The sequence below is a fragment of the Mus caroli genome, unplaced genomic scaffold, assembly GCF_978045245.1.
Source record: "Mus caroli unplaced genomic scaffold, Mus_caroli_1 scaffold_13, whole genome shotgun sequence".
Taxonomy (NCBI): domain Eukaryota; kingdom Metazoa; phylum Chordata; class Mammalia; order Rodentia; family Muridae; genus Mus; species Mus caroli.
Genome location: NW_028227268.1, coordinates 16,961,088 through 17,031,840, shown reverse-complemented (window position 1 = coordinate 17,031,840; position 70,753 = coordinate 16,961,088). Strand labels below are relative to the sequence as shown.

At 46.0% G+C, this 70,753-nt stretch overlaps 2 protein-coding genes and 1 pseudogene across 7 annotated transcripts in view; 2 read left to right on the top strand and 1 right to left on the bottom strand.

Annotated features, from left to right (window-relative positions):
- Positions 1-16,024, top strand: part of Efcab3 (EF-hand calcium binding domain 3) — a 418,970-nt gene extending 402,946 nt beyond the window's left edge. For all 5 annotated transcript variants that reach the window (XM_085829216.1, XM_021177459.1, XM_021177460.1 and 2 more), the window contains 6 exons: positions 1,009-1,080; positions 5,642-5,762; positions 8,078-8,259; positions 8,562-8,746; positions 11,099-11,221; positions 15,561-16,024. In XM_085829216.1, the coding sequence (XP_085685342.1) occupies positions 1,009-1,080; positions 5,642-5,762; positions 8,078-8,259; positions 8,562-8,746; positions 11,099-11,221; positions 15,561-15,887 (1,010 nt within the window). In that variant the 3' untranslated portion in view covers positions 15,888-16,024. The remainder of the gene's footprint in view (positions 1-1,008; positions 1,081-5,641; positions 5,763-8,077; positions 8,260-8,561; positions 8,747-11,098; positions 11,222-15,560) is intronic.
- Positions 16,025-24,983: 8,959 nt separating this feature from the next.
- Mettl2a (methyltransferase 2A, tRNA N3-cytidine) lies at positions 24,984-39,975 on the top strand. 2 transcript variants are annotated; one of them, XR_015044940.1, is made up of 10 exons: positions 24,984-25,102; positions 25,272-25,363; positions 27,331-27,665; positions 29,010-29,059; positions 30,152-30,212; positions 30,854-30,993; positions 33,943-34,049; positions 36,604-36,669; positions 38,291-39,703; positions 39,749-39,975. XR_015044940.1 is itself a non-coding variant. In XM_021177153.3 (9 exons), exons 1-9 carry the CDS (start codon positions 24,993-24,995, stop codon positions 38,497-38,499), a joined length of 1,170 nt encoding a protein of 389 aa, XP_021032812.1. In that variant the 5' UTR covers positions 24,984-24,992; the 3' UTR covers positions 38,500-39,975. The 2 variants fall into 2 exon arrangements, 1 of the variants encoding a protein (XP_021032812.1); XM_021177153.3 differs by having other exon boundaries at positions 38,291-39,975.
- A 24,038-nt stretch (positions 39,976-64,013) lies between these two features.
- Positions 64,014-70,753, bottom strand: part of LOC110304569 (splicing factor Cactin pseudogene) — an 11,475-nt pseudogene continuing 4,735 nt past the window's right edge.

Sequence of the window (70,753 nt, the reverse complement as noted above, 5' to 3'; positions counted from 1 at the left end):
AAGTTATCACTTGTTTAATTAAAATTATCACATGTTTCCATGAACTCTACCCAATTTTTTTTACTCTTTCATAGCACATATACACATACCTCAAGCATTACTAAATGTGTTTTTGGGGAGGGAGGGAGAGTTGGTTCCTCTGTGTAGCTCTGGCTGCCCTGGGGCTTTGCATTGTAGGTCAGGCTGGCCTCAAACTAAGAGATCTGCCTCTGCCTCTGCCTCTGCCTCTGCCTCTGCCTCTGCCTCTGCCTCTGCCTCTGCCTCTGCCTCTGCCTCTGCCTCTGCCTCTGCCTCTGCCTCTGCCTCTGCCTCTGCCTCTGCCTCTGCCTCTGCCTCTGCCTCTGCCTCTGCCTCTGCCTCTGCCTCTGCCTCTGCCTCTGCCTCTGCCTCTGCCTCTGCCTCTGCCTCTGCCTCTGCCTCTGCCTCTCCCTCTCCCTCTCCCTCTCCCTCTCCCTCTCCCTCTCCCTCTCCCTCTCCCTCTCCTCCCTCTCCCTCTCCCTCTCCCTCTCCTCCCTCTCCTCCCTCTCCCTCTCCCTTATACCTTAACATTGCTTCTGTTGGCTATAGGAGAATACTTTGATTCTAGTAAGAACAAGTCATGAAGACTGAAATAAAGAAGAGGATTATAAGTTTAAGACCAGCATGGCTACATCAGGAGGCACTACAAAAATAATCTCTTTAAGGAGAACAGAAAGGAAACCAAGGTTTACCTAAGCATCTTTCCATCCCCCAAGTATGCTGATTTTAAGTGTTAGGTTGCTCAGGGTACTTCAGCTTTTATACTTAGTATATGTTAAATAATTAAAATGCATCCTAGCTCAGCATGGTAGCAGACATGTGGAATCTCAATAAACCAGAGGCAGAAGGATGACAAGTTTGCAGCACGTCTAAGCTATACATAACAAGCTTTTGCCCTCCCCTCTCCCTCCTCTATATCTAAGTTATATACTTAATATAACATATAAAGTTTAGAGACATTCTTGTTCTGAGTTTGTATTCCTGTTGCAGGGGACGGTAAGATCAACTTCTCAGATTTTATAAATGTGTTGACAGATAAGAAACTCTTCCTCAAGGCTGTGGGTGAGTAAATGTCACTTAGAACATAGATGATGTCACTTAGAACATAAATGATGTCACTTAGAAAGGTTGGACAGCCCTTCCCACTGCACAGAAAACACTATTTCTTAGCCCTGCAGTCAGACAAATCAAGAATGTAGAGCCCAGAATGTGCTTTTTTTTCTTGCACAGGTCAGACAAACCGAGAGTATCAGAATTGCAGGTTAAATAAGTCAAGCAGCCCCTGCCCTCCAGCAGGGACACTGCTCTGTCTCCAATGAGAACAAAAAAAGCAACAGATGCAGAAAACTTTAGCTTTCCTTTAGTCTTTAATATTTTTAAATTTATTTTTTGGGTACCTTGCCTTACATGTCTGTGTCAGATCTCCTAGAACTAGAATTGCAAATGGTTGTTAGTATACATGGGTGCTGGGAATCGAACCCAGGTCCTCTGGAACAGTAATCATGCTCTTCACCACTGAGCCATCTCTACAGCCCTTTGTCTTCCTTTCATAGTGTTTTTAGTTCTTAGCCAAGCACATGTGGTACTTCCAAAAGCATTCCTTTTACAAAGGAACGAAAGAATGAACGAACGAAAGAAAGAGAGAAGGAGAGAAAGAGAAAGAAAAGGGAGGAAGAAAGAAAGAAAGAAAGAAGGAAAAAAAAAGAAAGAAAGAAGGAAGGAAGAGAGAAGGAAGGAAGGAAGGAAGGAAGGAAGGAAGGAAGGAAGGAAGAATAAATTTTTCTAGTGCATAGAGAATGTACTATTTCATGCACTGCTGAAGCCATGAAGAGGCTGGGAGGTTAGAGAACACATTCTCACCTTCGTGGCTCAATGCTGTGCGTTCTGAATCTGTCATCAATCTCTTATGCTGTTTCTGAACTTAACAGGCTGCCTTGCAAAAATCTAACCACTATTCATATCATACTCTCTAGGATTCTAGATCCCAAACCCCATGTGTAGTTTTGAAAACATACCCACTCTTAAACTGCAGAACTTCCCTATGACAAAAAAAAAAAAATTAAGAAAATAAAAAAAAATTAAAAAGAAATGGTGCTAGCAAACACTGTAATTGAGGGGAGCCTCCCAGCCTGGAGCAGGTGAAAGAAAACACAGAGTAGGACTTTGGGGTGGCGGTGGTCTCTGGCAGTTCTAGCTCTCTAACTATACTGAATGCTGATGATAACTTCTAAAAAGTCCTAAAACCTTTCCCACGAAATCTGAGGGATAAAAACTGCTAGCTTAGGCTATTAACACCTGTAAGCCTAACAGCAAGGTGGAAGAGGGATTAAGAAATGTAGCCTTTGTTCTATCTCTGCAGGAATTGTGAGGCTCTAACTTTCAGACTGCTAGTTGAAGTCTCAGGAAGAAAAAGGGACCCTTTGAAAAGTGAATTTAGTGTTTATTTCTAAGTCATAAAAAGTTTCCTATGAAAGCTCTCTAAGATAAAGGGGGAAAGTGGAATGACCCTAAGCAGGACAAGGAGTGCTAAAAGAAGGGGAATAAGGATAATAATGCTAAGAAAAATGAGGACAGGAGAATGAGTGAGAGAGAGACAGACTGTTGGGAACTAAAAAGGGGGGCCCTGGGGACAAGGGGGAAGGGGAAAGACCCACAACTCACCAAAGTTTTACCTATTTTCTGGTCTGGTCTCAGGTGTGGGAGAGCTGCTATACACTTTCCACTCATCCCTGGGTAGGCATTCAAGCCTCTGACCCACTCTTCAGGGGGTGGCCAAGGGGCAGCCCTACCTGGGGAGCTCTGGGGCTACTTTGCTAAAGCCACCAGGGTTATGGGAGAGAGGGATGAGGGAAGAGGTTCCCAACACTGACAAGAGTGAGTGCAGCAGATCTTGACTGGAGCACAGGAAGGCCTTCTAATGGGAGATTAGAAACAGCTCATTAGGAGAAAGCCTGTCCCATCATCCAAGCACAGTGGGCCTTGATGAGCAGAGACATTCTATGGTTTTAGAGCTTTATTGTAGAAAGGCAGGGGGAGAAAGAGAAAGTAGAAAAGAGAGGGGGGAAGGCTAGAGAGAAAGAGAGTAGGAGGAGAGAGGAGAAAAGGAAAAGACAAAGAGAAAGGAAAGAGGAGAGAGGGGTGAGAGAAGTGAGAGGTAAGAGAACAAAGGAGTGAGAGGTAAGAGAGTAAGAGAGCTAAGAGAGCGAGGTGGGACTGAACAGTCCTTTTTATGGTCTTCACTGTTGCTAGGTAACTGGGGAGGAGTTTAGCCTGAAGGTCAGAAGCTTGGGCCATTGCCTACATGACTTCTACCCATGCTTCTCTTGTGTGTGTGTGGGGGGGGGGGGGCAGTAACTTAGGCAGGAGCCAAAGTTCCAGGAGCATGAGGGAATGCCTACCATGTCATTTAGGTGAATTATCACCACCGGGGTTCAGACTTCAGCTCAATTGGACACCAGCCTGTAGTGCATAGCCCAATGCCCCACAACAGACCTCTTCTCTTTGTCCTCAACACACATCTTTCAAAATACATGATCACATGATAAGAAGTTCATTACAAGTTTACACATAAATTAAAATCAAAAATCGAATATGTTTACAACAGAGAATGTTTACATGCATATCTATTAGGATTAATTATCTGGTTAATCATATCATCACCTTTCATAGCTCCATAGGCTCATGGAGAGTTAAAAACCATAACTAAGTTATTAGTGAAGTTTTATATAGATAAACTCAGTCAACATTTTACCTTCTATCCTAGCACCTATAATAAATAGTAGTTTGCTTTTTATGACCCTTGGTTAATGGTTTTACAACCTTTTGGAATGTGCTCTGAGTAGTAGAAGCAATTAACTGGTAACAGAGACTGGCAGGGTCAGAGGTCTCATTGTGGTTTAAATATTAGAAAGGACCTAATAGCAGTCCCACTATAAAAGAGCTTAGTAACCAGAGGATCCAGCAATACCTCTTCTGGGCATATATCCAGAAGATGTCCCAACCGGTAAGAAGGACACATGCTCCACTATGTTCATAGCAGCCCTATTTATAATAGCCAGAAGCTGGAAAGAACCCAGATGTCCCTCAACAGAGGAATGGATACAGAAATTATGGTACATTTACACAATGGAGTACTACTCAGCTATTAAAAAGAATGAATTTATGAAATTCCTAGCCAAATGGATGGACCTGGAGGGCATCATCTTGAGTGAAGTAACACAATCACAAAGGAACTCACACAATATGTATTCACTGATAAGTGGATATTAGCCCAAAACTTAGGATACCCAAGATATAAGATACAATTTGCTAAACGCATGAAACTCAAGAAGAATGAAGACCAAAGTGTGGACACTGTGCCCCTTCTTAGAATTGAGAACAAAACACCCATGGAAGGAGTTACAGAGACAAAGTTTGGAGCTGTGATGAAAGGATGGACCATCTAGAGACTGCCGTATCCAGGGATCCATCCCATAATCAGCTTCTAAACGCTGACACCATTGCATACACTAGCAAGATTTTGCTGAAAGGACCCAAATATAGCTGTCTCTTGTGAGACGATGCCGGGGCCTAGCAAACACAGGAGTGGATGCTCACAGTCAGCTATTGGATGTATCACAGGGCTCCCAATGGAGAAGCTAGAGAAAGTACCCAAGGAGCTAAAGGGATCTGCAACCCTATAGTTGGAACAACATGATGAACTAACCAGTACCCCGGAGCTCTTGTCTCTAGCTGCATATGTATCGAAAGATGGCCTAGTCGGCCATCACTGGAAAGAGAGGCCCATTGGACTTGCAAACTTTATATGCCCCAATATAGGGGAATGCCAGGGCCAAAAGAATGGGAATGGGTGGGTAGGGAAGTGGGGGGCGCTATGGGGGACTTTTGGGATAGCATTGGAAATGTAATTGAGGAAAATATGTAATAAAAAATATTAAAAATAAAAAAAGAGCTTAGTAAATACTGATATTATTTTAGGAATTCTTATAGGATCATCATAAAGAATTGAGAAGTCATCTATTTGTCTATATAGCATCACTACAAGACAGTATGTCTTTGTAGTTCTGCAGCGATCTATTCAAAAGGGTAGGCTAATACCTAGTGATTGTTATATATTTAATAACAGTAAAAGCATATTAGTAGCAAAAATATTTCCTAAAATGATCTTTTTCGTGAGCCTTGCCTATTAGAGCAAGTCTGTAGTAGCTTTTATTTTAAATCCAAGGCAGACTAATTTCAGGAAGATCAGCTGCTAGTTATTAGCTTGTTGTATGATAGCTCCTGACAATTAATGAGAGTTTCTCTGCAAAGTAGACATATTTATTAAGTCCCCTTCATAGAACAAGACAATTATCTTTAACACACTGTACATGCAGTTATAAAAAGTACTGCTGTATTTAGTCACTGAACTATGATTATTTTGTCTACTTCATAATCAAAATGACCTTTCTACCAAATAGAACAGATTTTTAATGTTTTGACATATTTCTAGTCCCTGGTTTAATATATAAGATTATATAATTATAAATTTTATAATTTTGTAATGATGTTATAAATTCTCAGTAAATTTTTAATAATTGCTCAGAAGATATTTTGAAATCTCTCTCTTCTGTTTCCTTTATAGTTCCAGAAAAGAAAATATGCTTAGATTTAGCTAACAACCCAGGAATCTTGTTGTTTGAAATCCTATCAAAATTTGTAGAAACCTCGGCCCTGCACAGAAAGGATATAATAGAGCTAGTAAGGTAAGTGCAATGGAGCAGGTGAGAGAACATTCCCAGAGGCACGCACTTACTGTGGCCACATCATCCCCATCCTAGGCACAGAGCTCAACCCAAAACAGAAGGCTGCATGCCAGGACACTCTCACCCGGTTCTGAAACCATAAAACCAAAGTCACACTCTCCTGAGGCTCCATTGTGAGCATAGGACATCCAGAAACACTTTAGCCATCCTGATCCCAAGACAGAGCTGCTGGTGCACAGGCTAGCCCTTCCTTTACATCTCGGCTTTCCTCACCTACAAAGTGGGAGTAGTAAGGAGACTTGCCTAAAGGGGCAATTGTGGGAATGAAGCAGAAGAACACAGATAATGAGTGTTATTCTCATACTGCGGAGACAAATAAAATAGAGCACATGCATATTATCTAATATAGTCCTCGACAGACTGCATGCTGAAACCTGCATTTTACAAACAGATTATCTGGAAAGTAAATCAGACACTTGCCCAAGAGTTGAGTGGTGCTGTTAGCACAGCGGTCCACACTCTCATCCTCCTACACTGCCTCTCACTCCTGCTAAGTGCACAGGACACCTTAGCTAATGGTGCCGGGGTTGTTGAAATCGGATTGTGGGTATTTATATGCTTATCTTATGAGGCTGTTCTTTACCTGCTGAGAAATTTCCAAACCCTGGGAAATAAAGGCCCAAGATACAGGAAACTGTTAAGATCCTTACTAGATTGAGTGGGGGAAAATAATCTTCTCCAAGGTATACGGGGGTCAAACCATCAAAATACAACATACCAGACCCGGTGGTGAATGCTTTTAGCCCAGAGTCAGAAGACAAAGGCAGGTGGATCTCTGAGAGTTCAAGAACAGCCTGGTCTACATAGCAAGTTCCAGGATAGCCAGAGCTACACAGTGAGATCCTATCTTAAAAATAAATGGATGGATGGATAGATAGATAGATAGATAGATAGATAGATAGATAGATAGATAGATATAAATGTACAAAAAACTTTTAAAAATCAAGTTTTCAAAAATCAAGTTATATATGAAGAAATCCCTATTACAGTAGCAGCAGCTTTCTCTCCAGAAATTTTACAAGCCAAGAGAGAAGGGAATGATTTGTTGAAAGAGAATACTCGCCAACCAGAAATTCTATCCCGAGAAAAGCTGCCGTTCAGAAGCTAAAGAGAATGAAAGGCTTTCTGAGAGAACCACTGAAGGAATGCATGCCACCAAGCCTGACAACTGTCTTCAATTCCTAGGACCCACATGATAGAAGGAGTTAACTCTTGCAAATTGTCCTGTGATCTACATACACAGTGTACTAGTGCAAATGTGCATACATTCATGCATACACACACATTAAATTAAAATAAATTAATAAATGTAAATTGGTTTAATAAGAGGAAACAGCAGCCGGGGCTGGGGCTGGGGCTGGGCCTGAGCATCTAGAGTGCTTGACTGGCCGGCATTCACAAGGCCCTGAGTTCAGTCCCTACACTGGAAAAACTGGTCATAAGCTTTCCAAAACAAACATTAAAAAGAGGCCATAAGTCTGGCTGTGTAGCTGAGTGGGAGAATGCTTCCCTAACATGCACAAAGGCCAGCATTTGATCCCAGAGCAACAAAACCTTGGAAGGACACAAATGAACATAACTTTCTAGGAAGGCATAGTAGCTCATGCTGTGATGCCAACACTCTGGAGTTTGATGCAGAAGGGACACTATGAGTTCAAGGACAGCCTAAGCTACAAAGTGATACCCTGTCTCAAAAAGGAAAAAAAAAAAATGCATTTTCAAACCCAACATAAAGTACTACAGTCTAGGGTATTTTCTTCAGTGGCATAGCCACTAGGAAAATCCCACACGCTTGGAAATAATCCCACACCAGAACCCAGGTTAGCAACCCTAACAATACACATTGAGTTCTCAAGCCTGAAACAAAGAGGGGGAGAAGGTTAGGATGAGGGGGAGGGGTGAGGAGAGAGAATACAAAAGAAGATGGAGAAGAAGGGAAAGAGGGAGGGAATGAAAACACAGAAGAGGGAAGGCATGATAGAAGAGGGATAAAGAGGGAGGGGAAAGGGTCTCTGGAGAGCCAGAGAGAATAGGAGAGGGTAATGGAGTGAGTATAATAAAAACACATCTAATGCATGAAGTTGTCAGAATGAAAACTATTATTATTATATATGATCAACATATGCTAATAAAACTTTTTAAATGGATTTAGGATAAACTTAATCAACATCTATGAACTTGCAGTTTAATTTTCTTCTTTGTGTCCTAAGAGTTCTCTATATCCATTTCTGAATCCCTTGTATTCTCTTTTTAAGCTATTTCCGAAAAAAGTTTCAGGAGAGCCACTCAGAAATACTGTGGAATTCGTATGGGAGAAGGGGCCTAAAGACAGAGATATGCTCTCCCCCTCGCTCGAGCACTGCTGCCTTTGCCAACTCTGCTAGGATCTCCATAATGAAAGAAAGGGATTTGTATAAGTTTCTTGAAGCCCTCAAACGTAAGAGCCAAATTCCCTCTCCACTGTTAGACTGACGTCAGAAGTAAACACCAGAGGTCAAGAGCAGGGCTAAGTAACTGCTCTCTTTCACATACATACATCTTGAAGCTGAGCCCACTGACTGAGCCCTCAGACATGGGTGAAACCTGTGGGTGGCTGTGGACTGGGAGCATTAGCCTGGAGTAGAGGAGCCAGGGGGCAAGGAGAACAGATGAGAGAACGTTAGGCTCTGCATGCGCGTCACTCTTTGTAATTTTAACATTATTTATAATGTCATTTTTGTTTTTATCTTTTTTTTTTAGGGTGTAATATCCGTACAGATAGCCCATACTCAAAAATACCTGTGTTTCCGTTGTTTCCTGATGTGGATGGGACGGTGATGGGAAAACCATTTAAAGACACACAAAAAATAGAAATGCTAAGGAGAAAGGAGCCTCTGACTTTCTTTGAGGACTATTTTTTCAATAAAAGAGATTGGAAAGCACAGGTGAGATTTCCCCTGTTGTAATAGCTAATTTAAATACTTCCACTTGGAAAAACCCAACTCAATGAGACTAAAAGCACGTTTTCATCACAAACATTGGGTGGTGTCTTGGGGGGATTGTAGTTGTTGCTTTGAGGGGTTTGCTCGGGTTTGGATAGGGAGTTTTAGAGACAAGGTCTCACATAGCCCAGGCTGGCCTCAAACTTGCTCTGTAGCCAACAAGGACTTTGACCTTAGGTATAACGATTTCAACAAAATAGTTTGATTTACAAAATAACAAACCTACGTTTGGGATTGGGGCGAGGACTCTAAGAACAACAGGTAACCAAACATGGGGGTTCACTCCTGCAATTCTAACACTGAGGACATTGAAGCAGAAAGAGGGCAAAGAGTTCAAAGTGAGTCTGGGCTACTTGGTGGGTTTCAGGTCTGTTTGAGCTACAGAGTGACATCCTGTCTTTAAAAGGCAAAAACAAAAACAGAGAACAAAATGCTAAAAGTTTTCAGATCCACTTGTGTTGCTCTCCCTTCAACCCACCAGGCAGAAGACGCAGTTTTCACTCTGTCAGCCAGCACCAGGCTGGCCAGCACCATGGGGTGGAAGGCCCACGTCAGTGGAGAATGTGCTGACGGAGGGACCCATCTATCTCCCACTAGAGCCTTACCTGTGATCTCAGCTTTATCTTCTCTCCCTGCATCACACTCTGTTGCCTCTAATCTACTTTCCTGTACACACTTTACTACCAGGAATTATAAAGTCTCAGTATGTCCAGGTATGCTCATGCTTCCAGATATTCTGAGAAGTTCTGTCCTTGCCCCCAAGTTTGTTGTAAGCCTCCCAGTGTGAGCACCAGGACTGAAATTTACCTGGAATCAGAGTCTGGTGTCCAGAGATGGCACTTCATGCCTGTAATTGCAGCAGTAAGAGGGCAAGGCAGGAGAACTGCCATGAGTTCAAGGCCAACCTAAGCTAGGTTCCAGACCAACCAGGCTATACAGTAAGACGCCGTCTCAAAAAAAACAAACAAGTCCAAAGACAACTTTCCAGGTAGTGGCAGAGCATGCCTCTAATCCCAGTACTTGGGAGATAATGGAAGTCTGATTTCTGTAAATTTGAGGCCAGCCTGGTCTACAGAGCAAGTTCAGGACAGCCAGGGCTAAACAGAGAAGCCCTGTCTCAAAAAAAAATGAAGCAAAAAAAAAAAAAAAGGGAAGAACTAACATCATTCCTCTGGCCTATACATGAGTGCCATGCAGACACACAGACACACAGGCATGCACACAATATCAATCAATAAAAACATCCCACAGCAAACTCTATAACGAACACAGGGGAGACTTTTGGCAATGTAAATCAGACGAAAATGATGGTTTAAAGGATGGGGAAATCACAAAATGAGGAGAAGAATGAAGAGAAGCCATACTAGACAAGCTTTAGAGAGACCAGACCAGCCACTGGCAGTCTGAAGTCCGGCTTCCCAGCAGCCACCTGAAGTGTTTACAGTGAACGAATGCCAAGTAGATTAGGAAGTAAGGATGTCCAAAAAGATCGAGCAGTATACATCCCCAACTTCCTTTATCATTGCTCAACAGCCCAGCAACAGGAAACGCAAATGCTGTTTCCTGTGGGAAGTCTGGAAGTATCTGGAACGGGCACCTTCCTCTAGATTTTTGCAGCAGCTTGGGGTTGAGATGGAGCTGGCTCCTCTCTGCCCTCCTTCTGCCCTCCACACATGAACCATGCCATGTGTCTGTTTTATAAGCAGACTTCATTATTGTTATTATTTCAGTGGGTTTACTAAATGCCTGTTTGCACATACGCCATGCTAGCTGCTCCAGCACAACTGACAAGTCATCTACAAATCCTCTCACCAACAAATTCTGGTTTTGTGTTTGAGAAACAGTGTCACACTGTGGCCTGGGGCTGGCCTGGAACTCACATCCCTTTTCTTGCTGCAGAGTCCCACGAGCTGGTATTACAAGCATGCACCATTATGCTCAACTTCCTTCTGCTACCACTCCACTAGCATTCCTTTTTTTTTTTTTTTTTTGGTTTTTTTGTTTTGTTTGGTTTTTTGGTTTTTCGAGACAGGGTTTGTCTGTGAAGCCCTGGCTGTCCTGGAACTCACTTTGTAGACCATGCTGGCCTCAGAAATCCGCCTGCCTCTGCCTCCTGAGTGCTGGGATCAAAGGCGTGGGCCACCACGCCCGGCTTAGTATTCCTTTTTTATAACTAATGTCTAAAGTGACAATACAAAGTAATGGGTTTCACTATGACATTTTACACACGTGCATAATTATGCCTTTGTTACATAATTCAAACTAAAATATACTAATTTTCTTATGTGCATAAAGGCCATGAATGTGAAACCTCTCAAGTCTGCCTCAGGCTATTCGGATGACATCTTAGCCATTGACCACCTATTCAAGAAAAAGCAACATTGGACTGTGACTGACGCAGCTGCTATCAAACAGCATGTGAGTGATCGCCACCGTCAAACACCTTGCCCAGGCTGCACTGTCAAAAGTATTCTCTACGGAGAAGACTCTGCCTCCAAAAACAAGCAAAACTATCCACTCTATAGTGAGACAAGATGAGCTGTAGCCTGCCCAGAACTCATGGGAACGAGCATTACCTGAGAGATTCAAGGAGGAGGGGGAAAGACCCAGAGCTGCAGGGACCGAAGGTGCCCTGTGTAAAAACATAAGAAAGCAGCAGCAGCCGGGCGTGGTGGCGCACGCCTTTAATCCCAGCACTCGGGAGGCAGAGGCAGGCGGATTTCTGAGTTCGAGGCCAGCCTGGTCTACAAAGTGAGTGCCAGGACAGCCAGGGCTACACAGAGAAACCCTGTCTCGAAAAACCAAAAAAAAAAAAAAAAGAAAGCAGCAGCCTTAGAGCATGATGATTAGCGTCATCACATGCTGAAGGGAGGTGGCATGGAGTGCGTGCATTCTTAATAACACAGAGTTATTAGGTAGTTATGGTTCCAAAAGTAGCCAGGGAGCGCAGAGTCGGTGCATTGTGGAGCCTCTCCAAGATCTGTGTGTACAAGAGTGTGAGCACGTGTGTGCCGGAGGTCAGCCTCAGCTGTGATATTCCTAAGAATCCTGCTTTACTTGGGCAGCAATCATCGGGCTTCCGATGCTTCTGCCCCCCAGCTTTCTACCCACCCTGTCGGTCTCCTCATAGCATGAGCGCGCACACTCACTCGTAACTGGGTAACCATGAATGAGATCAGGAGACATCACCGAGAGAAATGCGCAGCTCCTACTCTGTGAACGCTGAGTCGTAGAGGGGGCGTGGACAGAGTTGTGGAAGGGGCGTGGACAGAGTCCTGGAGGGGGCGTGGACAGAGTCCTGGAGGGGGCGTGGACAGAGTCCTGGAAGAGGCGTGGACAGAGTCCTGGAGGGGGCGTGGACAGAGTCCTGGAGGGGGCGTGGACAGAGTCCTGGAAGAGGCGTGGACAGAGTCCTGGAGGGGGCGTGGACAGAGTCCTGGAGGGGGCCCAGACAGAGTCCTGGAGGGGGCCCAGACGGAGTCCTGGAGGGGGCGTGGACAGAGTCCTGGAAGGGGAGTGAACTGTAGCAATGCTCTGGGGTGTGCGGGAGGAAAAAACGCAAAGCATCATTGGGCAGTGACTCGCCTCGTTAGCACATTAAGCATCCAAGTCAGTGGAGGCTGCCAGTGGCCAGAGACCTCCAGGACCAGCACCAGTCTCCATAGAAGTCAGCCATAGAAGAGCAGCAGGGATCTCTGTGTCAGGTGAAGCGAGCTAGGGCGAACCCATGGGTGATTTCGACCTTTGTTTAGCAGTGGCCACCTCCATGTGGATAACTGATTTACCCCAGCCTGGACCTCTTCCCTGTACACTGGCCACTCACCACCTGATAAACATTTCCCCCTAGATGCTCACTCTCATGACATACAGAGCTCAGCCCACCCCGTGCTCACTGTCATCTCCCTCAATCTGGCTCTACCCTGAGGATGCTGTATCCATCTCAGTGGGTATCACTGTTTACTCAGTCACCAAAGCTAATCCAACTCACTCCGGGATGCTTCCCAGGTCTGTGCCCTACACTCTCTCCCCGCTTCTCTGCCTGAGTTGAGCCCTTCTACAAGACTTACCAGGTCACCAGCCTCTAGTCTGGTGGCCCTCGATTCTGCAACTTTTCCCCTCCAGCCATTTGCCTACCGCTCAATGTGGAGATGTAAACAAACCATTGTCCTGCTTAAAGATAAAGGCTTGAGACTTCCAGTTCTCAGTCGCTGGCAGTGTTTTCTACTCTACAGGGCTGAAGGATGTATCTCTCGCCACCCAGAACCCAGCTCCCAGGGCATGCTTTTTGTGATGTTCTCCTCCACCTCACCAAATCTGCTAACTCAGTTACTCCAATGTCACTTCTCTTTCCCTCACTTTAACCCCCACATTCCGGCAACATCAAGAGGCTCCCACCATGTCCAGAATTTTTATTTTCTTTAAGTACTTGCTTTTCTGGCCTCTTCTTCCTGGGACTCCTTCCCACCACCCCTTGCGAACCTCAGCTTTAAAATCCTTAAGGATTTGTTCAGCTCAGCATCTCCTCCCAAGTAACTCTCCCTGCCTTAGGCTGTGGCAGGTACCTATATATCCTAACTTAGCCCCATACTGCTTCCTATCTTAGTCCATATGCTTTAGTAGGTTTATGAGTGTTTTATCTCAGCACACAGGAAGCAGAAGCAGGAAGATCTCCACAAGTTCTAAACCAGCCAGAGTTAGAGTGAGACCTTGTCTAAAAATTAACATACATTTATTTATTTTTATTTATTTTGTTTGAGGTCTCGCTTTGTAGCTCTGGCTGTCCTGGAATTCACTATGTAAACTAGACTGACCTTGAACTCAGAGACTCACCTGCCTCTGCCTCCTAAGTTCCAAGATTAAAAGTGTGTGCCACCATACCCAGCTTTCTTTTTTTTTTTTTTTACCATTTTGAATATTTTTTTATTATTTTTTATATACATTTCAAATGCCATCCCGAAAGTTCCCTATACCCTCCCCATTCCCTCCCCCACCCCCGCCCTGCTCCCCTACCCACCCACTCCTGCTTCTTGGCCCTGGCATTCCCCTATATTGGGACATATAAAGTTTGCTAGACCAAGGGGCCTCTCTTCCCAATGATGGCAGACTAGGCCATCCTCTGCTACATATGCAGCTAGAGACACGAGCTCTGGAGGTACTGATTAGTTCGTATTGTAGTTCCACCTATAGGGTTGCAGACCCCTTCAGCTCCTTGGGTACTTTCTCTAGCTTCTCCATTGGGGGCCCTGTGTTCCATCTTATAGATGACTTGTGAGCATCCACTTCTGTATTTGCCAAGGCACTGGCATAGCCTCATATTAGACAGCTATAACAGGGTCCCTTCAGCAAAATCTTTCTGACATATGCAATAGTGTCTGGGTTTGGTGGCTGATCATGGGATGGATCCCGAGGTGGGATAGTCTCTGGATAGTCCATCCTTTTGTCTTAGCTCCAAACTTTGTCTCTGTAACTCCTTTCATGGGTATTTTGTTCCCTATTCTAAGGAGGAACGAAGTATCCACCCATTGGTCTTCCCTCTTCTTGATTTTCTTGTGTTTTGCAAATTGTATCTTGGGTGTTCTATGTTTCTGGGCTAATATCCACTTATCAGTGAGTGCATATCTAATGACTTCTTTTGTGATTGGGTTACCTCACTAAGGATGATATACTCCAGATACACCCATTTGTCCAATAATTTCATAAATCCATTGTTTTTAATAGCTGAGTAGTACTCCATTGTGTAAATGTACCACATTTTCTGTATCCATTCCTCTGTTGAAAGGCATCTGGGTTCTTTCCAGCTTCTGGCTATTATAAATAAGGCTGCTATGAACATAGTGGAGCATGTGTCCTTATTACCAGTTGGAACTTTTTCTGGGTATATGCCCAGGAGAGGTATTGCTGGATCTTCCAGTAGTATCATGTCCAATTTTCTGAGGAACCTCCAGACTGACTTCCAGAGTGGTTGCACAAGCTTGCAATCCCACCAACAATGGAGGAGTGTTCCTCTTTCTCCACATCCTCACCAGCAACCGCTGTCACCTGAATTTTTGATCTTAACCATTCTGGCTGGTGTGAGGTGGAATCTCAGGGTTGTTTTGATTTGCATTTTCCTGATGATTAAGGATGCTGAACATTTTTTTCAGGTGCTTCTCAGTCATTCGGTATTCCTCAGTTGAAAATTCTTTGTTTAGCTCTGAACCCCAGTTTTTAATGGGGTGATTTGAATTTCCAGCTTCTTGGGCTCTTTGTATATATTGGATATTAGTCCCCTATCCAATTTAGGATTGATAAAAATCCTTTCCCAATCTGTTGGTGGCCTTTTTGTCTTATTGACAGTATCTTTTGCCTTACAGAAGCTTTGCAATTTTATGAGGTCCCATTTGTCAATTCTTCATCTTACAGCACAAGCCATTTCTGTTCTGTTTAGGAATTTTTTCCCCTGTGCCCATATCTTCGAGGCTTTTCCCCACTTTCTCCTCTATTAATTTCAGTGTCTCTGGTCTTATGTGGAGGTCTTTGATCCACTTAGACTTGAGCTTTGTACAAGGAGATAAGAATGGATCATTTCGCATTCCATACCCAGCTTTCAAGTGGTACATTTTGATTTCCACCAACTCCTAGCTCCCACGCAACCCCATATGTACATAGTCTTACTGATTTTCACATGTGTAATTCTAGAGCCACCAATAATAACAGTTCATACATCAAAGAGAGTGAAGGTAGCTACGATGAGTTAATATCTGCCCTCTCGCCGCAGGTAAAGAAAGCCACGGAGAGTTATAACTTAGGAATTGCCCTTGACCACCGGAAAGAAATGCTGAACCTCTGGAAGAAGATTCGAGGGGATTTGGTTGGGATCGAAAGCAACAATGAGTCCTTTTACAACACCTTTTCGACCTACACCTGGTCCTGGAACGTCTGCCAAGAGCTGCTCTCTGCTAAGGACCTCCGCTTGCACGACGCCAGCATGAACAAGAGTTCCCCCTCCAACTCTGGGTTATCTTCCCCATCGGACTTCAGTGAGTCCGACCCGGAGACGGGGAGGAAGAGGAAACGGAAAAGTTCCAGAGGGTTTCGGCAATGAAAAGCCTACGTTTTCTAAACAGCTCTTCGAAAACCACTTTCCATAGTAATCAAAAGTATGGTTTCTTGATTTTATCTATTACATGCCTAGGTGGAAATTTTGACATCTTATGGATTCCGACCAGTAAAAACCTTTAAATCCAGGATGCTTTCTCTTTCTGTGGTTTCTATAATTACCCTATTACTAGAGCCAGGCATTCTTCGCTATGCCCACTTGACTTAAAACAACCAAAATACCAGCAGAAAGCAGGGAAAGTTGGCCTGGGTTCCCAAGAGCCCTCTGGACAATAAGCGTCTGAGTTTGGGGTAACTCTAAATGGTGGATTTGCTTGACACCAGATCCAGAGGATTGCAGTTGCAGGGAACCCTAGCAGAGGGAACCCTCTCCCCACGCCACAAAGAACCTCAGAGAAGTTTAGAAATTCCTTAGGCACACCTCTCGCTTAGATTGCTCCTTCAAATAACAGCTCATCCATTACATGAGAGACATAACTATATTGAAAATATAGGTACCATAGTGTTTTGTGCATATATGTGTACTGCATGCGCAAGTGCGCACATATGAGTACACTAGGGTGTTCTTGCCCATGCTGGTGTGTGGAGCACAGAGGTTGATGTCAGGGCATCTTCCTCAATTGGTTCTCTGTTCTGCTTTTAGAGACAGGGTCTATCACTGGACCTGGGGCTCACCATTTCTGCTAGACTCTGGCCAGTGGGCCTCCAGAATCTGCCAGTCTCCATTGCCACCTCAGTGCTAGATTTACAGACACAAGCCACCACATTCAACTTTCTCCAAGGGCGCTGGAGATTGAAACTCTGGTCCTTGGCTCACACAGCAAACATTTCACCCATCGAGCTATCTTTGCACTTTGGGATGTTGTGGCTGTTATTGATAAAACTCAACTGTCCAGAATTTACTGTCTTAAACATAGTTAAGTGTGTATCATTCTGCTTCTTAGTTCCATTCATTCTTAGAGTCTTGGGGCACTCTGAGGTTTTTGACAGTTTTTCAAATATAGGCACACAACTTTGGAATTCTATAAACATTAAGTCTACATTAACCATTTGATATATTATCAGGATGGCAAAAGTGTTTTTTTTCCTCTGCAGATTCTCATCTGTCTGTCTGTCTCTCTGTCTCTCTCTCTCTCTCTCTGTCTCTCTCTCTCTCTCTGTATCTGGGGGAGGGGTGACAGACTCATTCAGCCCAGGCTAGCTAGCCTCAGGCTTGATAAATAGGCAATGATGGTCTTGAATTCCCTGATCCTCCTGGCTCCAACTCCTGCATGCCAAGTGTGGAGCTTGCAGCCATGCCCTACCATGCCAGTTTATGTGGTGTTTCATATCAAAACCTGGCCTCCATGCATGCCAGGCAAGCACTGTGCCAACTGAGCCACAACTGAAAGTTTGTCAGTTCATACTGATCCTCTTTCCCTCCCCTTGCCCTCCTTCTGTATCCGTGGCTGACCTGGAACCTGCTTTCTAGATCAAGCTAGTTTAGAGCTTGCAGCACGGGTCATGCTTTTGACTCCCAAGTGCTAGGATTATGGTTCCGTGAATCATGCCCAGCTCTTGCTCTAATTCTCTAAAGTTGATAAACTCATCTATCTATATCTATCTATCTATCATCTATCTATTTATCTATCTATCTATCTATCTATCTACCTATCTATCTATCTATCTATCTTATTTTCCCCCACTTATTGAAAATAGATTCTTTTTCATTTAATATATCCTGCTTATAGTTCCCCCTCTCTCCACTCCTCTCAGTTCCTCCCACCTCCCCCTCCCATCTGGATGCACCTTCTTTCTGTCTCTCATTAGAAAAGGCTTCTAAGCGAAAACAACAAAATAAAATATAAAACAAACAAACAAACAAAAACTATCACTGAACAAGACAAAACACAAAAAGGAAAAGAGCCCCGAAGAGAAAGCACAAGAAGAATCAGAGACCCACCCATTCACATACTCAGGAGTCCTATAAAAACTCTAAACTGAAGCTGTAATATATACACAGAGGATCAAGCACAGACCCTGTGCTTGCTGCTTCAGTCTCTGAGTTCATGTGAGCTTTGCTCTGTTGATTTAGAGGGCCTTGTTCTCCTGGTGTCCGCCATCCCCTCTGGTTCTTACACTTTCCTCCTCGTCCCCAGGGGTTCCCTGAGCTCTGAGTGGATGGATTGGATGGAGACATGCCATTTAGAGCTGTGGGTCTCTCTCTCTCTCTCTCTCTCTCTCTCTCTCTCTCTCTCTCTGTGTGTGTGTGTGTGTGTGTGTGTGTGTGTGTGTGTGTGTGTGTGTGTAATGTCTGAGTCCAGTAATTTTAACATTGTCCTGGACAACACAGTAAGGCCTCAATCTCAAAATATAAGTACAGGGGCCTGCAGGATGGCCCAGTGGGTGAAGGTGCTTGCAACTAAGCCTGAAGACCTGAGTTCAATCCCCAAAATCTATATGATAGGATAAAAGTGCCCTTCTGACCTCTTGCATACCCAGTAACTAAATAAATAGGCCCATGAGTATAATTTTAAAATTAAAAATAAATATTAGTTATTTTATAGTTATACTTTGGGGGGAGACATTGATGATGAATAACCATATTTTCTAACCAAAAGGTAAGATTATTAGTTTTAAGAAAATATCTTTATATAGTTGTGTGTGTTACAAACAATGTCTGGGAATATAGAATTAGGAGCTAGGCATAGTGGCACGTGCCTATAATCCCAGCAATTCGGAAGCAGAGACCAAAAGACAAGACCACAGGAGTTCAGGATCATGCTGCAGTGTGACAAATTCAGGGCCAGCCTAACTTACATGAGATCCTGTCTGAAAAGAAAGTATAATATAAAATATTAGAATCACTGCAGTTTCTTTGAACAAGATTTTGTTTGGTTGGTTGTTTGGTTGGTTTGGTTTGTTTTTTGAGACAGGGTTTCTCTGTGTAGCCCTGGCTGTCCTGGAACTCACTTTGTAGACCAGGCTGGCCTCGAACTCAGAAATCTGCCTGCCTCTGCGTCCCGAGTGCTGGGATTAAAGGCATGCACCACCACCACCCGGCATAACAAGATATTTTTTTTTTTTTTTGGTTTTTCGAGACAGGGTTTCTCCTTATAGCTCTGGCTGTCCTGGAACTCACTTTGTAGACCAGGCTGGCCTCGAACTCAGAAATCCGCCTGCCTCTGCCTCCCGAGTGCTGGGATTAAAGGCGTGCGCCACCACGCCCGGCAACAAGATATTTTTAAGAAGTTCTGATAGAAAAAAAATTTAACCTGCAGGGCACGCCCATCTCTCTGTTGCACTGTTGCAGACTACATATGATAGTATCAACTGACACCTCTCTGCTGGGATATATACATAGGGACAGGCATCCATCCATTCACTCACCAGCTTGCTGAATTGCCTGCTGTGTGCCAGACCCTGTTCTAGGATTTAGATCTGTAGCAGATAGAATTCCTGACTTGCCCAGATCTTAGTAACAGATCTAATTATAACCAGTGGCTCAGTAACGCCTGCTGGTGACTTTGGTCAGGGCAGATGATAATAAATCTCTATTCAGCCCAGATAGGGAAATGACCAAAGACACTCTCCCACCCAAGACTAGCCTGATGATTCAGTAAGCTACTTATAGGATGTGAGGGAGGGATTGCAGAAGCACTCACACACAGCATGGGTGACCCTTAGCAGTTACATCACTGAAAAGCCCACGCCAGCATGGGTAACAACTCTCAAAGGTTACACCCTAGAGCTCCCTGCCCAGCTTTCAGAAATGACTCCTCTCTCCCAGGAGTTGATTGGGGCTTACATTACCCAGGGAAAGTGGCTTGCACATTTCCTGTTTCCTAAGCTGTCTTAGAAGCTTCCCTCCTCCCTCTTGGAGGGAACATGTCAATTCAGAGGAAACAGTCACAGCAATGACAAAATAGGTTACAAAAAATGAATGTTTAGTAGATGGGTCTCATTCTGTTGCCCAGGATCGCCTTTTGTTCCAGGCTCAAGAAATCCCCCTACTTCTGCCTCCTGAGCAGATGTACTAAAAGTGCACCACCCACCATGGCCAGACTGAATTTTTAATAGCAAGAAACTTAAAACAGCCTAAATGTCAATAAAATCATGCTACAGCTATTCAAAGTAAGGCCAGAATGTCATTACAATAATGTCTCAAACAATGAAACACTCCCCCAGCTGTTATTAAATTAAAATATTAAGTTAAAAAGCGCTTAAGGTGTGGCTATCCACACAGATGTGACAGCATGGCTGTGACCCCAGCACTAGAGAGACTGAGGCAGGAAGACATCAAGTTCCAGGTCAGCCTGGGCTACATAGACCATCTCAAGCCAGTACCCCCAACTCAATTATGTAAGCAAATTAATGGAAAGACTAGGAAAATATAAAACAAAGTATCGATGAATCAAATATTTGGTGGGATATAGCATTTTCTGGTCTTAGCTATCTTCTAAATATTCCACATATTTGTTTTTTAATAAGGGAAATGTAGCTAAGAGTGGTAACACATGTCATTTAAAAGGCAGATGCAGGAATCTCAAGTCTCAGGCCACACAGGGCTATAGCAAAACTTTGTCTCAAAAAACACGAATAAAAGGTGTGGAAGCTTGAGTAAGAATGGTGAGGGGGGCTGGAAAGATAGCTGAGTGGTTAAAAATACTGGCTGTTCTTCCAGAGGTCCTGAGTTCAATTCCCAGCAGCCACACGGTGGTTCACAACTATCTATAATGGGTTCCGATGCCCTCTTCTGGTGTACATGAAGACAACATACTCACATACATAAAATTAAAAAGAAATGTTAAGGAACCTTTGAATAAGGGTGGTAAGGAACAGTCTGATGTGAGTAGCCTATGCTGCCATCTGAGGCCATGTAAGATCCTGGCCCATGCTGCCAGCCAGGGCCATGTCTGGGTCCATGACCCTGCAGCGGCTGGAATCTGTTAATGTCAGTGACCCATGTTACCACCAAAAGCCATGCAGATGTCCCTGGTCTGGGCTGCTGCCTGGGGCCATGTGTCCTTTCCATGCCCCTCTCCAGCGGCATCACTCAGGAGAGTGCCTACCCCACCCATCCCACCCTCATCTGAACAACACAGTAGTGCTGGCCCACAGGAGAGCACAGGAGATATGGTCCTGACCCTCACAACCTGCAGCACTCGGGAGAGCAGGCCCCATCCTTTCACCTGAGCAGAGTGGGAGAGCCTACTCCGACAGTGTGGGAGCAGAAGAGCTGCTCCTCCCCCTCACTAGGGGGTAGTGCTGGAGAGCTGGCAAACTGACCACCTCAACTACACCTCAGGCTCAGATACAGGGGTTTGAGTTGGCCCACCCCAACATCTACCCCCTTTATGAATTGCTGGAACATATGAGGGGGTGTAATATCTAAAATGAATTCAAGACCACCCAGTCCCTTCCCCCTTCGAAAAGGGCTTTCCAAACTGTACAAGCAGGCCAAGTGCACAGCCAGATAAGGAAGCTGGCTGACTAAACAAATGTAAAACCATAGTTTTACCGGTCAAAATGATTAAGCCTGCAGCTACCAAAACAATATTAGCTGTTCTCAGAGAAATAACCATAACAAGATTAGCAATTCTCCTGTCCCCCACCCCACACTGAATTCTCACAAAGACCACAAACCACCCTGACCTTGTTGCGAGAATTCCCTTGACGTTAATAGCTGTGACATTAATGTACTATTACTTTGCTGACCAAATCATAATAACCCACCATGGGGGCAGGCAAAGTGAGTCACTAGGCCGAAGGGTTACTTAGTCACTATACAAACCAACCAATGCCTGAAAGGGTTACTTGCTACACCAATGAGAACCCTGTTGCTCAAATCTGCCCCTTACAAAGGTATAAAAAGTGTGTTCTCTCTTTGTTCTTGGTCTCTCCTCTGGCCTGCGTGCTGGGAGCGGAGTCCCCAACATGTTAGATCAATAAAAATCCTCATGCGTTTTGCAGCGATGGCAGCGGTCTCTGTGGTCCTTGTGAGTAAGGGTCTTTTGACGAACTACAACAGGGGCAGGTCCTGCAGAACCCAAGCTGCAGGATCTCCATGACACTGGCCAATAATAGGCTATCTGAAAAGAGTTCCAGAGAGGATCCAGCATTGATAGTATAGCAGAAGCCAGAGGTACCAAGCCAGATCAATGATATTTGCAAGTAAAGCTGTTTGAGTAAAAGAGTAAACTGTGTGATACACCGCAGATTCGACAGAGAGATGGGGTTTTTGTTTTCTTTTGGAGGGTAGGTTGCAAGGGCAGTAGGGAATATGGAAGGAAGGAGAGATGAGTGGGATTGCATGCTGTGAAATCCACAAAGAATCAAAAAGTTTTTTAAAAGAAAAAAACAAAAACAAAAAAGGTTATTAAATCAGTTTATACAAAAGGCTGCTCATGCTCTGTAAAAGTTAAAAAGAAGTAATGAAGACATCAAGATCTGAAGCCCGGCGTGGTGGCGCACGCCTTTAATCCCAGCACTCGGGAGGCAGAGGCAGAGGGATTTCTGAGTTCGAGGCCAGCCTGGACTACAAAGTGAGTTCCAGGACAACCAGGGCTATACAGAGAAACCCTGTCTCAAAAAACAAAACAAACAAACAAAAAAGGGATCCCCTTCCCTGGAGCTCTTGTTCCACAGCAAACGCCCAGAATTGGCACCGCCTGCAACAAGGGGTTGGGAGGGTGATGGGGTTGGGGTGGCTGGGTCATGAAATGATTAACTACCCTGCCCTGGGCTAACATCCAAGTGGATCCCCTGGAGAGCCTTTAGCCTTTCCAAGCATTGAATATATCCGCTTAGTAGGAGAGTGCCCTTTATCGTCCACTAGGGGGCCCCTCAATTCCTCTGAAACACAGTTCTCAATGTATTCTGGCCACCTTGCACCACGTCTTCCAAACTCCTTTCAAAAGATGTTAGATGCTTCAACTGCCGAAGGAAAATGAGTTGGTACAGGCCAGCAAAATTCATTGTGTAAACTCATTTAGTGGGTTAGTGAGAGGGCACAGAGATTAAGAGCTGCTCTCAAAAGAGGACATGAATTCAGTTCCCAGCACCTACATCAGGCAGCTCACAACTACCTGTAACTCCAGCTCCAGGAGTTACACACACACACACACACACACACACACACACACACACACACACACAATTTTTTTTAAGAAAATGGAGAGGTGACTCAACGGTTAAGAACACCATCTGCTTTTCCAGAGCACTGGGGGTCAAGTCGTAGCACCCACATGGCAGCTCAAAACTGTGTGTAACTCCTGTTCTAGGGGATCTGACACCTTCACACAGAAATGCATGAAGTTAAATCACCAATGGACATAAAATAGAAATAAATAAATTTAAAAAAGAAAACCAAGCACACACATCATTTTCAGTAAATGATACAATACACTGAAGTAAATAGATACACTGAAATACACTGAAGTAAATAGACACAAAAAAGAAAATGGTCTAAAAACAAAAACTCAAGTTTAGAATAGTTAAACATTCCGAAATGCATGTTGTAATTCCAGCACTGGCAAAGTTAGACAAGGCAGGAGGGTCCAGAGTTTGAAGCCAGATAAGGCTACACAGTGACACACTCATCCATTTTCAGAAGCCATGCATTTGAAAGAGTAAGGAGGGGAATATGGGAGGGTTGAGGAGGAGTGATGTAATGTCATAATCTCAAAAATAAAAACCTAGCCAGGTGTGGAGGCAGCACACATCTTTGATCCCAGTACCCAGAAGCCAGAGGCAGGCAGATCTCTGAAGTTGAAACCTTCCTGGTCTACGAAGAGAGTTATGAGATAGTCAGGGCTATATAGAGGAATTCTATATTTAAAAAGAAAAAAATAATTAAAATACACACACACACACACAGGGGGGAAGGAAGAAGGGAGGGAGGAGGGGAGAGAGAAAGAGAAGCAGCCATAGATTTCAAATGGCTCACTTATTAAAAGTAATGTTGGAACTTCAAGTAAAAGGACAATGAGCTTTCTGCACACACAAAAATTATATAATGGGATTGTTGAATGTGAACACTAACAGCTTTTAAAGAGCATGATATTAAAAAAAATACATATAGCTGGATGTGATGGTGAATGCCTTTAATCCCGGTACTTGAGAGGCAGAGACAGGCACATCTCTGAGTTTGAGGCCAGTTTAATCTGCATAGAGAGCTGGAGGCCAGCCAGAATTACATAGTCCTTCAAAATGTATCAAAATAACAACAACAATAATAACAACAACAAATAATAATAATTCTGGCTGGTAAAATGGTACAGCAGGTAAAGCTGCCTGCCACCAAGCCTAAAAAAAAAATTATAGAGCCTGGAGAGTCCTATAATTAAGGGCACTGGCTACTCTTCTAGGAGACCCATTTTTTGATCCCTGGTACCCATATGTTGGTTCACAAGCATCTGTAACTCCAGTTCGAGGAGATCTGGTGCCCTCTTCTGGCCTCCATGAGCATTGCATGCATGTGGTGCACAACCATCCGTACACATAAAGGGGAAATTTATTTAAATAGAAAATATAAGGCTGAAAATGTGCAATTATAAATTATATACCAATGACCTACTATTAGTTTTAAAACATTTATACATATATGTATAGTATATAAATGTATAATATATACATTTAAGTAAATTGAATACATATTAAAAGCTCTATGCATGAACGAATTACAATTTTTATTGTGTCAATTAAGCCTGGCTTTTCAAGGAGGTGTGGTCGGTTATGTCATTTAACACGGAAGCTTCATGCTCTCAAAACCCTCGCGCTGCCTCCCCGCCGACTGTGGTCTGGTGACCACGTCTCTTCACAGTCGGCTAGTCAAAGCTTTTCCTGGGGGGAATCTGGGGACCTGCACGGAACCGTACTCGAGGGAACAGCCTCCTACTTCCTCCCTGTGCTGCACGCCCTTTTGCATCTCCAGGGAGAAATGACTCTTGTCGTACTCGCCTCCACTGAGGTTCCCAATCACCTGGAACCCGCCCCGCCCCGCCCCGCCCCGCCCTCCATCTTCCCGCCCAGAGCCGCTACTTCCGGAGGGGGCGTGTCCCACAGGAAGTCCTCGCCTTCGGGAAGAGAAGGCGTTTCCGTCTCCGGTGTCATGGCGGCCTCCTTCCCTGAAGGCGTGCCGGAGACCGAGGACGGGAAGAGACCGCAGTTCGGGCACCGGTTCCTGAGCGACCCGGCGCGCGTCTTCCATCACAATGCCTGGTAACTGCCCTGCACCTCGCCCGGCTCTTCGCCAGCCCGGAGCACTTGGAGCAAAGCCCTGCCCGCTGGCCCTCCTCCCGTGGCGGTAGCTGAAGCGTTCGCCTCCCGATGACCGACGTTCCCGGGTCCGGGACCGGTGGGCCTGAAGCTGCCCGTTTGGTTTTCACAGGGACAACGTGAAGTGGTCCGAGGAGCAGGCCGCGGCGGCGGAGAGGAAAGTGCAGGAGAACAGCTCCCCGCTGGTGTGCCCGGAGAAGCAAGGTGCGCTCCGTTGTGCCCGCAGTGTGGGACGCGCCTCCTCCAGACGGCAAGAGAAATGGGGGCACCGGGATCGTTTTGTCACTGGCCTGATAGAGAACTCCGGCCCAGAACGGGTCGGGAGGGGACGGGCTAGGAGGCAAAGGGGCTGTCTTCTAACAAAGTCTTGAAGCCATTGGGGTCGGACTTTGTTGTTGTTGTTGTTGTAACTCTCTAGTTCTACGAGTGTCCTGTTGATGTGGCTGGCCTGTGGCAACCGTAAAGTCGTTCAGTCATCTTAGGGTAGCTTCTGCAGTTTACCTTCTGCTGGGACGTTTCCATCAGAGCTAGATTGATGTGGTCGGATCCTAACGTACTGTGGGAGGAGAGGATGATTGGCTCATAACATCTTTTCTTGAGGTGTTGGGTTTGGAGATGTGGGACTTCTACCAAAGAATGATGAGTGCGCGTGCAGCAGAGTGGAGAGACGAGTCTGCTCAAAGCGAAAGAGGTCATTTCCGAAGACAAGAATAATTTCTTAATCCCAGCACTCGGGAGGCAGAGGCAGGCGGATTTCTGAGTTCGAGGCCAGCCTGGTCTACAAAGTGAGTTCCAGGACAGCCAAGGCTACACAGAGAAACCCTGTCTCGAAAAACCAAAAAAAAAAAAAAAAAGAAAAAAAAAAGAATAATTTCTTTATAAAATACTAGAACTGGTTGTCCCTGTTTCTAGGAGGCATTTGAAAGTAAACCTGGAACTTTAAGGTAATAGGCATCAGGGGTTCGAGAGATGGCTCATCGGTTATGATAATAAGCACTGATAGTTTCTCTATAGTACCGAGGTCACTGGCCAGGCACGTACCTCCTAAGATGTAAGGGTGTAATCTCTTGGGAGGCAGAGACAAGAGGTTGAGTGGGGTCAAGAGCATCCTTGCTACATAGAGTTCCACTCCAGCCTGGGCTGCATGAGATCTTGTCTCAAAAATAAGTATGTTTGTATGTATTCCAGTTGCAAAGTAGGCACCCTGCCTGCATTGTTAGGTAGATAAGACTAGATAAAGCAGCGTAGAGTTGAGAGGGATTTTGAAAATCATGTAGCCCAGTATCCTCTTTTCGCAGTTAAAGGACCAGTTAGCCAAGTGCAGTGGTGTATACCTGTAGACTCAGCTCCATAGGAGGCTGAGGCAGAAGGATCACTGAATTGGAGGCCAGCCTGGGCAGCTTAGGGTGATCTAGTCTCCGAAACAATTAAACTTGGACCACGGGGCCTTAAGTGCTTTGCCTAGAGGTAAGCAGTCAGTGGTGGATTCCAGTTTCTCAGGTTTTTATTCTTTCATCAATTCTAGTCCAGGTCTCTGTGTTGGCAGCGAGCAGAAAAAGAGCCCCTATCAGTCTCTTGATTAATCAGAACTCTTCTTGCTTCTGGAAGGCAGTTTCCCATTGTCTAGTTTTGTTTGTTTTCTGGTTGTTTATTTTAGTATTCACTAACAATCTTGACTTTGTGCCTGGCCCCTGCATTCTAAAGAAGCAGGAACATGCCTTCTGAAAAGCTTTGTGTATGACAGCCACTGAATGTATACATCCAAAGAACCTGGGACATTTTGGGTGTAAATTAAAAAATAAAAAAAAATTTAAAAAACTTACTAAGAATAATTAGGTCTTTACTTCTGTGCAGTGCTAGGGATTTGCTTAATTTCATAATTTTCCTGTAGTTGAAGGCCATCCAAAGCTGTGTGAGGAAAATGATGGGTAGCTAACTCCCTGTCTGGTGGTTCCAGCAGAAGCTGGGTTTCCTGGGGATGGAAAGTGAATGACGTTAACGTGAGATAGATAGCAAGATGATTACCAGTGGAGGTGTCCAGTTCTAAGACTATGACTGTTCTTAAGCATACTTCTGGATAAAACGACATTTGGTGATGCAGGACAATTGACATTAGATATAAATAAAATATTTGAGACTGACGTTTAATATTCTTTCTTAAATGTTTGCAGTTGATTATGAAGTCAATGCCCATAAATACTGGGATGACTTCTACAGAATCCATGAAAATGGGTTTTTCAAGGATAGACACTGGCTTTTTACTGAGTTCCCTGAACTGGCACCCAGCCACAGTCACCTGACGAATGTGCCCTTGGAGAAGCAGAGGAGTGGCGCCTGTGAGGACGGGCCTGGCTTGACAGCAGAACAGCATAAGAGTTCTTGTGCCAGCCCTGGATGTGAGACTCAGGTGCCCGCCTTGGAAGAGCCAGTGACTCAGAAGCTCGGTCACCTAGAAATTAGTGGTGAGGAATTTCCTGGCTCCTCTGCCACCTACCGAATACTTGAGGTAACTTGGTTTTCCGAATAATAGAGTTAGCGGAGATGCCACATTTTACACGCAGATAGACTGGAAAGGCTGACCCAGAGCGTCTTCTGCCTGATCAACTTGGCTAGATTTGAGCATCATGTCAGCGTGGAATGGTCACCCTTGTTTGTTTGTTTGTTTGTTTAAACCGAGAAAATACCTAGGTGCTTACTATCAGGGAAATTCATATACAAGGGCCTACCAACTTCACTGGAAGCTAAGTCTAGAGCTAGTAAAACTTGAATTAAATCCATTGCCATGAGGGGGAGCAGTGCTGGGAGTTGAACCCAAGGCCTCAAAGGGTTAGCTCTTTACCACTTAACTAATCCTCGTTACCTGCTGTGAGCTCATGCTGCATAAGCTCCTGTCACTGCTAGAGTAAGGGAGAACTTGGTCTCTGCTAAGTAGCTCTCCATAAATGTTTACAGTTTTGTTGCTGCAGAAAGCACTACATTTAGCACAGTGCTACAATGTAAATGTTTCAGCTGAGGCTGTTGTGGGAAGCAGAGGTCCTTGTCCTCACAGATACACAGATACACATAGGGGAACCTGGAAGGTTAGCACTCAGAGTTGTTCCTTCAAGGGAAGGAACGCAGGACTTATTACTTGCCTAGAAGGCTGGGAGCAGAAGTGGTTAATGGCATGGTGACCGAACCAGACGCCTCACCCTTATCGTAAGCTGCTTTTTCTCAGCCGACTTAGAGAAGATGTCACATGTACTGTACAAAGAGTTTCAGTGTTTCACACTGATGTTTATTCTGTTTCTTTATTACTCAGATTTATGGATGCTTTATTGTACACCTGGGAGGGAATTAATCATTAGTGGTGTTGAGCCAACACTAGCTGTGTAGTCACGGTGAACCTGCCTTCTTGCCTCCCAGGTCGTCTATGCTGGCCATAAGGTCGCTGAGACCCTGCAGTCTGTCCTTCTAATAATGGCATAGTGAGACTCATTAGGAAGATAGTGTATCTGCAGGGTTTTGCTGGAACTCAGGAAGTAAGAGTAGCCTGTGTGCTTTCTTCAGCCAGTGGAAGCTGCTGTCCTTGTCCTTTACTAAGTCTCTTTAATTAGAGTCCATGAGAGATCAAGAAATGCCATAGGTCCTGTTTAGGTTCAGGTCATTATACCTTTCCTAGAACAGTTCTTAAAAGCTGGGCATGACAGTGCCTGTAGTCTCAACACTTAGGAAGCTAAGGCTCAAACCATAAGTTGTAGACCATCCTGGATCCTGTTTAAAAAAGAGAGAGAGAGAGAGAGAGAGAGAAGAAAGAGTGGCGGGGAAAGGGTTAATAACTTCTGGGACTAATGGTTCCTTTCTGTTGCAGGTTGGTTGTGGTGTAGGAAACACAGTCTTTCCAATTCTACAAACTAACAAGTAAGTATGTTGTCAGGTCTTCAGGACAGCGAAGGGAAAGGGGAGGGTTTGCTCCTAGAAGCGTGAGTTAGATACCCATGTAGGAGTAGCTGTAGTTTAGTGTTAGAAAATTAGAGTTAGCACCAGCCCCAGTGCTATGTGTAATGTCTTATCTAAAGTGCCTAAAAGACCTCTGTGTTGTGTTTCTCTTGTAAGCTCTGTGGAGTATCATTAGGTTGTTAATTCTTACACGACCACCGTATGGTCAAGGTGGGATGCCTGGCCTACCTGGCATTGCCTCCAGTTCCCCTGAAAATCTGCCTCTGTACACACAACACTGGCAGCAGGAGTGTGAGGTTTTCCCCGCTGTGACCGGGTGATCAGCACCTGAAGTCTAGGTGCCCTTCAGTGCCGTTCCCGTACTGACTGGCTGAGATTTGTGTCAAACCCCACAGGTTAAAGGCCCACTTCAGATTCTAGCTGCAAACACAGGTCCCCCATACTTGTGATGTGCTGTAAGCCGGGAGAGTCTTCAGTCCCCTCCTGGTTTTGGCTGATTTTACTGTTCGTCATGAGCGGTATTGTAAGGACACAGAGAGCAAGCATCCAGGTGGGATAGATATGCAAGGTGAGGTCTGAAACCCCTGTGCTCAGGTTCATCTCATGGAGGTGAGAGAGGGTCAGGAAACCCTACCACAGGAACAGAAGGTCAAAGGTTATTGCCAAAAGACTTTTAAAGAATCTCACAAGCCTTGGAGTACTTCACATTCTCCATAAGCCACTTCAGATGAGGGTGTGTCTGAGTCTCTCGGGAATTATGTAGGTTCTCGTGATGGTGCAGTAAGAGCCCTAAACCACTGTGGCTGTACCATTAGGATTACGGGAACTCACCTATTGATGTAATGCTTGCTTAGAAGTTCTGGGTTTCCTACTGATGGTTTGATACACTTAATATTAGCCATATCCACGTGTCCAAAAACAAAAAGAGAAAAATCACTAATATAGTTTATTTGGATGAGTGACACTCTTTGTCGTTTGACTGTGCTACTGTACAAAGAGAGCAGCCGTGATCCCGTTTCTCTCCTAATTGTTGCTTTTTTCTGCCTGTTTCAGTAACCCAAACCTCTTCGTTTACTGTTGTGACTTTTCTGCCACGGCTATTGAACTGCTCAAGGTAGGTACAATGGCTCCTGTAATCTCTTCTAGCTGAAGGAAAAGAAGCTCTTCTAAAACCCACGCTCACTAACTCAGTTTTTGTGGCCTGAAAGCTTAGCAAATGAGTACAGCAGCCACAGTACAGAGCCAGGAGATGCTGAACCCAGCACTTGGCTAGCACTCAGGTGGGGTCCCAGACCTCTTCAGACCCGTTAAGATCGTGCGTGCATGCATGTGTGTGTGTGGGTGGGTGGGTGGGTGCGTGCGTGCGTGCACTTACAAGTGTCAGAGGTACTGGATTCTCTGGGGCAGTTATGAACTACCTGATGTGAGTGTTCTCAATCAAACTCATGTCCTGCAGTAACAATAAGATGTTAAGATGAGCTCTTAGCTACTGAGACAGATCTCCAGTCCCATCTGCAAACATTTTGTTGTTTATTTTTGAGAGGTAGTCTTATGTACTTCATGGTGACCTTGAACTGGCTATGTAACCTTCCTGATCCTCCTGACTTCACTTTCCAAAAAGTGCTAGAATTTCACCCCTTTTGGTGACCAGAAGTCAATCCTTCTGGTGGGAGTACCGGCAGTTAAGACAGGATAAGCCTTTTTTTATCCTGTGTTCATGTCTTCTGACCTATTTGTCACTCCAACTCTCCACAGACAAATTCACAGTATGATCCTTGTCGCTGTTACGCCTTTGTTCATGATCTCTGTGATGAAGATCAGAGTTACCCGGTGCCTGACGACAGTCTTGATGTCATCGTGCTTATATTTGTTCTTTCAGCAATTGTTCCAGACAAGTGAGTTTAAGGTCCCTTAGCTAATAGCCTAACTGAGATAAAGCTGTAAGTGACGACTCCAAGTATGCCCTAAATACAAAGGGTTTTATTATGTCTAGTAGACATGAAAACCAAGAGACTGTTGTATTGATGTCCACCTGTGTTTGAGCCTTTGACCCTCTGCCCGCTGACTGTGGACTGGTTCCTGCTTTCTTTGTTGGGAGCTAAGTCTGAAAACCCTGGGAAGATTTCCACTTAGTCCACTCTCAGCACGTGCTGCTTCAGAGTCAAGATGGCTGTCTCATTACTGACCTTATAAATGCTTGAAATAAGATTCTTAACACCCTAAAATCTATAATGACTGTACTGTGTTTTCTGGTATTAGGAAAACTGAAATACAGCCTTCCATACAATCAGGTTGACATAAAGGGAATCCAAAGGCTGGGTTGTAGTAGTGCAAGCCTTTAATCCCAGCACTGGGGAGGCAGAGGCAGGCGATCTCTGAGATGGAGGACAGCCTGGTCTGCAGAGTGAATGAATCTCAGGACTACACAGAGAAACCCTATCTCAAAAAGACATGGGGAGCAGGGAACAGTTCGATTGCTCTACTGGAGAGCTGGCTCAGAGGTGAAGGGCGCCAGAGGACTGCAGTCTACTTCCCAGCACCCACACCGTAGTTCACAGCCATCCATAACTCCAGGGTCAAGAGTTTCAGCATCCACACGTGGCTTCCATGAGCACTGTATGCACATGATGTGCATGCACATAAATACCAATATATATAAAATAAAAACACTTTCTAAGATACAATTTTAAAATTTCATATAGGGTCAATGAGATGGCTCAGCAGGTAAAGGAATTTCCACCAACACGAGATCAAGCCCAGCATTGTGTGATGGAAAGAGGGAACTGACTCCCCCACATTCTTCTCTGACTTCTACATGTGATACGTGCACGCACCCCACACACACATCACAGTAACTAACTTAACATATTTTTGTAAGTTCATGTGCAGGCAGCTGGTGATAGGGTTTAGCAGTAGAGCATGTGTTTAGCTTGAGTTCCTAAGGGTGTGCCTCAGAGGTCAGTGTGCTTCACACGTACAGATCCCTGGGTTCAATCCCTAAACCAAGGAAGAGAAGGAAGGATAGAAGTATGCCCTGGGGTCTCAGTGATGCAGGAGGCTGAGGCAGGAGTTAGCCCTGGAGTTCAGGGGCAACCTGGGCAACAAAGCCAAAGCCCAGCTCCAAAAACAAAACTCCTGTGTTAATCAGACTGCTGCAATCCTATGAAACTGCTCACTTGGAAGTAGAGTCAGTTGTGAGAGCCTTTGACACAGCCTACTGAGCTAGCCATCTTCCTCTAGATTAGCAGTAACGGTCTCTGACCCGGCAGTATATAAGGCTTTGAAGCGTTTTGTATAGACGTATCCTTCAGGGGCTGTAAGTACCTAACCCTGTGTCAGACTTTGGAGAGTGCTGCATGAGCATTTACTTAGAAAGAGAAGAGGTTATTTTGGCTTGTTTTGTTTTGGAGCACAGCTTTAGGCCTTCAGCAAGGGGGCATATCACGGCACAGCAAAACCTCTCATTCCACAGTCAGGGTAAAAAGAGAGGAAGGGGAAGGGGACGGAATCTCACTGTTCCTTACCAGGGCACCCATACATGCTTCCCAATGACCTAAAGGTCCAGACCTTTGCGTTTCTACTACCCTCTAGTAGCTCAAAGAAGAGCCGTGCTTTTAACTTGTGGCCTCTGGGGAAAAGCAGAGGACAGGTGGAGAACTCCCCTAGCAGTGCTCACCTGCCTGCTGCGTACAGCACCGTGTAAGCCTGGGCTTCTTATGTGTACAGTTTTTTAGATTGTTTTTCTGTTTGGTTTTTAGACCTGAGCTGGCCTCTGACTCAAAGTCCTCCTGCCTCGACCTCCCTGTAACTGTGAGCTTTCTCACCCACACATAAATTCCCCAAAATAATGATCCTAGACTTCTATATATGAATAAACGCTGAGGCCCATAGCTTTGGCTCTGTTCCCCGACTGGCCCGTATCTTAATTACCCATTTATTTTATTCTGTATTCTGTTACATGGCTGGTTACTTGGTCCTCAGTTTCTCATGACTGTCTTTTTCTCTGTCACGGAACAAATCTTCCTCATGCCTGTCTCTGTCCTAGAAATCCAGTCTCTTTGTGCCAAATTCCCAATTTCTAATCCTTCCTAACCCTTCCCCAGCTCAGCGGCCAAAGGGTTTTTTTCCTAACAGGTGGAACCTACGTACGTTGCACAAAAGACTCCTCTGCACCTTCTGAGTGCTGAGATTGCAGGCGCGCGCCATCACACCTGCAGCGTTATCTTCACAGTTGAAGGAGTTTGGGTGTGATCGATATGTGGGTGCCCTGGAAGGGGACAGTGGCCTTCCTCTTCCTTTCTGTTTACCCTGACCATGGAATGAGAGGTTTTGCTCTGGCCGTGATGAAGATCTAAACACCAATTTCTCTCCAAAACACAAGCCAAAATAAGACAAGTTGGGCTGGTGAGATGGCTCCGTGGGTAAGAGCACCTGACTGCTCTTCCGAAGGTCTGGAGTTCAAATCCCAGCAACCACATGGTGGCTCACAACCACCCGTAACGAGATCTGACTCCCTCTTCTGGAGTGTCTGAAGACAGCTATAGTGTACTTACATATAATCAATAAATACATCTTAAAAAATAAATAAGACAAGTCATGAGTATGGCCATACATACACTGTATGTTCAGAGCTCTTGAAGAGCTACAGGAACTTGTGGCAAGGGTGGCGATCACAGGACCATCAGGAAGTGAGCCAGGTTTAATACTTGGAATGTCCACCACCAGGTGAGACATCAGGGCTGGCTTTTAGTGTCAGAGTTAGGAAGTCTATTGTCCGGGGCTTTGCTATAGGAGGGGACGCCATCCCTAAGGAGACTTACACTTCATTCTCTTCTGCCCTGCAGGATGCAGAAAGCTATCAGCAAGTTAAGCCGACTCCTGAAGCCTGGAGGGGTGATGCTTCTTCGAGACTATGGCCGCTATGACATGGCTCAACTTCGGTTTAAGAAAGGTATGTGAGGGTCTGAAGAGATGAGTCAGTGCTTACGAGTCCTGGCTGTCCTTGGGGAGAACCCAGATTCAGTTTCCAGCATGCACATGAGGTCTTAGCCATCCGTAACTCCAGTTCTAGGGGACCTGATGCCCTCTTCTGACCTAAACAGACACTGGGCGTGCATGAGATACAGATAACATACATGTAAGCAAAATACAAAAAAAAAATTTAAAATATATAAAGATATGGCCAGGCATGGTAGCATATGACTTTAGTATCAGCACTCGGAGGCAGAGGCTGATCTCTGTGAGTTCAAGCCTGGTGGTTTACCTAGTAAATCCCAGGTCAGCCTGGGAGTTTAGCTCAGAGTGGCACACTTCCAGGCATGTGCAGCGCTCTCAGCACTAAAGTCAAGTCAGATGGCAGGGTGAGAAGACATCTTCGGTGTTCACAGCAGGTGAAGTCTTTCTTAATGTTTGTGTTTATCGTGGTGCTGTCAGGAACTTGATAAAGAGAAGATCCAGGACCCACCCAAAAAAACAGCTCAATTTAAATGACCAACAAACATATGTTCATCATTCTTCTCAGCCCCATTGCCGCCGTTTCAAGCAAGGAGCCACGTGCCTCTGCTTAAGATAAAAATACAGTTTTCTCTGGCCTTTTTTAAGCACTCTCATTTTTTTTAGTTTATCCATCTTGGAAGAAACTCTGCCAGCATAAAGTAGGTATAAACAAAACCTTAGAAGCTGGGATTGCCTAATCTAAGGCAGTCCACACAGTTTGTTCTGGAGAGTTTCTGCTCTGTGTTACTAGGTGAGAAAACCCATGTGTGGATGGATGATCGTTTTAAGCCTGGTCGCTTGGATAAAAGTTCACTGGGAAGAAATGCATGTTGCTCCATGTGAACTGTTAGGAACACGTGGGGGAGTTGCATGCAGGTTGTAAGACTGGAGGGATGAGCAGCAGAAGGGATGGCTGACCACAGGAAAACTGAGTTCTCATGGTGTGTTCTTAGGGACTCGAGCAGCAGCATGGGCCAGTTTAGTTAAGAGTCAGTTTCACTGATCTTGTTTTACTTTTAACGGAATTTGTAGGCTGAGTGGGTGGTGGTGCTGCAGCCTGGGACTCAGCTCGGAATCACATGTATTATTAGATACTGACATTGGCTTTCCCGTGGTGCTGCTCTCTGCTGTTCCTTTGTAGGAAGTTGTGAGTTCTTTTGAAGAATCACATGTCACCCAAATGAACATCTGATTTTTTTTTAATTCCCGTTGTTGAGGGGAAAGTGCTTGGGGCAGGTATACAAGGAGAGGTGAGATAGAGTCCCACTCGGTGTCATACGTGCCCTGACACTCTATGCCAGCCCTCCTTGCCTGAGCCTCCTCTACTGGGATTAGAAGTGTGAGCCCCCACACGTAGCCTGTTGCACATTTGTTAAATGATGGAATTCAAAGTACTTCAAGGATTGGAGAGAAGTCTTAGCAGTTAAGAGCATTTTCTGCTCTAGCATAGGACCTGGGTCCAATTCCAAGCAGCCACACTAGACAGCTCACAACTTCCCATAACCCACAATTCCAGGGACTGTGACATCCCAGGACTCCATGAGCCCTGTGGTTCACATAACTCTCTCAGGCACAAGCTTATACACAGAAGCTTAAAAAATAGCAAACCCTTTTTATTGTTGTTGTTTGGTGTCTTAATTAGGGTTTTACTGCTGTGAACAGACACCATGACCAAGGCAAGTCTTATAAGGACAACCCTTAATTGGAGCTGGCTTACAGCTTCAGAGGTTCAGTCCAGTATCATCAAGGCAGAAAGCATGGCAGCATCCAGGCAGGCATGATGCGGGAGGAGCTGAGAGTTCTACATCTTCATCTTTAAGCTGCTAAAAGACTGGCTTCCAGCCGGGCGGTGGTGGCGCACGCCTTTAATCCCAGCACTCGGGAGGCAGAGGCAGGCAGATTTCTGAGTTCGAGGCCAGCCTGGTCTACAAAGTGAGTTCCAGGACAGCCAGGGTTACAGAGAAACTCTGTCTCGAAAAATTAAAAGAAAAAAAAAAAAAGACTGGCTTCCAGGCAGCTAGGATAAGGGTCTTAAAGCCCACGCCCACAGTGACACACCTACTCCAGCAAGGCCACACCTCCTAATAGTACCACACCCTGGGCCAAGCAATATACAAACCATCACATTTGATTTAGTTTTTTTTTTTTTTTTAAGATTTATTTATTTATTATATGTAAGTACACTGTAGCTGTCTTCAGACACTCCAGAAGAGGGCGTCAGATCTCATTACGGATGGTTGTGAGCCACCATGTGGTTGCTGGGATTTGAACTCAGGACCTTTGGAAGAGCAGTCGGGTGCTCTTACCTGCTGAGCCATCTCACCAGCCCTTGATTTAGTTTTTCAAGATGCATTTTTTTCTGGAACTCTGTCTGTAGACCAGGCTAGTCTAGAATTCACAGAGATCTGCTTGCCCGGAGTACTGGGATTAAAGGCGTGCACCACCACTGCCTGCCATCCATTTTGTTTTTCAAATGTATTAACACATCTGGTTTTGTTGTGTAACTGCAGGTCAGTGTCTATCTGGAAACTTCTATGTGAGAGGTGATGGCACCAGAGTCTACTTCTTCACACAAGGTATGAAAATGATGATGTGTTAGTGCTAAGGCAGTGTCTACAGGTCAGGTAGACAGTTACCTGCCCTTTCTTAAGTCACCTGTCCCTCCAGCCTTTCTCTTCTCATACTGCCCTGAGCGTCACTTGAGACAACTCTGGCTCATGCTTGTTGTAAATGGTATTTGATAACTCTATAAGCTCTTAATATGAACCGTCACTCCCCCACCCCACCCCCAGTTAATCGAGACACAGTCCTATGGATTTATTTAATCAGATTAGACAATTCATAATTACTGGACAGTTGCCCCAATCTGTTTTTCTATATGCCAGACTGGCTAATTCCCAGCTAGCCTCCCTAGGTTACTTGTTTGGAGCCTGGGCTGCCATTGTTCCATCGGCCTGTCCTCTGGATGCACTTCTGTCCGCATGGTCGTGGTCCATCTCCTCTCTCCTTCTCCTTCTCCTTCTCCTTCTCCTCCTCCTCCTCCTTCTCCTCCTCTTCTTCCTCCTCTCTCTCCCTGCTCCCACGCCATCCCCCAGTTCTTGCCCCTGAACCTGTCCCTGTCTCTGCCACACTACCTGCAACCACCCAGCCCGGTAGTTGAAGGCCTTCCTGCCTCTGTTCTCCCCGGTAATTGGCTGTAGCCACTTTTGTTTAACCAGTAGCTTTAAATTGGAGAGCGGGGTGTATACGATGTCAACGTCATTTGGTGTACGTGAGGATGTGCTCGTGGGTCTTGTAACCAGATCTTGGTGCTCAGAGTTTAGCATTTGTATGCACAGCAGCAGACCAGCCTCCCACACATGCCGACTGAATCAGCTGCTTTCCTCTCACTTCTGTCTCTTTGTCCAAAGTGGGAACTTGCCCTTTTGGCAAGTCTCAGCCTCGTCTGATTTGCCCTCTGCAGAGCCTGTGATTAGGTGCAGCTGTGTCCAGGTAAGGCTCGACCTGGACCATCTCTGCCATCAGCCCTGTCCACAGCTCGTTCCACCGGTGCTTTAAGAGAATTGGTGGGCCCTTTATTGAGTCATATACTTGAGACGTTGGCTATATAGCATTGAAAGTTGTCCTGTAAGACATTGTGTTGGCATACTCATCTGTCGGCTTAGGAGCATAGTTTTTGGTTTAGGAATTGTTGCTTTGTTTGAAGCCAAGTCTCTCTGTGAACCCTATCCCTATCCTGCTATACCTTGCCAACTGCTAGTGTTATATATAGGCTTCCCTTCACCCTTATTGTGTCGTTTGTTTGTTTGTTTGTTTGTTTGATTGATTGATTGATTGATTGGTTTGGGGGGGTGTTATTTTGGGGGGTATATGAATTTCTATCTTCTGGTTTTTTGGTTGGTTGGTAGGTTTGTTTTGATATTTTGGTGCCCAAACCTGGACCTGTCATTGTCAAACTGTCACTACATCAGTATTCAATGCTAATAATAGGCCTCTTAAAAAGCACAGTGACTTGGGAAGGAGAGGCAGGTGGATTTCTGAGTTTGAGGCTACCACAGAGAAACCCTGTCTCGAAAAACCGAAAAAAAAAAGGCACAGTGGCTGCGCTGTGTCGAGACCCCATTTCACATGGAGAGTCGCTAGCAGACCGCCCTCTCTCCAGAGCAGCCTCCCTAACGCTGGCTCTTTTCACACCAGGTGAGCTGGACGCGCTCTTCACCGCTGCTGGCTTGGAGAAGGTGCAGAACCTGGTGGATCGCCGCTTGCAGGTGAATCGAGGGAAACAGCTGACCATGTACCGTGTCTGGATTCAGTGCAAATACAGCAAGCCTCTAGTGCTCCACTCCAGCCAACATGTGCCCATTCCCCACGCCACAGAAAGTTCTTCACATTCGGGGCTTTTGTAAGAAGACATCTGTAGACGGCGGCTTGTTGGTGATGGACAGTCTGGGGATTCGAGGAGCTCAAACTTTGAGCCTAAGAACAACTACTTTCTGTTAACATTATCAATTACGGTTTTTAGCCAGGTGCAATGACACATGCCTTTAAACCCAGCACTCAGGAGGCAGAGGAAGACAGATCTCTGAGTTTGATGACAGCCAGTGATACACAGAGAAACCCTGTCTCCAAAAACAAACCAAAAAAGTGTGGTTTTATTTCTGAAGCCCATTAATGCATATTTTCTGGAGTTGGTTTTATTATTATTGTCTAGTCGAGGCAATGCCATGGTGAGTGTGGGGAGGTCAAAGGACAACTTGCAGGGGTCAGTTCTCTCCTACAAGTTGGTCCTAGAATTCAGACTCAGGCTTGACAGCAAATACCTTGAGCTTTTTGACAACCCTCAAATTTTTTAATGACTAGAGTTTTATATCTAGGAAAACTCATTCTGTGACCAAAACTGACCTTGACGTTTAGATCCTCTTGCCCGCCATATTGCAAGATGGTGGTGGTCCACACCTTTAATCCTAGTACTCGGGCTGGTGAGATGGCTCAGCAGGTAATGTCACTGACTGCTTTTCCAAAGGTCCTGAGTTCAAATCCCAGCAACCACATGGTGGCTCACAACCACCCATAATGAGATCTGACGCCCTCTTCTGGTGTGTCTGAAGTCAGCTACAGTGAATTTATGTATAATAATAAATAAATCTTTTTAAAAAAATGAGAAAAATCAGAAGCCAGAGACAGGTGATCTCTGAGTTCAGGGCCTGCCTAGTCTACAGAGTGAGTTCCAGGACACCCAGGAATACACAGATAAAAAAAGAAAAATAAGAAAGGAAAAAGAATGCTAACACATTTGAGAGTTAAGAATTTAAAATCCAAACCTGGCCAAGTGTGGTGGCTCACAGCAGAAATCCCTGCAGGTAAAAAGCTGAGTCAGGACAGGGATCCCGGTAAGATCAAGGCCAGCCTGGACTGCACTGTAAAACCATCTCACAGATGGTAAATATGGCTCAGTGGCATAAGCCCTGGAGCCAGCCAGGTACGAGGTGTTAGCTTAATCTATCATTGGCATGGGGAGTCTGAGATAGGAGAACTGCCTTCAGTTCAAGGTCAGCCCAGGCTACATGGTGAAAGCCTGCCTGGCTTGTTTGATCCTGGGGCAGGATGGAGGTGATGCTGTGCTCTGTGGTTGTTTGATTCTGGGGCAGGATGGAGGTGATGCTGTGCTCTGCTGCATGGTGCTGGATTATGAGGACCTTTTACTATCTCCAGTATTAGGACTAGAAAGAAGGCTCAGCAGGTTTAGGCACTTGCTGCCGAGTGTGACAACCTGAATTCACGCCCCCAAAACCCACATGGTAGAAGGAGAGAGCCATCATGTGTTGTAGCATGTCTGTGCCCTCAGACATACGCACCAAAATAAAATAATTTTCTATATCTTTTTGGTGGTGTGGCTTAATTTAGATGGTGTTTGATAGGTTCCCTCGCTGTCATCTCTAGGGCATGAGAGCACTCTGGCTGTGCCATCTGTCACCCTATTGACCACCAGGATTTATTGGTTTGCTCTGGTCAGCTAAGCAGGTGTCCCCTTTCTCCTTCACCATCAAAGAGCTGGTCTTCTGTCCCCTGCTGAAACCTCCGCACAAGCTCAGTTATCAAATGTTGTGTAGGAGAATTCCTTGACACATGATCCCTGCCACACATTTCCCATGGTCTCTGTCCAAAGGGTTTTAACTGAATCATTCTAATAACTGCACATGGCTCTACAATTAAACCTGACGCGGCTGAGTTACCTGAAAACTGTTGGGTTGGGAAGGTGGCTCCAGCTGCGAAGCTGCCCGGAAAGAGTTGCTTAGGTGTATCTAACAGAAATGCTTCAGGATAGCCGGGCGTGGTGGCGCACGCCTTTAATCCCAGCACTCGGGAGGCAGAGGCAGGCGGATTTCTGAGTTCGAGGCCAGCCTGGTCTACAAAGTGAGTGCCAGGACAGCCAGGGCTATACAGAGAAACCCTGTCTGGGGGGGGGGGGGGGGAGAAATGCTTCATGAAAAGACTTACCTTCCTACGTCAAGTGCCAGCCATTCAGCTGAAGAGAAAGTCAATGTTCTTTGAAAACTGAAGGATGGTTTGATGTGGGGCAAGTACAGTGAGCTGTTGGGGTGAAAGGCATGCCAGGTCTGGGTGTAACTTGGGTCTTTGTGGATTCTGTGGTGCAGAATCTCTCAGTCCCTGTATGGGAGGGGGCGGGGGGGGGGAGTCTCCTGTCTTCCTTCTTGCTCTCTTTTACTCTTGACTGGAAAAGTGGGGCCCTGGAAATTTAACAAGAGGAAAGCTTAGTTCACGAGACATTTGATGTTCCTATAATTTGATTCCTGTCCTTGGAGACACTTGAACAGTCAGGGATTCTCTGGAGTCAAGATGACCACAGGACAGTTTCTTTCACGCTGTTGACAAAGGCCTGTTTTTTTCATGGGTGGCTGCAGCTGCTACGTCCAGAGCCTGGCTGCATCAGGGCCTCCCAGGTCTCCGCTGCTTCATTTGATCGTCAGGTTGTGATTTGACAAACTTGGTGATGAGCTTCCCAGTTGAAACAGGGATGTGGCACCCTGCTGCCTCTGCAGTGAGCAGTCAGTCAAGGTTCACAACTCAGGTCTGCTGGCTCTAATCAGTGGGCCATGTAGACAATTACACATGACTGAGTTTAGGGGCAGAAGGCACAGTAGCCAGAATATTCATCCTGAGATGAACCCAGATCCATCATTCCCCATTTTCCTTTCCATGAGATAGGATTTCACCATTAAAATAGAAAATATCTGGTTACTTATAGTGCCACACACCTTAATCCCAGTGATCAGAAGGCAGACAGACATCTAGATCCCTGCGAATTTGAGGCTTGCCTGGTCTACATAGAGAGTTCCATTCCAGCCAGGGCTACACAGAAAGACACAAAAAGTTTTAAAAGATTCACTTATACATACATATATATAAAGAGAGAGAGAGAGAGACACCTTCCGGGCCACTTGGGTCAGCAGGTAAAGTCTCTTTTTGCCTTGCTGCCAAGCCTGTCAACCTGCATGCCTGAGTCTGATCACCAGAACTGATGAAGTGGCAGAAGAAACCTTAACTCCTAAAACCCATCCTCCGACTGCATCTGTTTTTTGTATGAGTACACTGTAGCTGTTCTCTTCAGACACGCCAGAAGAGGGCATCGGATCCCATTTCAGATGGCTGTGAGCCACCAAGCGGTTGCTGGGAACTGAACTCAGAACCTCTAAAAGAGCAGCCAGTGCTCTTCACCACTGAGCCGTCTCCCCAGCCCCAACCTTAGCATGTTTTAGTAGAGCATCACCCAAGAGAACAATAGTTGCCAGATTCCCATTGGCCCAACCCGGAATGCTGGGTTGTTAGTTCAGCTGGGGACTGTTAACCCTAGAAACAACACAACTTGGAAGAATGGGTTATTAATCTGGGATGTGGGAGTGACAGTGGAAGGGATCTCCCTGAGAAGAGCTGCTGCCAAACTTACACAGAAGTTGATGGTTAGCACATCAGGGCATTGGGTTAGCCGAGGGCATTGGGTGGGGACAAAGGTTTGTCAATCGAAGGCTGATCCCAAATCTCTTATCCAAATAAGCAGAGCCCTTGCTGAACAATCTATATGTGCTAACGTTTCTTGGAATATTTGTTATCCTTACACACACACACACACACACACAGTCTTGTACAAGCTAGGCAAATGCTATACCGTTGAATCGACATCCCTAACCCTGACTTTAAGACTAAAATGTAGAGCCAGGCGTGGTGGCTTTATCCCAGCACTCAGGAAGCAGCGGCTGGCAGATAACATTTGAGTTTGAGGCCAGCCTGGTCTACATCATTCCAGGACAGCCAGAGCTAACTACAAGGTCCTGTTTCAAATAAAAAGACTGAAATTTATAGTGGCACATACCTTTAATTTCAGCACTCAGAAGGCAGAGAGACAGGAGGATGTCTATGAGTTCAAAGCCAGCCTGGTCTACAAAGGAAATTCCAGGACAGCCAGGGCTACATAGATCCTGTCCCTTAAAACAAACATTTGAAAAAGTCTTTTTTTTTTTTTTTTGGGGGGGGGGGGGGTTCGAGACAGGGTTTCTCTGTGTAGCCCTGGCTGTCCTGGCACTCACTCTGTAGACCAGGCTGGCCTCGAACTCAGAAATCCGCCTGCCGGGGCTGGTGAGGTGGCTCAGTGGATAAGAGCACCCGACTGCTCTTCCGAAGGTCCAGAGTTCTAATCCCAGCAACCACATGGTGGCTCACAACCATCCGTAACGAGATCTGGCGCCCTTTTCTGGAGTGTCTGAAGTCAGCTACAGTGTACTTACGTATAATAAATAAATAAATCTTTAAAAAAAAAAAAAAAAGAAATCCGCCTGCCTCTGCCTCCCGAGTGCTGGGATTAAAGGTGTGCGCCACCACGCCCGGCTTGAAAAAGTCTTTTTAAGAGACTAAAATGCCTTTCAGACAGGTGTGACACTGCCTACTGTAGTCCGAGAACTCAGGGTGCTGAGGATGGAGAATTGGGGGGCAGCCTGGGTTATAGTGATAGCCTGGGATGTGGGGTGAGGTGGAGAGGGAGGGCGCTCTTCATGTCTCTGTCAGGGATGTAGGTCAGTGATAGAACTCTTGGCTAGCACGTATGAGCCCTGGATTTGATCATTAGGCCACACATCCACAAAGGTTGTTTGTTTGTTTGTTTGTTTGTTTGTTTGTTTTTTCAAGACAGTTTCTCTGTAGCTCTAGCTGTCCTAGAACTCACTCTGTAGACCATGTTGACCTCAAAGTCACAGAGATTCACCCGGCTCTGACTCCTAAATTCTGGGATTAAAGTCCTGTGCCACCACTGCCCGGCCAAGATATCTCTTTTGTATTTAATTGTTACAGTCACCCTGTGAAATATGATTTATCTCCCTTTTGCAGATGACTGCATCTGCTCTGAAATTCAAGAGGGAAAGTAGTTTACCAAAGTCAGTCAAACAGTGTTAATCACAAGGTAAGCAGCTTACAGAAGGTGAATTGAGGGTCTGGAAAGATGGCTCATCAGTAACGAGTGCTTGATGCTCTTCCAGAGAACCAGAGTTCATTTAACTGCATCCTACACGGAATGGCTCATAACCACCTGTAACTGCAGCTCCAGGAAACTCAGTGCCCTCTTCTGATCTCTATGGGGACTCACACACATATGGCACACACAGACACACATGTACATATAAATAGGAAAAAAAAACAACTTTAAGGCAGCTTAATACAAATTACTAGCTGTCATAGTCTATGTTAAACATTCTGGGGGCCAGCCAAGTGTGTTGTAGTACGGAGGACTGGGAGGGGGCACCACCTCCCTACCAAACCTCCAACTTTAGTGTTAGAAAAGGGCAGCTGGCTGAAGTGTAATAAAAATATCAGAAGTCCAGGAGCCAGAGCTCAGGCACACACACATGGACCGATGAGATAGCCTGGCGAGTAAGGTCTCCTGCTGTCAAGGCTGATGACCTAAATTCAGTCCCAGGGACCTACACATCAGAAAGAGAACCCAGGAGTTGGCACACATGCGCACAACAAATAAATGTTGCACACACAAAAAAAAAAGAAATTGGCTAAATTGTGTTTGTTTTGTAAGATCCAAACTGAAACACACTGAGGAAAAGCTAGCAAGGAATGAGCCTGTTTAGCCTGCCCAGGGCCGTTTGAGTGAGTCAGCACGGGGTTCTGAATCTCCTCTTCATGGACGGTGGGCGCCACGGCTCTCACCATGACCTGCCAGCTACAGTCAGGCCGATGATCCCTAGTATGTTAGGATGACAATGTCCTGATGGCCAGTTTGCTTTTTACTAAGTAGCTGAGTTCTGTCACTGGTCCGGGCACTATGTCCCTGTCCCCCCTCCTCCCTTCCTTGGCACAAGAGCTGTTTCCTCTTTTAAAAATATTTCCTTGTTTGTGTGAGTACATGTGTGTGTGTGTAAGATGTACGCTCTCTTGGGGGAAGGGCATGCACAAGCTGTAGAGGATGTCAGATGTCCTCTATTCCTTGGTGACAGTGCCTCTCATAGAACCTAGAGCTAGACTGGCAGCCAGAAGGCCCCAGTGATCTTCCTGCCTCACCTCCACAGCACTGGGTCAGGATCTCTGCCTCATGGGTGCTAGAATCTGAGCTTGGGTCCTTGTTCTTGCACAGCAAGGCCTGCTGCCCATGGAGCCATCTCCACCCCAGCAGCTATCTGTCTTCTCTTAAGGATTTCTTTGTTGGTTGGTTTTATGAAGCCTAGGTTAGTCTTGAACTCCTGATCTCCCTGTGTCTATCTCTAGAAGGTTGGGGTTATAAGCCTGTACCACCACACTGAGTTGACACTTAGGCTTTCCTACTGTGCTTACCCTTGCCACCAATCTATTGCCTCATGGTTACCCAGACACCCATGAGGTCGTACATCTCCACCCAGTAGGTCCCTTCTGTCCTGCCCTCCTACCTGTGTCCACTCCCAGGCACACATAAACTGGAGCCCAGACCCCTCCCACCTGGCCCCTCTCCTGATCTCTGACTAGTGACCAGGTCCTCCGGGCATGGTGACTACAACTCTGTCTTCCCCATGACAGCTGCACTCTGACCTTTGCCAGAGTTCGTGGATGTTCCTCTCTAGACTCACAGCAGAATCTCAATGCCTAGAGTAGCATCTGCCCCAAAGAGAGGATTCGATAAATATTTATAATTCCCCAGGTGAGTGCTTAGAATGTCACCTAGGAGCTGGGTCCCTAGAGAAAATCAGGAAGTGACATCCTCTGAAACAACCCAGTGAGAAGAGCGGGGCTGGTGATAGCAGCCCAGGCTATGCCTAGGAGGGGCTCCCGGAATGTCCCAGAAGCCAGGCACACCTGGGCAAGGGATGGAGGCCATCAGCTACCAAAGGGAACAGGTCATATGGGTTCAAGGTACAGTGCACAGTCCCAGGTGACAGCAAGAGCAAAGAACAAGACACTTTAGAGATGGCAGTGTCACCAGGAAGCGTGTGATTCCTGGATGGGAATCAATCCCTTGTCTTGAGCCTTTAGTTTATCTAAATAGCTCCTGAACATCTCCCTCCACTCCAAAAGCCTTCTAGAACCTCAAATTCTGTCTAAAAACTCAAGAGAGCATAAACTTCATTGAATTCTTGAAGCCCCCAGCGGTTCTTGCTGTGGGCTTTGTCAGGTTACAAAATTCCTGTGACTGCTTCCTTAACTCCAAATCATATATATCAGCAATGACCTATAGCAAGCGCCACAGTTTAAGAGGCCATCGTCTCTCAGGGCGGCCAGCCTCTGGACTCTTGCGACTCCATAGCCCCATCTTTCCAGTGTGCCTCATTCTGTCAGTGTTTTGTAGTTAGAGCGGCTATCCATCCCTTGGGAACTGGGGCCTGGAGCAAGTAACCAGGCTCTGTGCCTGAGAGTTCCAGGATCCACTCTGCCCCTCAGCCTTTCAAAGGATTTCAGTTTTGCCCTGAGGGAGGAACAGCTACTGCTCGGCTCAGGGCCTGTGTACTTTTTAGACACTTGGGAAATGTTGCTCAGATTTTCATTTATTTTGAAAATTCTGACCTGGGGGGTATAGCTCAGACAATAGAGAGTACACTTCCCACTTGGAGACTGTATTCAATTCCCAGCGCTGAAAAAAAGAAAATTAGAAGAAAAAATAGATAGTGATGAAAATGTTAATGAGGGCTGGTGAGATGGCTCAGTGGGTAAGAGCACCCGACTGCTCTTCCAAAGGTCCAGAGTTCAAATCCCAGCAACCACATGGTGGCTAACAACCATCCGTAACGAGATCTGGCGCCCTCTTCTGGAGTGTCTGAAGACAGCTACAGTGTACTTACATATAATAAATAAATCTAAAAAAAAAAAAAAAAGAAAGAAAATGTTAATGAATCTAGACTAGATTATGGGCTGTTTGGGGGAAGGAGGTGGTTTTGTTCCTTCCAGAGCACAATACTAGGCAAGTTCTCCAGTACTGAGCTCTGTATACCAGGCTGGTCTCGAACTCACAGATCTGCCTGCCTCTGTCTCCCAAGTGCTGGGATTAAAAATGTGATATCATTTTGTTGTTGTTTGTTGTTGTTGTTGTTGTTGTTAACAAATGGAGAAACCCATGGAGGTCAAGTCACCCAGAGTCACAGTGTGGCCTGACCTTCGGTTGACATCACCTCTTCACTGATGGAGAGATACACAAATGAGCCCTTCACTCTCTCTTCCTCTACCTCAGGAACATGTATGGACCTGTGGGAAGAACAGTCGCCTCTAGCATGGTGGTGGTGGTGAAGGTGGGTGGGAGAGGATTGTTGGTAAGACGGGAGCTTCAGATGGAGGCACCCAGAGCACCAAGGAGCAAAGGGAGGCTTTTATAGTTACTCTTTTATTTTCAAAGATTGATTTATTTATTTTATGTATATGAGTATACTGTCACTGTATTCAGACACACCAGAAGAGGGCACCAGATCCCATTACAGATGGTTGTGAGCCACCATGAGGTTGCTGAGAATTGAACTCAGGACCTCGGGAAGAGCAGTCGGTGCACTGAACCGCTGAGACATCTCTCCAGCCCCCTTTTATATTTATTCTTAAGGACATCACTTCAACTTCTCTATCTCTTGGTACTGGGTGTTGTTTTGTATGTGTGACTGCGTATGGATAAAAGTTCATGTGTCTAACTGTGTGCACACACACGTGTGGAGACCAGAGAACAACTTGAAGGAGTTAGTTTCCTTCCCCCACCATGTGAATTCCAGGGGTTGAACTCAAGCCGACAAGTTTTACCCTATCTCTTGCCCTGGGACCTCGTTTTATGAGGCAGGGTCTCTCACTGAACCTGGATCCTGATTTTGGCTAACTGGCCAGCAAGCTTGTATCCTCCTAATTAGGGTAGGATTATGGTATGTATGTATGTATGTATGTATGTATGTAGTATATGCATGTATATAGTATATGTATATATGTACATATGTAGTATATGTATGTATGTAGTATATGTATGTATGTAGTGTATGCATGTATGTATGTAGTATATATGTATGTATATAGTGTATGTATGTAGTGTATGTATGTAGTATATGTATGTATCTATGTAGTGTATGTATGTATGTAGTGTGTTATGTATGTAGTGTATGTACTGCCATGCGTAACTTTTTGTGTGAGTGCTTAGGACCCAAACCAAGCCTCAGACTTCCATGGTAAGCACTTTACTGAGCTATGTCCCCAGCCCAGGTTTGTATGTTTGTTTGTTTGTTTACTTACTTGTTTGGTTGGTTGGTTGGTTTTGGTTTCTCTTTGTAGCCCTGGCTGTCCTGGAACTCACTCTGTAGACCAGGCTGGCCTCGAACTCAGAAATCTGCCTGCCTCTGCCTCCCAAGTACTGGGATTAAAGGTGTGTGCCACCACTGCCCGGCTTGTTTGATTGTTTTAGGAAAAGTTCTCAGGGACTGAAGAGATGGCTCAGAGGTTAAAAGCACTGACTGTTCTTCCAGAGGTCCTGAGTTCAATTCCCAGCAACTACATGGTGGCTCACAACCATCTGTAAGGAGATCTGATGCCCTCTTCTGGTGTATTTGAAGACAGCTACAACATACTCATGTACATAATTTAAAAAAAAAAAAAAAGCAATTAAAAGAAAAAAAAGAAAGAAAGAAAAGTTCTCCATAACCCAGACTGAAAGTCACTATGTAGCCCAGGCTGCCCTCAAACTTGTCAGCCCTCCTGCTTCAGTCTCCAAAGTGCTGGCATTAGAAATGTGAACTAGACTTCTCGGTATTATAAACTGCATCTTCCATCCTTCTTCCTGGAGCTCTAGGAGAGTGACTTAGGATGCTGCCACCAGCAGGCTATCCTCAAGCAGACTCACAATGGATGGAGACTTTTCCTGTGTGGCAGGAAGAGAAATGGCAGGACCTGGCCAAAGAAATGTAGTTTTGCAAAGGTCCATTTGCATGGCACATGTGTGCCTTAGAACAGTAAAGTACCTTTTATTCTCCTGTAGAAATTATCTCCTAAGCATACTGCCTCTGTCTGCTAACCTAGGCCTAGTTCGGGAAGCTTCTCCAGACAATCTTATCTAAGCCTAGAATGTTTTCAGCCTCGGAAACTTACTGCTGAATAGGCTTAACCTTTCTAGTTCTTTCTAAACTCTGGCTGACTGATTCAACTCTGCTGTTCTGCCTCAATCTCCTCTCCAAGCTGACTGATTCAATCTGGTTTCTCTCTTGGCTTCTGACTTAAGCTCTGCTTGACCCCAAACTAATTCTGGTAATATGTTCTAATCTTCTGGCTCCTTTTCAGTCTCTGGCTTGTTCTGTCTTTGCCCATGTCTAGCTTGTTCTCTCTTCAACCTGCCTCTGTAAAACTCTCCTGGTACAACTCCCCCCTCCCTCCTCCCTCCTCCCTCTCCTCCTTCTTGCTCCCTCTCCCCCAAGTAGCCTCTTTTTCCTCGCTTAGTGAGAGATGGGCATAATCTATTCTGTCAAACCTTTCTCTGCTTCGTCACTTTATCTGCCTCTCAATAAGACATCACTTTCAAACATGTGTGCTTTCTTCTACAAACTTTACCTTCATTGTCTGGAATTAAAGGTCTGTACTAAGAGCATGTCTGTGTTCCAGCCAGAGGGATTAAAGGTGTGTGCCAAGGGCCAAGCCACACCACAACTAGACAAGGGTTTTGTTGTTTTGTTTTTTAGTAAATAACACAATCTCAGAGTATGATCACAGGGGCTCCCAGTGTAATCAAATATTCTACAGCACAGAACAGTACACAAGGCACTTAGCATTGGGTGATACTGAGAAATGCATTCCAAGGGTTGGGGAGAGCTCTTGCGTAGCTTTGACCTCCAGCAAAGGGTGGCTGGCATTTGCACATCTCCCTCCAAGCCTTTATAAACCTGGCATGGCATGATGGGATGACTAAGTCCAGCACTTGGGAGGTAGACGTGGAAGAGTCATCATTGACAGCATAATGAGTTTGAGGGCAGCCTGGGCTACTTGACAGAGACACCTCCTTGTCTCAAGAAGAAACGAGAGAGAGAGAGAGAGAGAGAGAGAGAGAGAGAGAGAGAGAGAGAGAGAGAGAGAGAGAGAGAAGAAACAGAGAAAATGACAAAACCTCTCTCTGGAAAGAGAATGGATGAAGGGAGAACAGAGAAAAGAAAAGTGGATGAGGGCAGGGGTGGGGGTGGGCCGGCAAAACGTGATGGATTGAGGATGGGAAAGACAGACAGAATGGAACACAGGTAACCAGTAGACAGGTAGGATTGGTGCTGCTCATGCAGGAGGCAGAGTGTGAGAATCCATCAGGGAAACTAACCCCCAATGATGGCTTCACCCAGAGGATCAGAAGACCTGAAGGCTTGGAGGGAGATGTGCAGATGCCAGCCACCCTTAGGCATCATGTGGAGACCTCTGAGGCCTGAGACACAGCCTGAAACTAAGAGGCAGACAAAGGAAGATTTGGGGGAGGAGTCACCAAGATGGCAGTCTGTACCATGGATTGAGCACCAGGAAGAGCTAAGGCTGGAGGCTGTGCAGAGAGGACACTAAAACGGGATTAACTAGTTAGAGTCAGGTTGTAGAAATGAGGGGAAGAAATTTGTCTTCTTTTCTCAGCCCTCCCCCTCCTCCTCTTTCTCCTAGTAAATCTATGTTGAAAAAAATAAAATCGCCGGGCGTGGTGGCGCACGCCTTTAATCCCAGCACTCGGGAGGCAGAGGCAGGCGGATTTCTGAGTTCGAGGCCAGCCTGGTCTACAAAGTGAGTGCCAGGACAGCCAGGGCTACATAGAGAAACCCTGTCTCGAAAAAACCAAAAAAATAAATAAATAAATAAATAAAATAAATAAATAAATAAATAAATAAATAAATAAAATCGTTCCCAGTAAGTGCTGCTAAAAAGCCAAGCACACTGCCGACTGGGGTCCGCAGCCTGCACACGTTCTTCTTCCCAGGTTCCAGCCCCTACAGGAACAAGGATTTTTCTGGTGCTCTTGATTCTGCCTGTAACCTGCTTTCTGGCGGATCAAGCCCTTCCCTAGGACACTTAAAAATGGGAGGAAGCGAGCCGGGCGTGGTGGCGCACGCCTTTAATCCCAGCACTTGGGAGGCAGAGGCAGGCGGATTTCTGAGTTCGAGGCCAGCCTGGTCTACAAAGTGAGTTCCAGGACAGCCAGGGCTACACAGAGAAACCCTGTCTCGAAAAACCAAAAAAAAAAAAAATGGGAGGAAGCCATTTCTAGGTATCAGGCTCCACACAGGGTGAGCCAGGGAGCTTTGGCGGTCAGGAAACTGAGAAGAGGGCAGCAGGGTGCACAACTGCAGGTTGAGGTTGAAGCATGTGCTCCAACAGCCCCTGGGTGGGAAGCCTCCACTCAAGGCTAACAGCGGGCCAGAACTGCTGAGCAAGCTGAAAAGAAAGGGCAAGGCTGGACCGCCAGGTCCCCCACCCCACCCCCACCCCACCCCCACCCCCGAGCCGGGACACTCATTACTATGAGAAGCTGCTAAGGGCCTGAGAGGAGTGGCCTGATCATGCTTGAAGATGAGCTGTGCTACTGGGAGAAGCGGTGTGGGGGATTACGGAATCCCCACGCTCTAGAGGTGGACAGTGATGGGGGTGGGAGGATCAGGGCAAACAGCAGGTGCTGCTGCTGTGTTCTTGGGATGGGGGAGAAAAGCATCGAGGCTTCTGTTTTGACCCACTGTAGGGCAGGTGCACTTCCAACTGGAAATACCTTAAAACCTTGGGGAGGTGGGGCGGGGGCAGGGCGGTACCGAAGGCTCCTGCTGCTAGAAGCTGGCTGCAGTGCCACTGTGTTTAAAGCCGCAGGCTCAGCTGCCTGCACCTGGAGGAAGTGACTGTGCTTCCTCGAAGCCCGGGGGAAACTGCCCTTGTTAACACCTTCCAGCTCACCCCCACAGCCTATTCCCGCCCCACCAGCGATTGGCCCTCGGACCAGTCAGTCCTTGGGGAAGAACAATCTGAAGGTGGGTAGGTCTGGAAGTCCAGCTGGGATGAGGGAAGGGTAGTCAGCTTGTCACGGGAGCCTAGAACTTGACTGAAATCTAGAGTAAAAAAAAATAGCCACAAGGCTGTGGGGGTGGGGAGGGTGGCGCACACCTTTACTCCCAGCGTTCCAGAGGCAGAGGTAGGTGGATCTCTGAGTTCGAGGCCAGCCTGGACTCCAGAGCAAGTTTCAGGATAGCAAGGGCTACACAGAGAAACCGTGGGGGTGCGGGGGGGGGGGCAGGGGATGGGATACCCATAAAGCTAGAGGTGTGGCTCAGTGAAGATATGCCTCCTTTGCATGTATGAGGCCTTAGGTTCATGTTAGATAATTTTGTGGTTTAATTTCTTGTGTGTGATAATGTGCTGTGATCAGATTAGAGAATTCTGGTCCTTAGGAGACACACTTTTCAGCACCACAGACACTAACAGGAAAGCTGGAGGAACGCTCTGGCTTTGTCACTTGCTTTTGTCACTGACTTTAAAGGTTACCCTCACAAGTTCTGCTGGAGACACCATCTCTGACCTGTCAGTCACAATGGTCATGGAACACAGATATAGCTCAAATTACTAGAACACCAACCAAGTGGGCCTGAGTTACGTGTCAGATGGGTGTGTCCCTTTCACCAGAGGCCCACACGGCCCCCCAGAGGACAGTGACACCACCCTTCCTGAATGCCTATTCTACAACCATAAGGTTTGCAAATGTACAGCCTGGAGCACTGGCAGCTGGGCCTGTAAATTCTAGATGGCCTCGCTTTAGAATGAACCACGCCTGTTTCCAAAAACAAACTAAACAACTGCAGGTTGCCAGTGTTAATATATACCCGGTAGTCCTAGCAGTCAGGGGCAGAGGCAGGCGGATCTCTAGGTCTTGGAAGCACATTCAGGGATTTCAAACCATCAGTTATTAAGGACAGCAGCCCCCAGGGCAGCCGTGACAGCTGACGAGAAGCCCAAAGCAGGCACATTCTATTAAGTCCCCATGGTCTTTTTCTCAGGGAGAGCCTGAGAAAAGGCTCACTGCTTTTCACTACTGATGGCTCTCCCTAGAGCCATGACTCCCCATCTTATAGATGGAAAAACAGCTCTGTCAGTGACAGGTCTCATCAGTCCCGAGGGCAGGGAGTGTGTGTGTGTGTGTTACCCTGTGGCTCCCCATGACTGGCAAAATGCCAGTGGAAGGGGGCAGGGAGGGAGAGTGCGCTGGGCTCGCCCTGTAGTGGCTGAGAGCTGAGTCGCTGGCCACTGTACACAGATGGTCCCACTTAAGCTTGATGAAGCCTCTGGAGGGTGGGATTATTAACCCCTAGAGGAAACCCTGGGCCAGGAGGTTAAATAGTGTGCCAAAGGTCACCCAGCAGAAATGAGCTGAAAGTCTTTGAACAAAAACGTGTGCCCTTGACTGCCTGCCAGTATACTGTTTTCTGACAGAGCAGGAGTGGACTTCAGGAATTCCTGAAGCCACTTTCCTTGAAAGGGGTTAGCACCGTGCTGAACACAGATAATAGTGTGTGGATGGCTGTCAATGCTAGTGAGTGAGTGAATGAATTGAAAACCAAACTTCCTGGCTTTCTTCCTATGGAAGAATTCCTCCAAAAGCCTTTTTAATGCTCAGTCTAATTACAATTACAGCAAAAGGGCGCTGGAGAATCGCTGGGTCAGTCCTTTATTATCTGTCAAGTCCAATCTGCAGGCTGTTTATGTGTCAAGGTCAGATCAGTCCTTAGCCACTCTCCTCTCAGTGTGGCAAAGAGAAGAACATGAAATCTGTGGATGTAAAACAGATTGACAGACAAGGCAATGCTGAGGTGGGGCCAGGGAGTACCAGAGTTCTAAGTTGCTGTCATCCAGGCTGCTCCTCGCTGATCAGGCTTCTCTCTCCCTAGTCGGGCTTCTCCTTACTGATCAAGCTTCTTCTCTCACTGGTAATGCTTCTCCCTCACTGGCCAGTCTTCTCCCTCACTGGTCAGGCTTTTCCCTCATTGGTCATGCTTCTCCCTCACTGGTCAGGCTTTTCCCTCATTGGTCATGCTTCTCCCTTACTGGCTATGCTTCTCTCTCACTGGCCAGGCTTCTCCCTCACTGGCCAGGCTTCTCAGGCTGCCAGGTCACAGTTTTGCACTAACACTGAGCTGAATACATATGCTGACTTGCCTGGGACATTCTCCGGGAGGCCAACAAGATGAGGATGGCAGCATGGACCTGGCAGCTAAGCTGCCGTGACCAGCTTGTCAGGTGATTTTGGCAGAGTGAGCATCACCCACTGTGCTCTGGAGTGCAGACCCCTGGGATTTTGAAGTGTGTAACTTGTGGTGAGAACTGCTTTTCCTTTGTGAAATAAAAAAACAACAACAACAGACACGATGGACGGCTTTGGAGTTGTCTGTTAATTTGGAAAGTGTGAGGCACAGAAGGTTAGGGGTGTGTGGTTGTGAGATGTCACAAAGCAATTCCAGCTCTGCCCCACTCAGGCAGAATTGGGAAGGTGGAGCTGTCTCCTCTGAGCCACTAAAGGATTTGCTCATCACACACACACACAAACACACACATACACTTTTGCTGTTTTTGTGGGGTCCTGGGGACAAAACAAAACGCATCACCCAGGAGGTTGCCTGGGAAGCTGAGGCAAGAGAATCAAAATTAGTTAGGGCTACATAGCAAGCAAGAGGCCAAATTGGGCCACATGAGACTCTGTTGCATACAGACAGAAAACCTCCACAACACTGGCAGTTAGTTCCATGGGAGAGAGGCAGACCCACAACTTGTTTCTCATGCCCTTAAGATGGGAAAGGACTCAGGCACGACTCTTTTCCATCAGGACCAAACGTGATTCCTCCTGATCTAAGAAAGGCATCAGAGGTCATTTCTGATGTTTTCTTTGTCAATGTAACTCAGAAATGATGTTTTCCACAGTAGACAGCTCTCCAGCCAGCTCTCCGGTTTTAAACCGTCAAGTAGTCAGAGATGGCGGCTCATGTGTTTAAACTCCAGCACTGTGCAGGCTGAGAGAGGAGGATCAAGTTTGAGGTCAACTTGGGCTACATAATGAGATCTTGTCTCAAAAAGTCCAAAAAAGGGGGTTGGGGGCTGGAGAGATGGCTTAGTGATTAAGAGCACTGGCTGCTCTTCCAGAGGACCTGGGCTCAATTTCCAGCACCCACATGGCTGTTTACAGCTGTCTGTAATGATCATTCCAGGGAGTCTGATACCCTCACACAGACATACATGCAGGCAAAACACAAATCAATGCTCTTACAATATAAACAAATTATTAAAAAGTCCAAAAACAAAATGAAAATCTCTAAGTAAAATAGTCCATTTCAAAACAAATAAAATTAAACAAAACAACTCCCCATCCTACCCTCTTTTTTTTTTTTTTTTTTATTGGAAACAGTTCTGTTCAAGGTCTACTTGAAGCAGGGACTCACTGACTTCTCTTCAAGTATGTTTCTGGACAGGCAGGGAGCAAAGTCCCTTTTCTATGAACTGGTAGTAGGCCTGATCCCTGGTTATGGAGAGATCCAGAGAGAACAGGCCACTGCAGGGTCTAGTGGGATCCAGTCTTGGCTCTGCCCTCGTGATCTCCAGGAACTTGAGTAGTTTTATCTTCTCCAAGGGCAGCAATGACTCCCCCAGAGTTCTATCAGTAAATGGTCAATAACTGCCATCGGGCCCTGGACTACAGAGGTGACAGAGGAAGGATCCTGGATGCCCACAAACCAATTAGACACTGAGATGATATAACATGAGAGGCGATGTGTTTGTTGTGGCAGGAAAGAGCAGTCTGAAGTGCAGAGAACGGAGAGCTAGAAATGTGTCTATCAATGTAGTTTCTGGGACTGGGGGCGGGACTCAGTGATGGCAACTTGGGGGTAAAGTGCCCGCCCGTCGGGCATTCAGACAGCTCTGGTTCAAACCCCACCACCACTCCACCCCTGCACAAGAAAAACAGAAACTGCTTGGTGGTGGCTGCAAAAGCCTTTAATCTCAGCACTCTGGAGGCAGGGGCAGTCAGATCTCTGAATTTGAGGCCAGCCTGGTCTACAAGAGGGAATTCCAGAACAGCCAGGGCTTCCCAGAGAAACTTGTAGGCTTAGATTTTTCAAAACCTACTTTATTTAATTAGGGTTCTTTAAGGTTTCAACCTCCCTTCTAGCCCACCCACCAGAGGTAGGGGAAAAGAAAGGTTAGGAAGCAGGGTTTGTAGACCTGTTTAGAAGTAGTTCTTTGGGGAGATCCCAACCTTTGTTATCAAGATAGCGGCGGTCCAGTCTAATCAGCAAACACCAAACAGGAATCACTAGTTGAGGCTTGATTCAGAAGAAACCACAAGTCTCTGCCAATCAGCCTGAGTCCTTAGAAGTGACAAGAAGCAGCCGGAATTATCACCAGAAGTTCTTTGCCGAGTTACTCCCTACAAAGTCCCAACAAGTGAAGATCAGCGAGCGACTAGGTGCAAGGCGAAGCAAGGCCAGAGCTTCCACACTCCGTTTGTGGGGTGGTATTTCTATTTCTTCTAACCATCGCTTGTCTGCTTCAGCAAAATATCACATGACACAACTGAGGCCCCAAAGAAACCTGAAGCGGGGGCTTGTGAATATGCGAGGTGATGCAGACTCCCGTGGTGTTTTGCTGAGGTAAGACCTGTGGGACACGTGCTGTTTGGAAAGGCTATAAATAGGACTCCACGGACAGTGGCGGCAGGCTTGCATAGCTAACTTTGCAATGCTTTGTTGGTCTTGCTTCCTCCATCTTTGCTTTGCTGAGAGAGGCACAGCAGAGAACTTCTCTCAGGCAGCAACCTGGCAGGGAGTCCTGGCAGTTTCTGCTAGACCCTGCTACCACTGCTGATTGCTGTTTGGTCTGCTGACACTACTGAACTGGACTGCAGGTTACCCTGACAATGGAGATTGGAACGGCCCCCAAAGAATTCCCTTTAAACAGGTCCACACACCCTTGTCCTATTTACCATTTTTTCTCCTCTACCTTTGGACAATGGGCTGGCGGGGGGTGGGGGTGGGGTCAAAGCCTTTGTGAACCCTTATTAAAAGTAGGTTTTAGAGCTGGAGAGATGGCTCAGCGGTTAAGAGCACTGACTCCTCTTTCCGAGGTCCTGAGTTCAAATCCCAGCATCCACATGGTGGCTCACAACCATCTGTAATTAGATCTGATGCCCTCTTTTGGTGTGTCTGAAGATAGCAACAGCCAGTCAGGCAGTGGTGGCCCACACCCAGCACTTGGGAGGAAGAGGCAGGTGGGATCTCTGAGTTTATGGCATACTTGGTCTACAGTATGAGTTTAGGGTTATGGCATACTTGGTCTACAGAATGAGTTTAGGGTTATGGCATACTTGGTCTACAGAATGAGTTTAGAGACAGCCAGGGCTACACAGAGAAACCCTGTCTCAAACAAACAAACAAACAAACAAACAAAAACCTACATAAAAACAAATCAACCCCTCAAAAAATGGAGAGTTGGAAAAGAGAGGAAAGGAAAGATAAAAGGCATGGTGGACTTAGCATCTAAGACAGGAGAGTCTGCAGGACTCACTAGGAAGGGCCTATTTATTTCTTGTTTACCATCTAAAAATACTTGTGATTTTTTTGTATGTTTCCAATATGTGTGTGTGTGTCTTAGTCAGGGTTTCTATTCCTGCACAAACATCATGACCAAGAAGCAAGTTGGGGAGGAAAGGGTTTATTTGGCTTACACTTCCATGCTGCTGTTCATCACCAAAGGAAGTCAGGACTGGAACTCAAGCAGGTCAGAAAGCAGGAGCTGATGCAGAGGCCATGGACGGATGCTCTTTACTGGCTTGCCTCCCCTGGCTTGATCAGCCTGCTCTCTTAGAACCCAAGACTACCAGCCCAGAGATGGTCCCACCCACAAGGGGCCTTTTCCCCCTTGATCACTAATTGAGAAAATGCCTTACAGCTGGATCTCATGGAGGCATTTCCTCAACTGAAGGTCCTTTCTCTGTGATAACTCCAGCTGTGTCAAGTTGACACAAAACTAACCAGTACAGTGTGTGTGTGTATATATACCTGTTCATGTGTGAGAGGGGTGTGCCAGTGTGTATGTGCAATCAGAAGACAACCTCTGGTGTGAGTTCTGGCCTGCCACCTTGTTTGAAATGTCTCAGCCACACAGGGATAGTTTATTGACCATTTGCCCCAGGACTGATGGATCAGGGTCAAAGTCCAAACTCAGGAGCTTGGACTGGAAACCCAAGCCAGGATCCTTCAGAGCTTTTAAGCCTGAAATCCACGAACATCTGTGCCAAGTTCTTCAACCAGTCAGGATGTAGGGATGGGGGACTTCCCCAGGCTCATGTCTGTGTTGTACATTGATCCTGTTCCTATTGGTTGGGATATTCAACTGTGGCAGGGACTCACCTCAGCTAACATTCATCTCTTGACTTGCCAACCAGGATGTCAGTTACCCACGCACATGACTCTTTTTGCCAAAAAAGGATGTCAATTTCCAGGGAGGTCTTGGAAACTTAAAGCTTTCCACAACCCCTATTCAAAATGGAAGTCTTGTTCCAAATGTATTTTTATATTGGGACAGGTGGCTCTCTTGTGTTGGTGTCCACCCAAAGGGCATCTTATAAAGGCAAAAACCATAAAAGCTTATACATAGGTACACAAAGTGTTGCTGGGCCGATGGGTCAAGTCCAAGCTTATTGTAGCTATACAAAGCAGTTCTGACTGACCTCTGTTGTGATTGGTTTCTAAGAACACCGAACACCAAAACACAGAATGTAACAGAATATGTAATCAACTTGGGAATGAGAAAGTTTCCTAGTAGCAATAGAAACAGTGTAGGAGACTGGTTCCTTGTAACAGTAATAACAACATTAAATGGCTGGCTAGACAAACAGGCAGTTACCCAGGCCTTGATATGAGGCACAGTGTCTTATGGTATGTCCAGACTAGCTGATTGGCAAGCTGCAAGGGAGTCCTCCTGCCCTTCCCATTTCACTACTGCAGGAGAGTTTCAGTGACAGTGACCCGTGGAAAATCTATATACTGAAGGGAGTCAACATCCAAGTGTTGTTGCTTTGTAGGCATGCTGAGTAACATACCATTCTCTGGACATTTGCATCACATTCTTCTTGAATCTGACAAATGCTGGGGCCAGGGGTCCTAAAATAATAACAATTGGATGCTTGGTGATAGTGACTTTTTTCTTCTTCATTTTTATTTTATATATATGGGTACATGCATGGTTGTGTACAACATGCCTCCCTATGCACTCAGGGGTCAGAAGAGGGCGCCAGACCTCCTGGAAGTGGAGTTATAGATGGTTGTGAGCCACCATGCAGATGCTGGGAATTGAACCCGATCCTCTGGAAGAGCAGCTAGTGCTCTTAACCAATGAGTTCTCTCTTTAGACTGAGATAACTAGATAGCTTTATTTTTGGTGGAAACGGTGACCTTACTCTGTGGTAGAGGCTACCACTGCCCCTCCAGCTCCAGGGACTCCAACACCCCTTTTCTGTGTGTACCCCATACATACTGCATACACATGTAAATGAACAAAATAAGACACAAAACAAACAAAACAGAAAGAGTTGCTGGGATAGGGGTTGGGGGGTGGGGGGACAGGGGGAAGTGTTGAAGCAAAGTAAAAGAGCCTATGGTGCTTAGAGGAGGCCTAAGAACTCATGACTTGGTCTCTTGAAAAGTGCCTGCCTAGGACCCCTGAGGCCTAGGTTTCATTCCAGGACTACAAAACTTAATGATGTCCTCCTGTATCCAAACACCTGGGAGGTCGAGGCAGGGGGTACTTAAGGCCAGCCTCCTTCTATGAAACTGGATCTCAAAACAACAAAAGATGCTGGGTCATGGTGTGGGGGTGGTGCGCGCCTTTATTCTCTGGAGACAGAGGCAGACAGATTTCTATTACTTCCAGGACAGCCTGGTCTACAGGACAAGTTCTGGGACAGCCAGGGCTACACAGAGAAACCCTGTCTCAAAAAAACAAAACAAAACAAAACAAAACCAACCAAACAAACAAACAAAAAACCCAACAGGGACCAGAATTCTTCAGTCTTGTGTGCACATTCCAAGAGCGAATCACACCACCTCATTTGGTTTCACAGCCCCTGGGGACAAAGGACTGAAGTGCATTTTTTACATACCAAAGGGGACCTGGTTTCCAGGTTCTCCCAACATCCCTCAGTCCCAGCCTGGCACGCCATGCCCCCAGCCTGAATGTACCAGCCTCTTCTTCCACAGGTTCCTCCCTATATAATCCAGACATTTGACATTTGCTCTTCTTCTTCTTCATCGTGTCTTCTTCTTCTTCTTTCTTCTTCTTCTTCTTCTTCTTCTTCTTCTTCTTCTTCCTTCTTCTTCTTCTTCTTCTTCTTCTTCTTCTTCTTCTTCTTCTTCTCCTTCTCCTTCTCCTCCTCCTCCTCTTCCTCCTTCTTCTCTCTCCCTCTTTCCTCCTCTTCTTCTCCTTCTCCCTCTTTTTTTTTTTTTTTTTTTTTTTTGGTTTTTACGAGACAGGGTTTCTCTGTATAGCCCTGGCTGTCCTGGAGCTCACTTTGTAGACCAGGCTGGCCTCGAACTCAGAAATCCGCCTGCCTCTGCCTCCCGAGTGCTGGGATTAAAGGTGTGCGCCACCACGCCCGGCCTCCTTTTCCCTCTTTCCTCCTCTTCTTCTCCTTCTCCCTCTTCTCTTCTCTCCTCTCCTCCCCTCCCCTCCCCTCCCCTCCCCTCCCCTCCCCTCCTCTCCTCTCCTCTCCTCTCCTCTCTCTGCACAATTGCCCACTTCCTTTTCTCTCCCTCTTCTTCCCCCTGCCCTGTCCCCACGGCAAGTTCCCCTGGCCTTGGTCCTTGGGGCCAGTAAACTCAGCCAACCTAGAACAGCTTCCCAATAAACCTGCCTTTAATTAATCATCTAATCTGGCTTAAATTGGCTCACTTCATGGGCAGTGAAGAAATAACATAGCAGATGGTGACACAACCGTGGAAAGATCAGTACCTACCCTGATGGCCATGGCCATTCCCGGCCATATAGGGACCACTCTATCCCTCTCTCCTCTTCTAGCTACATCATTTCTTGAGACTCTGTAAGTACCCATCACCAGCTACATCGTCTCACTTAACCCTTACAACCCCAAGGTAGGCTCATCTGCAGCAACCAGCTGTGTAGGGATGAGAAATTCCATTTCCTAGTAATATTGGCTTCCCTCGGAGCACTCAGCAAAACTCTGCCTCGGCTGTCTTTTGATAGCAGGGGGTGGCAGCGGTGGTGTGATGGACTGGTATCCTCGCAATCTATCTATCAGACAATTGAAAAAAATGTACCCCAAAGACATAAGAATTTCCCCAGGAATACCTTGCTGGGAGGAGCAAAAGCCCCAGCAGGACATGGAGGATGGGCTGGGGTGGGGGTGGGGGACATGTGGAGCAGTTGCCTTTCCAAAGGAGACTTTACCCAATCCTAAAGTTTTGTCACGCTGGGGGAGGAGTGGAGCAAACTTTACTCTAAGCACTTGGGAGGCAGAGGCAGGCTGATCTCTGAGTTGGAGGCTAGAATGATTTAGAGAGTGAGTTCCACGACAGCCAGGGCTGCACAGAGAAAACCTGTCTCAAAACAGAATAAAAACAAAAAAGAAGCAGCAGATCTCATTATAGATGGGTTTAAGCCTCCATATACTTTCTTTGATATTACAGGAGCTCACATTTCAGAAACTTTAAATCTTCTCTCTCTCTCTTCTCTGTTCTCTCTCTGTAGGCAAGGCTGGCCTTAAACTTAAAAATCCAACTGCCTTTCTTCCCAGTGCTGAGATTAATGGCATACACTACCACTGCCAGGCAACACTTTGAAAAAAATGAGATTTGGGGTTTTATAGAGAATTTGGATTTTAAAAGAGACTGGATTTTTTTAAAACAGATTTTTTTTTTTAAAATGTGAGTACACTGTAGAAGTCTTCAGACACACCAAAAGAGGGCATGGGATCCCATTACAGATGAGCCATCATGTGGTTGCTGGGAATTGAACTCAGGACCTCTGGAAGAGCAGTCACAGTGTTCTTACCTGCCCTCTCTCTAGCCCCAAAGACTGGATTTTTTTGTTTTGTTTTGTTTTTTAAGATTAAGTTTTTCATTTAATGTATGAAAACCACATGGTGTTCCAGGGTTGAACAATTCCATGGAAACAAGACGTTTCGGCCACCTCAAGCAGTCTTTCCAAGAACAATTTAAAATCCATTCAAGAGAGGCAGGGATCTGCCAGAGGGGCTGCGGCTAGCACAGTGCTGGTGGCTGAAGACCAGAAGTGGTCCACTGTACTGTGTAATTATTGAAAAACTATGCAGGCTATCACCGGCTTCTCTTGACTGCAGTAGTCTTCCTGCCTCTGTGTCTATCCTCAACACAATAACCATCGGTTACCTGGGGTGTGTGTGGGGGTGGTCACTCGCCTTTCTAGTCATCCTTCCCCTTTGATTAGTCTGCTGCAGCTTGCTGTAAACCCCCTCCTCCCAGCCCCGTCTAAAGAAAACGCCGGAGACTTGTAATTTATTGGTCAGATTTATTACAGTAAATTCTCAACCCACAAAACACTCCACACACAGACTGCAAACACAAATGATATCAACACAAGCTTCATGACTAGATGGGGCTAACCCACCCTACATATGATTTAATCTTCGAAGAAATGCCCACTTCATATGGCTCCCTGGACCACAGCGTTCTGATTCCTCTTCCTCTCCTATAGATTCCATCTTATCTACACGTCTCCATCTTCCTCTCTGTCCCTGAGTGCTGGGGGCCACCCCAGAGTGGGATGTTCTTTCTCGTAGGTTCTTATTGAGGCAGCGGCAGGGGAAGAGCTTAGGCGGAGGGTAGGACTTTGTTGAGATATTTAGGGTTGCTGTATAATAAAACATTTACTTATCTAAGCCCAAGTTACTAAGCTGTTGTAGCTGACCTGCTTTCTGTGATCCTATGAGGCCAGAAACTACAGTTTCTGGCACCTAGTGCCACTTCTTCAAGCCACAAAGGATTAAGTAAATAGCCTTTGTTCTTCTCAGCAGGAACTGCTGGGCTCTAACTTTCAGCCTGCTAGTTAGAAGTCTCAGGAAGAGAAGACACTTAGAGAAGTGATTATAGAGTTTATTACTAAGTTGTAAAAAGTTTCCTATGAAAGCTATTTAAGAGGAAAAGCAAAAAATCCTGTGTGGGGAAAAGGAAAAATTCTCTAAGTGGGAAAGGGAAAAGATTCTAGTCTAAGTGGGGAAAGGCAAAAAAGGTCTCCTCTGTTGATTTCTCTCATCTCTTTGTCCTCAGTTCTTATACATCTTTCAGAATACATGAACACGTGTTACAAAATTCATCACATGTTCACACAAAAAATCAAATCATAAATTGAAATAGTAGTTTACAATAGTGAATGTTTACATGCATATCCATTAGGAGTAATTATCTGGCCAAACATCTATCACCTGTCTCAGCTCCACAAGTTCACTGAAGGTTTAAAACCATAACGAAGTTATTAGTGAAGTTTTGTATAGGTAAACCCAGTTGGTACTTTATCTTCTGTCCCAACACCTGTAATACATCATTAGTTCCCTTTTAATGACCTTTGGTTAATTTTTTTTTCTTTGAGACTGGGTTTCTCTGTGCAGTCCTGGCTGTCCTGGAACTCACTCTGTAGACCAGGGTGGCCTCAAACTCAGAAATCCATCTGAGTCTGCCTCCCAAGTGTTGGGATTAAAGGCATGCACCACCACTGCCCAGCCTGGTTAATTGTTTTATAACCTCTTGGAATGTGCTCTGAGTAGGAGAAAGTCTGGTTACCAACTAAAAGCAATTAACTGGTGACACTTGAAAGACAGAGTTCTCATTGCAGCTTTGACTATCAGAAAAAGACCTTATAGTCCCGTTAATAAAAGAGCTTAATTATCACAGATATAAGTTTAGGAATTCTTATAGGATCATCATTAAGACTTAAGTCATCTATTTGTCAATATAGCATCACTACAAGAGAGTACATCTTCATGGATCTGCAGAGATCTGCTCCAAAGGGGTGCGCTACTACTTAGTGATTGTTATATATGTTTAATAATTACGGGAATAGCATATTAATAGCAGGTATCTTTCCTAAAATGAGTCCCTCAAAGCCTTGCTTAATGAGGGCTCACCTGTCCCAGATTCTATAATAATCCGAGGCAGGCCACTTCAGGATGATCACCTGCTAGCTTGTCCCATTATGGCTCCTGACACCTGAGTCTCTCTCTGTCCAGCCTCTAAAACTATCAGGCCGCCCTCTTTTCCCACTGTCCAATCCCAGGCTATAGCCTCATTTTTCACCCGCCCTCACCTCTGTGTCTACAGCACACAGATTCCCCGAGGCTTCTGAAGGAGGCCTCCTGGCCCTCTGGCCTTGGAGCTGTTCAGGGGCGGGCAGCCTACAGGCCTCACCGTAGCGCTTGAAGTGGAACCAGAGCTGGAAGATTCCGTTGGCGAATCGGCAGCGGAAGCCATGGCGGTGTGAGTAGTCCCACTCGCGCCTGACGATCTTGAAGGCAATGTCCTCGTAGGGAGGGCAGGTGTGGAAGCGCAGGACCGCAAAGTCCGGGTTGTCCGGGCATGCCTCCAGGAAGTACTCGTGCTGTGAGCAGCCGTGGGCTGTAGCAGCCGAGCTCGTAGTCCGCCAGACTCTGTGGGATCAGGTCCTCCTCCAGCAGCACTGCCCCCCCCCCATCTGACTCCCTTGGTACTGTGGCCCCCTTGGGTTCCTCTGTGTGCACTGAAGTCCCTCGGCTGGGAGGCCGCTCCTCAAGTTCGGGGCTGTGGGTGGTCGTGGGCTCTTGTGGCTTGAGGATGGGGAAGGGCGGCTACCTCTCCACACCCTGCTCCTGCTTCAGTTGGAACAGCTTCTGTCTAAGAACATCTTCGTGGCGCTCACGGAGTCTGGCCCTGGCCATGAGTGCAGGCAACTGCTGCAGCAGGCTCTCCCAGTAGCCCATGTCGAAGTTGGGGCCACCGGCAAGGACCTTGCCCTCGATGGCCTGGAAGAGGACCCGCAGCTGGTTATAAGTCTTTCCCTTGAACAACGACTGCACATCGGAGCTCAGCGAGCTCATCCTCGGGTCGTCATGCCCCGCCAGAAGTCCACATTCTTGCCCCGCTCCAGTTCCATGGACACCTGGATGTCCTCGAGCAGGTCCTCCATGTTCGCCACCGTGAGGCGGTTGAGGAAGGTGTAGGGTTCGTGCATATCTGCCTGCAGCTCAAAGTCCTCCTCTGCACTGATGTAGTTGGCCAGCAGGTCGATGGACTTGGCATGGCTATCTCGGATTCGGATCTTGGAGAGAAGCTTGGCCTGCCACAAGTGGAAGCTGTCCTCCTGCTCCTCCCAGGCCTGAAAGTGTTCTGCCTCCTTCTCCCGCTGCAGCTACTCCTGCTCCTGCTCCCACAGGGCTTTCTCCTGTTCCTGCTCTAGCCACAGCCGTTTGACCGGTTCTCCTCCCGGATCCTCTTGTTGCGCTCCTTCAGCTCCTTTTTTCCCAGGTGGCTGATGCCTTTCTTCTCCAAGGCCTTCTTCCAGATGAAGGTGCCCTGCAGGTTGTTGTCTCCAAAGGGGTTGTTGGTGTTGCTGTAGCCCATGTACTCCTCACCCCAGCCCATCTTCTGGCGCTTCTTGGTTCCTTAGCTGTGGGAAGCCATTCCACACTCCCTGGCCAGCTGGAAGGAAATCTATGCCAGGCAGTAAACAAGTCCATATTTGGTGGATGGCTCGCCCTTAATCCCTGATTGGCTGAGCAAGCCTGCCTGGTGAGGTAATCTGACCTGTGGTGATTGGTTGAGGCATGGTTGTGGCTTGAGTGGATAAAAAACGCTTGAACCCCTAAGTGGGGGGGGGGGGGGCGGCGGGGGGGGGGGAGATTTTAAGAGAGAAGCTGCCTGAGTAAACTGCTTTAAGAAGAACTGGTTTTCCTTGCTGGTTGAGTTGGACACAACAAGTGGTGCTGAAATCTGGGAACCGACTCCCCCACCGAAGAGGTTCAGAACTTTCTGCAGTCAGGGTCTGTCGACAGGATGAGTACGGTAAGTAACTCACCATCCCGGGTTTGGGATTGGGTTCTCGGTAAGAGATGATAAGGTTCTTGGTAAGAGACAATTAGGCTCTCGGTAAGAGACAATAAGGCGCTCTGGCTCTGGAGACAAGAAAGTGAAGGTAAGAGAGTAGTGAAAGTAAGAGGGTAATAGGGACAGTCTATGGATTACTTTCTTTTTCTAGCCATTTGGGTAATTTTTCTGAGCCTTTTTTGTTGCTGTGGTGACTGTGTGGGGCGTGAAAGACTAGGTATGGGGTCATCACAGTCACACCCAATTTTTTCAGCGCTCGATGAGCTGCTAAGAGCAAAGGGCACAAAACTCAAAAAGCATACCATTCAAGCCTTCCTCGAGGAGTGTGACAAGGTTGCTCCTTGGTTTGCTGTGTCGGGCCATTTGACTCCTGCTAGCTGGGATAGGTTGGGAAAAGACCTAGATTTCTCCTGGGAGCAGGGTGTCCTTAAAGAAGGTACTAGAGCAGTGTGGAAACTAGTGAATAGCTGTTTAGAAGATGAGCGCTGTTGTCAAGCAGTGGAAACAGGCAAGCAAGCACTAGAACAATTGAAGGAAGAGAGATCATTAAAGTCTGAAAAGGCAAGCTCATCGAGCTCTGAAAGTGGATCAGAGGAGGATATAGAGGAGCTAGCAAGGGAGTTAGGAAGAAGCTCCTTGTATCCTGATTTTACAGGATTAAAGAAGGAGACAAGTGAGGCGCGGAGGAGTAGGGATCAAGGCAAAACCTCTAGTGCAAACCTTAAAGATTACAGACAAGAAAGGAGGAGGGAGGAAGTGACCCCTACAGCTTCCCCGCTCTATCAAGATTTGGGTGTGACTGGCAACTTGTTTTGCCCTGATGCTTGGAGGGAGGTTAGATCCTCTTTAGGTTGCTTCCCTGTTTTCCTAGATCAACAAGGGAATCATTACCATGAACCATTGGACTTTAAAGTTATTAAAAATCTAGCAGAATCTTGCAGAGCCTATGGAGTCTCTGCCGCCTTCACCATAGTTCAGCTAGAAGCGCTACAGCGCTATTGCCTAACACCCAGCGATTGGGCAGGGTTGGTGAAGGCATATTTGTCTCCTGGACAATATCTGGATTGGAGAGCATTCCTGATTGAATTTGCTAATGAGCAGGCCACCGCTAACGCAGCTGCGGGGAATCAAGTCTGGGATAGAGATATGTTACTTGGTCAAGGTTGCTTTGCTCAACAGCAAACTGGTTACCCCCCGCAAGTTTATGAGCAGATTAATCAGATAGGAATTAGAGCCTGGAAGTCTTTACCAAATAGAGGAGAAGTGAATGGGAATCTAACAAAGATTATACAGGGAGCTACTGAGCCTTTTGCTGATTTTGTGGCTAGAATGGTTGAGGCTGCTGGGAGGATCTTTGGAGATCCTGACACTGCCATGCCGTTAATAAAACAACTGGTATTTGAGCAGTGTACTAAGGATTGTAGAACAGCCATTACTCCCTACAAGAATAGGGGAATTGAAGCCTGGATGAAGATTTTCCGAGAGCTCGGAGGGCCTTTGAGCAATGCTGGACTGGCCGCAGCGGTGATGCAATTGCAGGGGAGAAAAAGAGGAACTCCTGCAGGAGCATGTTTCCGCTGTGGCCAGATGGGACATGTTAAAAAGGATTGTCCAGAAAGAAGTGCAACACAAGGACCTCGAGCTAGACAGCCAGGACTGTGCACAAAATGTAGGAAAGGAAACCATTGGGCCAGTGAATGTCGATCTATAAAGGACATCAACAGACAGCCCCTTGTCTCCTCTAATTCAGGAGCTGGGCCAAAAAACGGCCAACAGGGCCCCTGTCCTCAGGGCCTGCGAAAATATGGGGCAGTGAGTGTAGAGAGTCAGGGGGAAACAACCTGGCCTCTTCTTCATCCTCCTCGAAGCCGAGGAGAGCAACTGAGGGTTCAGCGGGATTGGACCTCTGCTCAACCACCAGAGTCGTATTGACTCCACAGATGGGAACCCAATTAATTGACACAGATTTTAGAGGACCCTTACCCAAGGATACAGTAGGACTGCTCTTGGGGAGATCCTCCTCGGCCTTGCGAGGTCTTATAGTCCATCCAGGAGTGATCGATCCAGATTATGAAGGAATTATCAAAGTCATGGCCTCCTCGCCACGAGGTCTGGTAGGTATTTCTCCAGGGGATAGGATAGCACAACTTTTAATCATCCCTAGTCTTCATGGCTTATACCCAGCTGCATCACAAAAAGGGAGAAAAAGGATTTGGGTCTTCAGGCACCCAACTTACCTGTCTGTCATTACAAATGGATCAGCGTCCGGTACTGGAGTTACAGGTGGATGGAAAATCCATCTTGGGGCTTTTAGATACGGGAGCTGATAGGTTCATAATTGCAAGGAAGGACTGGCCAAAAGGATGGCCGATTCAGGAGTCAGAACAAATATTACAAGGCCTGGGCTATGCAAAGAGCCCAGACATAAGTGCCAGGATGCTCCCTTGGAAAGATAAGGAAGGGCATGATGGGATGTTTCAACCATATGTGCTTGAGCTGCCCATTACCTTATGGGGTAGGGATTTGTTGAAGAATCTACAATTAAGACTTAACTAATGAATATTCTGATGCCTCCCAGAAGATGATGAAAGACATGGGATGGCACCCATCCTTCGGGCTGGGAAAAGGGTTGCAAGGAAGGAAGTCCCCAATTCTCTCAATTAAAAGACAGTCTCAGGAAGGAATGGGTTTTTCCTAGGGGCTGCTGGGGGATGCATTCCCATAACCTGGAAAACTGAGGAGCCAGTGTGGGTGCCTCAGTGGCCATTATCCTCAGAAAAATTACAAGCTGCTAAGGAATTAGTTGAAGAACAATATCTTTTGGGTCATATTCAACCTTCTGTATCTCCATGGAATGCCCCAATTTTTGTTATCAGAAAGAAATCTGGCAAATGGAGGTTATTACATGATCTGTGAGCTATTAATGCACAGATGCAGGTGATGGGCTCCATTCAGAGGGGTCTGCCTCTCTTATCTGCCCTGCCAGAAAAGTGGCCTCTAATAGTAATTGATATTAAAGATTGTTTCTTTTCCATTCCCTTGGATTTGAAAGATGGTGTTAGATTTGCTTTTACTTTGCCCTCCTGTAATCATGAAGAGCCTGATCAAAGATTTGAGTGGGTGGTGCTGCCGCAAGGAATGACTAATAGTCCTACCATGTGCCAGCTTTATGTAGGAAAAGCATTGGAACCAATTAGGAAAGAATATCCCAAACTTCGCTGTGTTCATTACATGGATGACATCCTGCTTGCAGCAAAGGATGAAAGGTATTTGCAGGAATCCTATGGAAAGATGGTGGAGACTTTGAGGCAATGGGGTTTGCATATTGCCCCAGAGAAAGTGCAACAAGATAAAATAGTGTCCTATTTAGGAGCAAGGATCGCCCCTACGGCCGTTTGGCCTCAAAAGATACAGTTGAGGGTTGATTCCTTGCATACTTTAACTGATTTTCAGAAATTGTTAGGCAATATCAATTTAATTCGGCCCTATTTGAAGATCCCAAATGTTAAATTAAAACCTCTGTTTCAAATTTTAGAAGGAGGCTCAGAGTTAAGTTCCAAAAGGGAATTAACACCTGAGGCTAGGAAGGCCCTTGCCCTAGTGGAAGAAGAATTGATTAAAGCCCAGCTTCAGCGTTGTAGAGAAGGGTTACCCATCATTTTGATAATATTACCTACTGAGATGCAACCCACAGGATCATTGTGGCAAGAAGACCCATTGTTATGGATCCATTCCAAAATATCCGCTGGGAGGACATTAGATCATTATCCTATAACAGTGGCTGGCTTCTTTAGCCTTGTTGGGAATTCAGCATTGTTTACAATTTTTTGGTATAAAACCCAGCTCTATTGTAATCCCTTATGATGGGTATCAGCAAAAGGTTCTAACAACAAATATTGATGAGTGGGCTATTTTAGCCTGTATTAATGAGGGCCCATTTGATAATCATTATCCCAAACATCCATTAATGATCGTTTTTAAGGAACATCCAGTCATTTTCCCTCAAGTGGTGAGGAAAACACCCATTAAGGATGCAGTTAACTTGTTTACTGATGGATCAAAAACCGGATGTGGAGTATATATGGTAGAGGGGAATGATCCTGTGGTCGGGGGTATTATTCCTGTACTCCGCAGATGGTGGAATTACAAATAGTTATTGAGGTCATTAAGGATTGTGATTTCCCTTTTAATCTAATTTCAGATTCACAATATGTAGTTAATTTAGTTTTATCCCTAGAAGTGGCTGGCCAAATAAAAGCTCGTAGTACCATCCAAGCCTTGGCCTTACAATTACAGAATTTTCTGTGGGAAAGACGCCAACCATTATATATTGGACATGTCCGTGCCCATAGTGGGCTTCCAGGACCCTTAAGTAGGGGAAATTATATTGTGGATAAATGTACTCGTATGGAGTTCATATTTTTAGCATCCCCTATGGAGTTAGCCTCACAATTTCATTCTAAGTTTCATGTTAATGCTAAAACTCTGCAGAGAAAATTTGGAATCTCTAGAGCACAAGCTCGGGATGTAGTCACTACCTGTGGATGTTGCCTTGAGTTTCAACACCCACCTTCTTATGGAGTGAATCCTAGAGGATTGCTCCCTCTACAGGTGTGGCAGATGGATGTGACACATTTTTCAGAATTTGGCAAATTGAAATATGTTCATGTATCCATTGATACATGTTCAGGAATAGTTTATGCATCTCCCATCGCAGGGGAAAAGGCCTCCCATGTTATACAGCATTGTTTGGAGGCCTGGGCAGCTTGGGGTAAATCCCAACAACTTAAAACAGATAATGGCCCTGCATATACAGCCAAAACCCTGGTGTCTTTTTGTCAACAGATGGAAGTACAAGTTAAACACGGCCTGCCATATAATCCTCAAGGCCAAGGAATCATTGAACGAGCACATAGAACCTTAAAAGAATTATTAATAAAACAAAAAGGGGGAATAGGCTATGGCCATACCCCAAAGATAAGACTCTCCTTAGCTCTTTTTACCTTAAATTTTTTACAATTGGATAAGGAAGGTCACTCTTCTGCTGAACAACATGCTAATACCA

What these genes read in the sequence shown, in the direction of transcription:
- Mettl2a (XM_021177153.3), top strand. Translation starts at nt 24,993, where the DNA reads ATGGCGGCCTCCTTCCCTGAAGGCGTGCCGGAGACCGAGGACGGGAAG. An exon ending in CCACCTACCGAATACTTGAG is followed by an intron (nt 27,666 to 29,009) that starts GTAACTTGGTTT and finishes TTTCTGTTGCAG; the next exon opens with GTTGGTTGTGGTGTAGGAAA. An exon ending in TCAGCAATTGTTCCAGACAA is followed by an intron (nt 30,994 to 33,942) that starts GTGAGTTTAAGG and finishes TCTGCCCTGCAG; the next exon opens with GATGCAGAAAGCTATCAGCA.